This window comes from Monodelphis domestica, chromosome 1, assembly GCF_027887165.1.
Source record: "Monodelphis domestica isolate mMonDom1 chromosome 1, mMonDom1.pri, whole genome shotgun sequence".
NCBI classification, from domain to species: domain Eukaryota; kingdom Metazoa; phylum Chordata; class Mammalia; order Didelphimorphia; family Didelphidae; genus Monodelphis; species Monodelphis domestica.
In genome coordinates, this window is record NC_077227.1 from 31287232 (window position 1) to 31357089 (window position 69858).

The 69858-nt window shown below is 51.9% G+C and overlaps 1 protein-coding gene across 1 annotated transcript; it reads left to right on the forward strand.

Annotated features, from left to right (window-relative positions):
- The first annotated feature begins 908 nt into the window (after window positions 1–908).
- Window positions 909–58331, forward strand: TSPAN15 (tetraspanin 15). The gene is made up of 8 exons (XM_056796459.1): window positions 909–1137; window positions 41873–42058; window positions 42732–42806; window positions 48723–48818; window positions 49858–49974; window positions 55862–55909; window positions 57205–57321; window positions 57751–58331. Exons 1-8 carry the CDS (start codon window positions 937–939, stop codon window positions 57913–57915), a joined length of 1005 nt encoding a protein of 334 aa, XP_056652437.1. The 5' UTR covers window positions 909–936; the 3' UTR covers window positions 57916–58331.
- The last annotated feature ends 11527 nt before the right edge of the window (window positions 58332–69858 follow it).

Consider the following 69858-nt stretch of genomic DNA (forward strand, 5'->3'; position numbering starts at 1 on the left):
GATGCAGGGAATTATCTCCTTTCTAGGATTTCCTTCCTTCCTAAAATCAAATTCCTTTTAGGGGATCTTGTAATCTTATTTCCCTAGGCGCGGGAGCGTGAGGGCATGAGCACCTGAGGACCAGGGTTCAAGTTCAATCTCCTAGGTTTGTCAGCTTTGCAGCCTATAAAATGAGGGGGCTGGCCCAGCAACGCCGCCCTTTCCGGGGTCTCAGTTTCTTCCCATCTAGGGCTTCCAGTGTCTCCTTCCCAATCTCCTTCCCAGCTCTAGAAAGATGATCCCAAATCCTCCAAGTTCTCCGAGTTCCAGTCAGTTCAAAAAGTGCCGACCACGTGCGGGGCACTGGCCTAGGTGCTGGGCCAACAAAGAAAGGGAGCACGAAGTCCCTGCCTACACTTGCTCACGCTCTAAGGCAGGAAGAGACCCGCAGATACCACAAGGCAGGGATCGGTGGGAGCCGAGGGAGGCGCTTAGACTGAAGACGGTTGGGGGTCTCTGCTCAAGGCACACCAGCAAGTAGGGCTCTGGGACAAGCCTGCGCCGTCTGGGGCCCCGCCTCCCCACTCTTTGGTGGCTTGGAAGGGTGCAGGTTCCCCTCCCCAGCCTCCGTCCTGTGCGCGCTGTAGTGTCTGTCCTCCACAGTTGCAGAAAACACTCGTGGGGAGGTGGCCCTGTGGCGCCTTAAACTCGGGGATCGGCGCGAGCGTGGTCCTCCGGCAGGAGCTGAGGAACCCGCACTCACGCTTGCTTGCACGCATGCATTGAGCGCCTGCTGTGTGCCCTCTGAGCGCCCGGACCAGCCACCGCAACGGCTGCCCCAGGCGAGGCCCCGCCTGCGCCCAAACCCATTGGTGGTTCCCCGAGGGCTGGGAGCCGTGATTGGCGCGCGCCGCTGCCGGTCTGTGGAGGGGGCGGGGCAGGGTGGGCGGGCAGCAGATGCAGCCGCAGGTGGGGCCGGGCTGGGCCCGGCCCTACCCGGCGGTGAAGTCAGGGTCCAGCGAGGACGGTGGTGGCGGTGGCGGCGGCGGCAGCAGTAGCACGATGGTCCGCGGGGGCTCGGAGCAGGTGCGCTACTGCGAGCGCTTCTCGTACCTCTACCTCAAGTTTTCGCTCGTCGCTTATTCGTCGTTCTTCTGGGTGAGTGAGCACAGGACCATGACTCTGACCGGGACCCTGACGCTATTCCCCCCTCCCCCGGACTCTCCCCCCCACTTCCGGCTCTCTTCCCTCCCCCCCCCCCCCCCCAGACCCTTAGTCCGCCGAGCTCCCGGGGGTCGAGCGGCCCGATCTTTCATCTTCGCGCGGACTGTCTCTTGGCTGTAGGCAGCTCCCAGCCCCGCCCCCGGTCGGACCCCTCCCCTCTTGGGGGCGGGGGTTTCCCGGGAAGCGCTGGAGGGGCTAAGAGAAAAACGAGGCGGCTGTGGGGGAGCGTGAGAAAACGGACTCGGTCGGGGAGAGGCGAGGGCTGCTGGGGGCATCTTAGGGGGATGGGGAGATCCTGCTCCCCCCGACCCATAGCCGGGGGAGGGGCCTGAAGACCTCGGGAGGGCGGGAGAGTGAATGAATGAGACGGAGAGAGATAAAGATGTGCGGTGCTGAGGGGAAGGGGCCAAAGGGAGGGAGGGCTCCTGACCCATTTCTCCGAGAAGGCCCTCATCCCTTGGGAAACGAACTGGAAATTCCTCCCGAGCCTGGGTGCAGGGACCTGTGGGGAACGAGAATCGGGGACTGTCCGGTCTGGCTAGTCCGGAGCCGGGCTGCCTGCCCGGGGCTATTCCCCGGGGCCAGGACCCACCTCTTCTTCCTTCTTCCTTTGCCTTGAGTTTGGGTTTTCCCTCCAGTCGTGTGGATTCCAGCCCCCTCTGCCTTCCCCTCCGGCGCTGCTCCGGGCCCCAGTGTGGCCTCACACTTCCTAGCTGTGCGACCCTGGACCCGTCTCTGAAGCCTCCTAGCCCAGACCTTACGCTCTTGGGCCTTGGAACCCACACGCAGTATTGGTTCAAACACGGAAGGCCAGGGTTAAAAGACAACCAGTTCGGTGTGGGGCTGCGTTTGGAGTCGGGAACCCGGAGTCGCTTCCTGGGCTTGTCCTTCTCTTGTCTGGGCCTGCGGGTCTCAGTCCCCCGATCTGTAAAATGGAACGGTTGGACTGGGTGACCGGAAAGGTCCTTCCAGCCTGGGATCCCAGGACTAGAGACAACTGACTCGGGCCCTGCTGCGAAGCACCTGTGCCCTGGGTGTGTGCCGAGGCTTGTGGCTCCCCGAGAAGGTGCAGGCTTTGTTTTAGGAGCCAGGAATCGCCTCCGAAGCCTTGCCCCTTGGGGTGGGTCGGGGCAAACCACTTCTCAGAGGGTCCGTTTTCTTCCTCCCTGAGACAGAGCCCGTGTTTTCCACCTGGAGGGGCCAGGGGAGATGCTTGGGAACCCTGGCTGGGGACACTTAATGGGGAAAGACAAATAATGAGGGGGAAACTGACGGTGTGTTTATTAACTCCCCGGAAACTCTCCTTTTCCTACTGCTTGGATGGGGAACACTGGGTGGTGGGCGTGCCCTGGGGTTAAGTTCCGAAGCTCCTGGAGCTGAGGGATGCTCCGAGAAAGTCACCCGGTAGAGGCGGGGGCTGCCTGGGGGGTGGGGTGGGGGCTCTGAATTGGACCATTCCATTCGACCTGCATTTCGGGGGGAGGAGAGCTGGCCTAGGCCCGGCGGACCCCGCTTCTGGTCTTGCTTCAGGCCCACACCCTGCTGGGGAAATCAATCTCTGGGCAATTCTAAAGACTGTCATTTGGAAACAGGTGCGGATCTCCCTTGGAGAAAGGAAGTTTTTCTCTCCCGAACTTCCTTCTATGGCCACAAAAGGATGAATTCTGGGTTTTTTTTTTTTAATGCTTTTTGAAGAGGACTTGGGAAGAGGAAGACAAAAACTAACTTTCCTGGAGCTTTCACTTTGGAATGACCCGGGGCGAGTCATTTAACATTTCAGTTTTTCTAGCTGTAAAATGGGGATAATAGTAGGGAGTGGTTAAGAACTCAGTCACAGCTGAGTAAATACAAACTACAGAGAGTCACCCAGTCTTATCCAGAAGGAGAAAGAAGGGGAGGGAGATGTAGAAAGGCCCCAAGGGAGGCTGCACCTAAATTAAGCTTTAAAAGAAGCCAGGGTGGGGACTCTTGGGTGGCTCTGTAGGTTGGGAGCCAGGTCTAGAGACCAAAGGTCCTGGGTTCAAATGTGGCCTCAGACTCTTCCTAGCTGGGTGACCCTGGGAAAGTCATCTGCTTCCTTCAGGCTCTAAGAGGTGCTCTAAAAGCTGGCCCCTTGGGTCCCTTCTGTTTCCTCACCTGGAGTTATTAGCCCTGGAAGTTCTCCCAGCCCAGCTAACTATATCTACTCGGGGTAGGATGGCAACAGGGGCCCAATGAAATAGCCCTTTCATTCTCTCTCTTATCTTAGAGGTCAACCGGAGCCCCTGGAGATTTTGAATAGAGGAGTGGTTGAGTGGTTAGAGTTGTTCAGGAACATCCATGTGGCAGCAGCCCGAAGGGTGGCTTATGGAGGGGGGAAACTGGTTTCAGCCTCAAGTCTCTGCTCTGGAAAGCCCAGTGGCCGGTGACTCTACCCTGGGCACTTTGTGCCTCAAGGAAGTCTTCCACTATAAGAGAAGTCCCACAAGACTTCACCCAGTACACAATGGGCCGCCTAACCGGGGCTTGCTCCACCCAGGGCCACTCCTGTTTCTGTGTAACGACCTCTTTGCATTCATTAACTCCCTGAAAGTTTGTGAATAACAAAGAAAACTAAACCTATAAAATACAAATAGATATTACAGACCTCTGAGAGGATCATTTAGTTAGGTCTGGGAGGGTCCTCTGAAGGCCTGGAGTCCGCCCTCCTCCTCCCATTGTGCAGATGAGGATGCCAAGGACTGTAGGGGAGAAATGACCAGCTGAGCCAGTTCTGATTCTAGATGGAGCTCCCTTCTGCCCTGGGCTTCCCAGGCTCTTTTACACCTCGTAACCCCCAACGCTGAGGGAAGGGACTTCCAGCCCGAGTCCCCAGTTTGCAGAAGAGGACAATGTGCAGAAGGAAGTTTAATTCACTTGCCCAGGATCATGCAGCTGCTGTCAGGGATTGGATTCCAATCCAAGTCTCTTTCCCCGAGTTTCTCTCTCTGTCTCTGTCTCTCTTTCTCTCTGTCTGTCTGTCTCTCCCTTCCCCTCTCCCCCTCCCCCCCCCCATACCATACTCCTTGATAAATGAATCTTTTCATATTCTGTCTCATTTAGCAGGGAGCCTTTCCTAAGGGCTGGATTAGGTGTTTGGGTCCTGGGTTCCTGTCCCAGATACACCAGGAAGTGACTAGCCCTGTGGTCCTGTGCACATTGCATTGTACTTTGGGCCCCTGTTGCCATCCTACCCTGAGTAGATATAGTTAGCTGGGCTGGGAGAACTTCCAGGGCTAATAGCTGGACAGATGCTGAATTCTGCTGGCCTGGGGCAAGTGGGTTGGCATGGTTACGCCTCAGTGGGAAGAGGCCATGACTGAGTCTTAACCATGCCAACCCACTTGCCCCTGTTCGGGGGAGGGGATGCACCGCCTGTATCTTCTCAGCATCCTGGCTTGGACATTATCCTTTCCATCTGGCCTGCCATCGATTTCTGAGCATGCAACTCCAACAGGAAGGGACCAGAGCTCAGATTCTTCCTCTTTTCACTTATTTATTTATTTTTATTTTATTTTCCCAATTCCATGTAATAACTTTCAACATGTTTTTCAAAATTATAAGATCCAAAATGTCTCCCTGAACCCCCTCAGCTCTGGCTTATGCATGCGTTCTCAGGCAAAACTTACTCCATATTGGTCATTGTTTTAAGAGAATACTCCTGTAAAAACATGAGTAAATAGTGTGGAAAATCGCATGCTTTGATCTGCATTTGGACTAACAGTTCTTTCTCTGGAGCTGGAGAGCATTGTTTGGCCTAAGTAAGACCTTCAGAATTATCCTGGATCAGAATTATCCCTGAGAGCAGCTGACAGTCCCGTGATATTTCTGTAACTGTGTACAATGTTAATATTCTCCTGGTTCTGCTTATTTCTCTCTCCTTCAGTTCAGGTAGGTCTTAATAGCTTTTTCGGAAGTCATCCTCTTCGTGGTTTCTTACAGCGCCATAGTATTCCATCACTATCCCGCAACATAGTTTTTTCAGTCATTCCTCTCCATTTCCACTTCTTTGCCAGCACAAAAAGAGCTGCTGGAAATGTTTTTGTATAAGTTCTTTTCCCTTTTTAATGATCTCTTTGGGGTACAGATCAAAGGGTTTGCACAGTTTTATAGCCCTTTGGGCACAGTTCCAAATTGTCCTCCAGAATGGTTGGATCAGTTCACAATTCCACTAACTGCCTTAGTGCCACATCCTCCCCAGCATTTATCACTTTACTGCCATATTGGCCAGTCTGATGGGTGTGAGGTGGTGCCTCAGAGTTGTTTTAATTTGCATTTCTCTAATCCAGGGTGATTTGGAACATTTTTTCATGGGATCATCGATCTTCTCTACCTGAAGATTGTTTGTTCATATCCTTTGATCGTTTGTCAATTGTGGAATGGCTTGTATTCTTATAAATTTGATTTAGTTCTTTATAAATTTGAGAAATGAGATCTTTGTCAGAGAAATTTGCTGTGAAAATTTTTCCCAATTTGTTATTTCCCTTCTCATCTTGGTTACATTGGTTTTGTTTGTTCAAAAGCTTTTTAATTTAATATAATCAAAATTCTTCATTTTATATCTCATAATGTTCCCTATCTCTTGTTTGGTTATAAATTCTTCCCTTCTTTATATGTCTGAGTGGCTAATTTGCTAATTGGGTCACTTTTATGTCTAAATCATATACCCGTCTTGTCCTTCTCTTGGTATCTGGTGTGAGATATTGGTCTACGCCTAGTTTCTGCCATACTGTTTTCCTAACAGTTTTTGTCAGATAGTGAGTTCATATCCCCTCAGCAGGGATTTGGGGGTTTGTCAAACACTAGATTGGTATGGCCATTTATTTATTTTTAAACCCTTACCTTCTGTCTTAGAATTGTAAGACTTGGAATAATATTTCTACCTAGATATATATTTTATAAAGTTTATTGGAAAAGGTAGACAGTTATTCCTATAAGTAACCTGATCACGTGGTCCCTAGCCTGCATGTCTCTTCCTCCATCCCTCTCACTTGCCTGCTCTGTTCCTGACTTCTTCCTTCTTTGTTCTCTTCTCACAAGCCCAAAGCCTTTACCTACAGCATGTAGGTAGAGGGATGCAAACCTGGCACAACTGTGTTATTTCAGGAATGTTTGATGGACAGGTCAAGCTACTCAGGAGGGGGAGGGGAAGAATGGTAAGGGTTAGGCAATGGGGGTTAAGTGACTTGCCCAGGGTCACACAGCCAGGAAGTGTCTGAGGCCAGATTTGAGCCTAGGACTTCCCATCTCTGGGCCTGGCTCTCAACCCACTAAGCCACCCAGCTGCCCCCAGTAAGGTCATTTAGAACTGTATATTGTGTACCTAATCTATTCCATTGATCTACTATGTTATATCTTAGCCAGTACCAGGATGTTCTGATGTTCTTTGTAGTACAGTTTGAGATCTGGCACTGCTAGGCCACCTTCTTTCACATTTTTTCCCATTATTTTCCTTGATGCGCTTGATCTTTTGTCCTTCTAGATGAATTTTGTTATTTTTCTAGTTCTAGAAAATAATTTAAGGTAGTTGCATCGATATGGCACTGAATAAGTAAAGGAATTAAGGTAAAATTGTCATTTTTATTATATTAGCTCAGCTACCCATGAGCAATTGATAATTTTCTCATTGTTTAGGTCTGACTTTATTTGGGTGAAAAGGGTTTTGTAGCTGTGTCCATATAATTCCTTGGCAAATTTGTCTTGGCAGGCAGTTTCCCAGGTATTTCATGTTATCTAAAGGTATTTTAAGTGGACTTTATTTTTCTATCTCTTGCTACTGGATTTTGTTAGAAATATATAGAAAAGCTGATGATTTCTGTGGGTTTATTTTGTATCCTGCAACTTTGCTAAAGTTATTAATTATTTCTACTCGCTTTTCAGTTGATTCTCTAGGATTCTCTACATAAAACCATCATATTATCTGCAAATAGTGACAGATTGCTTCCTCTTGAAGCTTACTTCTTTTGAGCTCTTTTGGTCCCTCACTCCCCCACTCTGGTTCTGACTTTCACTGGCCTGTGTACTGAGTTTCAATGGCTCCCATTGCCTTTGAGATTTGAATTCTCAACTTTTTTGTGGGTCATGATATCCTTGGGCAGTAGGCTGAAGCCTCTATATATGGATCCTTTTTCAAAGTAATGTTTTTAAATATATAAAATAAAATATAGGGGCTTACAAAGGAAATCAATTACATTGAAATATACTTATCTATATATCTAACCAAATACATTTATAGATCTGTAATTCAGATCCCTTGCTCTTCTATGAATATAAACGTTTTTGTTTGTCATTGAATACCTTTACCAGTCTGGCTCCCCCTGGCTTTCTAGATCCATTTCACATTATTTCTCCCTCCTGCTTTCCCCACTCTCCATTCCAATGTCTCCTTCCCCATTCCCCCTCCCCCCCCAACTTTGTATGTATTTTGAGATCCCTTTACAAACCCTAATTAGCACTGTGACTTGGGGGCAAACATAAAGGGGTCATTTCCCCCTCCTCCTCCAAGCTCTTGGACTCCCTGGACTCTTTGGGTTCCTGGGTCCCAAGTAAAGAACCCTTCAGGCAAACATAGTTCCTGAAAAGTCAATCCTTCTGCCCCACCCAGTGCTTCTAATGGGCCAAGTTCAGTCTTGTCATTTACCGACATGGAACTGATTACTTGTGGATTTTCTTGTGGATTACTTGTCAGTTCCTTCCCGATTACTTGTCAGTTCCATTTTCTTAGGGCTTTGCTGGAGACTTCAGCCTTGTTTGCCTCTTTCCCCTTACTAATTTCATTCATTTGTTCAGTTGTTATTAAGCTGTGGGCCAGGTGATACTGATCTGTGAGAGAGAGCAGGCCTCTCAGGCCTCTCAGCGACAAGTATTAGTGCTTATTGACTTCCTTGCCTATTGTCTTTTAGGAAGGAATTCACATCACTGCCCCTGGGATGGCTCTCTGTTGTTGGTACTGCAAGGTTATAACACCCATTTTACAGAGGAGAAAATTAAGGCCCAGCCATGTGAAGATACTTCCCTAGTGCCATAGCTATAAGGCAACAGAGCCAGAGTTTGGCAGCCTGGGCTCCAGATTCTGGATCCACCAAGCTGCCTCTTAAGTCCATCTCATGTGAAGTTTCAGGGAGTCTGCTAGGGAAGAGGCTGCTATGACAGCCATAGAGCTGTCATCTGGTTTAGGGCAGTGAAGTGGTTTAGTGGAGGGAATCAGGAAAACCTGACCTCAAATACTTGCCAGTTGGGTGACTGGGCATGTCATTTAACCCTGTTTGCCTCAGTTTATTCATCTGTAAAATGTGCTGGAGAAGGAAATGACAAATAGCTTCAGCTCTAACAAGAAAACTCCAAATGGGGCACAAAAAGTTGGGCATGACTGAACAACAATGAGTCAAGGGATTCTTTTTTGGAAAGTCCTGGGTCTCTGGCAGTTTGGTGAAGCCACCCTGGGGAACTCTGCCCAGAATGTTTTTAAATGCATGAAATAAATTATACAATGTTACAAAAAAACCCCAATTATCTGAAAATACAGTTATCAAAATTAAAAACAAAGTTTAGGGATCTCAGGTTAAGAACTTCTTGACTTGGTTTTACTCCTTTTCCAGTTCCTCTTCCCCCTCATTTTACAGAGGAGGATACTGAGGTCTAGTGAGCTTTAGTGACTTTTCCAAGGTTATACAGCTTAGTTAAGGGGCAGAACTGGGATTCAAATCTAGGTCTTCTGACTCCAGATCAGACTTTTGGCATCACCACTTAGAATTCCATTAATTAGTACATGAAGTCTGCTCCTCCTCAGGTTGCTGAGTTTGAGTAGCACAGGGAGGCTGAAAGAGAGATTTATCAGGAACTTGTTTCCTAATTAGCCCTGCCAGGCCAGAAAGAATGGCAGGCTGGGCCCCAGGCATTGAAAACCATTCACAGTGAAACCTGGTTGTCATTTTTTCTGATGGGGGCAAAGGCCTGTTTGCTTTCAGAGGCCATTGGTGATAAACATTCCCTGCTCTATTGGTGGTTTCCTTCTGAGGGCATTAATCCATTTTATTTTATTTTATTGATTAATTTTTTTTAAACTTTTTTCTCCAATTACATGTAAAAACAATTTTAAAAATTTAACAAATTTTTTGAGTTCCAAATTTTCTTCTTCCCTCCCCTTTTCCCTGACTGAGAAGGTAAGCAATCTGAAATAGTTTGTTTTTTTTATTTTGGGGGGAGACAAACTGATTGGATAACAAAAGGAATAATCTCTATTATTGTTGTCATTTGGTTGTTTTTTAGTTGTATAGGACTCTTTGTGAAGACCTTATTTGGGGTTTCCTTGGCAGAGATGCTGTAGTGGTTTGCTGTTTCCTTCTCTAGCTCATTTGACAGAGGAGGAAATGGAGACAAACAGGATTAAATGACTTGCTCAGGGTAGTAAGCATTTGAGATCAGATTTAAACTCAGGTCTTCCTGATTTCAGTCCACTAGGCAACCCAGCTACCCAGTTAATTGATTTTTTTAAAGTATTTTTTCTACTGGAGAAGTTTTGAGGCAGTTCAAGGCTTGAAGGTGAAATTTGTACTCCAGAAAGTATGATTGACACGAGTGAAAACAGAACTTTTAGTTTCGCCTCTGTGGGTAGATTTCCATAGGGAGAGGGGCTTGAATGCTGATGTAGAAACTGATATCGTATGATCATAGCTTGAGAGGTGGAAGGGAACTCAGAGACCATCCCTTCATGTTACAGATGGAGAGACTCAGGTCCTGAGAGCTTAAGTGACTTTCCTAGGCAGTATCAGAGGAGGGATCCCAAATGTTGTCTGTCCTCTGTTCTCTTAGGATCTTGAATGGGGTAAGTCAGCCCAAGAGAGATGAGGGCTGATCTTGGGTCAGAGAGACCCTATCCCAGATCTCAGACACGTCCTGGTTTTGTTTCCCTGGGGAAGTCATTTACTGTCTGCATGTCCAGTAAACTCAGCCTGTAAATTATCTTGAGATGAATTGCCAGTCCACTATGATGGAGTGTGAATGGCTTTCTTTCCTGGGAGATGTGTACAACTGGTCTTTGGTCGTTAGAGCCCACATTTACAAGGCATTTCCAGGTTCACAAAGAACTTTCTTAGATGAGAAGTAGCATCAGTGTTATTAGACCTCAGAATTACAAATGGCAGCTCAAAAACAGTGGGTGCTAATGTGATGAAAGGGGTTTCCTCAGCCAAAATTTCCTCCAGTGAAATCAGGACATTGTTTAAACAAATTAGAGGCAAGAGGTTGGAACTTTGGGAGAGGAAGTAATAACTCTCACTTCTGTAGCACGTGGAGGGTTTATACAAAGCATTTTGCTCTCAAAAGTGTCTGTGGGGTGACTTTAAGTGTCTTTGAACCCATTTTGCAGTGGAAGAAAATGAGGTGGCCAAAGCCAAGTCCTCAAGAGTGCATCTAAGACTTGTTAGAGGAGAGACGGGAATCTAGGGATTTTCTTTCCTCATCCCGTGCATTTTCTGCTGTGGAATAAGGAAATATCATACTGTGGCATTGGGAGTCACAGGACTTGGGTTCAGATCCCAGCACTGCCATCCTACTTCTGTAACCCCTGGCAGTCCCTTTATCTCCCAGTCTCAAGTTCTGTAAAATGAAGAGTTTGATCTCTGGATCATAAGAAACCTGAGTTCAGATGTTGGACACTAACCATGTGGTTGTGGGCAACCCACAACCTCTCTGAGTCTCAGTTTTGTTTTCTGTGAAATGGGAATAATGCCTTTCCTATCGACTCAAGAGGTATGGACTGTAGATACGGAGTGGGTCCCAGAATCAGGAAAATCTGGCTTCAGATCTTCCTTCTGACGGACATGCTAGCTGGGTACCTAGAGCAAAGGTTCACTTTCTGGGCCCCAGGCCTTCTCTAAGAATGTGAGGTGCAGAAGTGGTTCCTCCCAGGGAACTTGCTCTTCAAAATGGAATCACAGATCAAGGCTGTTTTGAGGTTCAAACAAGATAATGCTCATGAGTGTTGTGCTGTCCTGAAAAGGGTTAACATGACTACAGAGCATATTCATTAAGAAAAAGTCTTACTGTATTTTTATGTTGATATATCATGCTTTGTCATTCAGTTGTTTCAGTCCTGTCTGACTCTTCATTTGGGGTTTTCTGGGTAAAGATCCTGGAGTGGTTTGCCATTTCTTTCTCTAGCTCATTTTACAGATGAGGAAACTGAGGTAAGCAGGGTTAAGCAACTTGCCCAGGATCACATAGATAGTAAGTGTTCGAGGCTGAATTTGAACACAGGTCCTTCTGACTCCAGGCCCAGCTCTTTATCTATTGTGGCATCTAGCTGCCCCCCCCCCCCATCTTTTTTTTCTTTAAACTACTGGGAGTGCCAGAGAGGGGTCAGGGAAGAGGTTCTGAATTTGAACTGGTATTTGGCCCCTGTACCTTGAAGAACTGGGAGAATTCTGACAAGTGGAGAGGTAGAGAGCTTGGAGTCAAGACTATCAGAGCTCACATCTTATCTCATCTGGGCCCTGGATTATGAAAGCCCAACCCATCAATTCCTGTATAATAGAGAGAATCACTTGTTTGTAATCTGGGTCGAGATTCTATCCAATCTGTTGCTTTTTACATTTTGTTTGGCCTTAGGAATCCCAAAGAATGTCTTCCTTTAAACAGAGTTTGGCTAATAAATGAAGGGGACCAGAGTTCTTTTCCTGGGTGTGTGAGCCCCAAGACTGGGCATGGGGAAAGGTTCAGAGTTTGATGGACCACCTCCTAATTAGCTATTTACCAATCAGAGATGTCTTGGGATATTCAAGGAAGGAGCTGAATAATGAACTCCCCAAAGTCTATATAGGGACCTGAGCCAGGTCCATTGGTGTCTTTGGTCTCCAAGAGGGCCATTGATCTGCCACTTTATTGGTTATGTTGCTGGCCTAATCAATAAACTGAGATTCTTAACCAAAAACCAGTCTCGAGATAATTTTCATCATAAGAAGACTCATTATCTGTATGATACCTTGCCCCAGTCCCTTAACTTTTCTCTTCTTCAGTTTATTTATCTGTAAATGAAGGAGTTATTCTGGCTGGCCTCTAAGTGCCTAACCAGTTCTAAATCAATGATCCTTGGGTTATGGCTGGGAAAGAGCAGCTTATGAGGGGCAGCTGGGTAGCTCAATGGACAGAGAGCTAGGCCTGGAGATGGGAGGTCTTGGATTCAAAGCTGACCTCAGATACTTCCTAGCTGTGTGACCCTGGACAAGTCACTTAACTCTTATTTCCCTAGTCCTTGCCACTCTTCTGCATTGGAACTAATAATCATAAGACAGAAGGTAAGGGTTTTTAAAAAAAAAAGCATGTGTGGGTGACCAACAATTCAGCAACCGTGGTGTTGGGCCCTGGGGATACAGAGATAGGGAGAATTTCCTCCTAGTGAAGAGAAACTTGTTTAAAAAAAAAAACTGCTGTGAGAGGGAGTAGAATTAATGTAGATTGGGGCCGTAGGACGGAGAACTTAGAACATCAGAATTATGAAGGACCTTAAAGCATAGAATGTAGAATGTCCGATGGAAAGGGACTTAGGACAGAGAACATCAGAGCTGGGAAGGACCTCAGAACCCAGAACCCAGATGTCAGAGGGAAAGGGTTGTAGGACAGAGAACTTAGACCATCAGAGCTATGAAGGACCTCAGAACCCAGAACCCAGAATGTCAGAGCTGGAGGGACCTTAGAACATAGAGAAAGATGTTATTCAGAGAAATTGGAAGAGAGTTCATTGTCCCTGGAGCAGGAGGAAGGAGAGGTGAGCTCTCTGGAGGAAGTGTTCACTGCGTTGGTCCTTGAAGACTTCAGGAAATTTAGGGGTACTGATAACCATTCTGGAAAGCAATTTGGAGCCATGCCTAAAGGGCCACAAACCTGTGCGTGCCCTTTGACACAGGATTACCACTCGGTGTGTATTCCAAAGAGATCAAAGAGGGAAAAAGGATCTATTTGTGCAAAAATATTTATAGCAGCAGTCCCAAATTTTTGTGGTGGCAAAGGCTTGGAAACTGAGGGGTGCCCATCAACTGGGGATTGGCTGAACAAGTTGTAGTGTATGCTTGTAAGAAAATATTTTTGTGCCATAAGAAATGACAAATAAAATGATCAAAAAAACCTAGGAGAGACTTCTATGAAGGGACACCCAGTGAAGGGAGCAGAAGCAGGAGAAGCATCAGCAGTGACGTAGGATGCTCCGCTGTGAAGGACTTTGTAAGCGCTGTGTGTCTTCTTTCACAACGGGATGAACATGAAGTCTGTTTTGTAGGGTACCACATGTGCAGCCCACATCATGTTACCTGCCATCTTGGAGAGAGGAGAAGAGTGGGAGAGCACATGGATTGCAGAATGTTGGACAAGGATTATTAAAAATTGTAACCTGGGGGAAACAAGTAGAGATGGGGTTGTCGTGGACGAGAGGACGGGCCAGTTAGGGTACGATGGATGCCCTGGGTGTGAGTAGGCCGGAGGTTTGAGGGGACTGCTAGCTCAGTGGGAGTCCTCATCATGGCATGGAGCCAGGGACACTTGGGTGCTCTTAGTGGACACCGAGAGAAGCCTGGCCTGGGCTGGAGGCCCCACAGAACACAAGACTGGAGCTAGAAGGGCCCCGAAGGCCGTCTAGTCTAGTCCCCTCGCTCTCTAGACAAGGAGACTGAGTGTGTAGGGACTTAGCAGCGGCGGAGCCCGGGAACTAGAGTTGAGGGGCCAGCCTCGTGCACCCCACCATCGGTCTTTCTCCTACACTTATAGAGCTGTTCGAGTTGGGCAGAAAAGTCTCGGAGATCATCTGCCCAACGCCTTCGTTCTGCTGGTTGGGAGTTTCAGAGACTTTCCCAAGAGTCAAGACCGGGACTGGTCCTTCCACTCCAGGTCCAGCTTCCTTTCCAGGGTCTGACGGAGACCGGCTCGGCCACAGAGGTGACTCTAGGCTGTTGGGGAGCCTCGAAAGGCCTCCCCTCTCCCCACCCAGGCGAAGTTCAGTGAACAGATTTCTGTTCTTTGCATTTAAAGGGCCACACATTTTGGAGCAGCCGAGAACGGGAAGCAGAGCTGATGCTGTAAAGATTAAAATGTCGTTTCTCTGCTAGAAATATTATATCTTTATGAGGTTTATTAAAGATTAAGAAATAAAGAAAATACAAAATAAGAAAGCACGTGCAACCCACATTTTGTCCGCTAGGCAGAGAGCCACGAGAGAGAGAGCCTGAAGTAGGCGGAGTTAGTCCAAATAATAATTTGTTCTCAGCCCAGGTGGGGATTCAGGTGAGGTTACAAAGCATTCTGGGAAGTGGCCCAGGACTTCTGGGGATTGAAGTCCGGGGCTCAGATCGCCATTTTTACAATGCCCACCTGTTGGGGAATGGCTAAACCGATGGTGGGACAGAAACGCGATGGAGTCGTTTGGGCCACAAGAAATGCCGAGTAGAAAGACTTAAAAGCCTGGGAAGTCCTTAATGAACCGATGTGGAATGAGGTAGGCGGAATCGAGGGATGGCCACACCCCGGGGTCCATGGGAAGAACGGTGAAAAGAAGGGAATGTCCAACGCGGGGCGGAATCGAGGGATGGCCTCACCCCGGTGTCCATGGGAAGAATGGTGAAAAGAAGGGAATGTCCAACGCGCCGGCTGACGGCCGCTCGGCCCATGAGGAGCACGTGTGAAGCACCTGCTGTGTGCCAAGCACACTCTGGGGATACCCGGAAGGTCGGAGACTCCGCCCGCCCTCCAGGAGTGCCCCTCTCTTGGAGAGAAATATCCGCGTGTGTCCAAGATCCACTTCGACGAGATGGAGATTGTCTGAGAGAGAAGGGTGGGAACCGAAGAACGAGAATTAGGGGGGGCGCTAGGTAGTGCGGTGGTCAGAGGGCCAGTCCTGGATTTGGGAGGTCCGTGACCCTGGGCAGGGCCCGCCTCAGGCTGCTTCATCACCCCTCCCTGCTCTTCTGTCTTAGAATTAATGTCAAGACACAAGGTAAGGGCTTAAAAAAAGAAGGACTAGTTTAGGTCCCAGGGAGCCTTGGGGGGATTCCTCTCCCTCGTAGGGAAGGACGAGGCAGCGTGGGGGCTGGGGGGCTCCAGGGAGCCGAATTTGCTGTAAAGGGACTGATGGACTGGGTGTGCTTGTGGAGGAGAGTAGGCATTTCGAGACGCTCCCCCCTTTTGCAGGGGGTCCACTGATGGGGCAGACCCTAAATGGATTAGACCCCAAGGCAAAGAGACCCGCAGAAGGGAGCCCTTGGATGGGCTGAGATCTCCTTAGTGGAGGTGTTTTGGTGCCTCTCCCCAGGCGTGGGTGGAGCCCTGGGAACCCGATAAGGAGTGATCCAGAGGCCTTTGTGCCAGCCTGTTCCAAAACCAGGTGAAAAGTTTCTCTGGGGCTCGGCGGAAGGCCTGGTCCTCTGCAGCCTCCGGGAAGGGCACAAGATCCACCAGCCAATAACCACCAGCTAATTAGCTGGAGTGAATAAACTGCGATTACGTGTCCTAGCCAGCCTTGGTCCCAAGTGCCTTAAAAGTCAAGAAAGTGCCCTGGCAAGAAAATCCAGGCGGCCTTTCCGTAGAGGCAGGCAGAGAGGCTACCGAGGAGGGGCGTGACATCAAGAGACTTGGGGGAGAGGACTTGAGTTCGAGTTCACCCTCCGACATGATTCTCTGTGACTCGCCTTGGGTACATCCTTCATCTGTCTCCGTGCCTTTCTAATGAGTTTTGATGTGCTGTCATTCTGTTGCGTCGGACTCTTCTTGGCCCGGGTACTGGAGGGCTTGTCATCGTTTTCTCCAGCTCATTTTACAGATGAGGAAACAGAGGCAAACAGGGTGAAAGGTCACGTCGCTCGGGATGATTCCTGAGGCAGGGAGGGGTTTGACAGGAGTTGGGAGAGTGGGTGACCGAGTCTTTGGAAGTGTGAAACCCCTGGAAAGAATGGAAAGGAGGACTTCCTCAGAGATAAGCCTTTGGGACCGGAGAGGCTGGGGATTTCAAGCCACATCTTTTCTTCCACTTTTGTTAAAAAAAAAGAAGGTTTTTAAGGTCTTTTGTGTTGACTTCATATCCACTGGGTGACTTCCATCCCCACCCTCCACTTCCCCAGGACAAGCCTAATCTCTCTTCCAGCGGACATCCTCTCACCTGCCCCCTTGGGGCTTCCCCAGATGAAGGGTCCCCAGTTCCTTCCCCTGGTCCTCTCCTAGGCTGCCTCCAGGAGCTTTGCCTGAAGAAGCCAGACCAGGTGACCCTGGATAAGTCCCTGCATAGAGGTCTTCTCCCTTGTAAGGAAGTCCCAGAGGGAGGGAGCCTCCACTTGCAGCCAGGCTGGGGTGGAGACCTGGGTGTACCCGGAAGGACTCCTGGAGGCTCAGAGCTGCTAATCTCTGGCAGGAGTCACCCAGCCAGTTTGTTCCCAGGCGGCTTGGGAAACCCTGGTACCCTTGGGATGACCACCAACAGAGGCCTGCTCTCAGTCATTCACCCTCAGGGAGCCTCCGCCTCCGCCTCTGGAGGGAAATGGCCAACCACTGAGAAGACCCCGAATGCGGCCGTGAAGGACAGGGCGGGAGCGGAACGACTGACCCCCCTTCGGTAGCAGCTGTGATGTGCGTCACTTCCGGAGACGCTGTGAACACGCGCTGCCTCTCCTGGCCGCCAGCATGGGATCCGCGCAGGAGGCTTGGAGCCAGAACAGCGCGCTGGGCAGGCCTTTGGGCTCCTGGGAGCCCAGGGCACGGCTCTGCCCGCAGCGGCCAGCCTTCTCTCCTCTGGCCGTAGTTCACTTCACTAAGCGAGGCCGGGATTAGTGGAACCACATCTGTTTATGAGCCTGCTGATTAACACCCGGGAGCCAGCGGCCAGGGCAGCCTTCTAGGTCCCCTGCGGGGAGAGGAGAGAAGGCGGAGTGAGCGCCGGCAAAGCTCATGAAGGCTGTCTTGTGGCCTGGAGGACCGGGGCGGACCGACCGGGGCAGACCGACCAGGGCGGACCGACCGGGGCAGACCGACCGGGGCAGACCGACCGGGGCAGACCGACCGGGGCAGACCGACCGGGGCAGACCGACCGGGGCAGACCGACCGGGGCAGACCGACCGGGGCAGACCGACCGGGGCAGACCGACCGGGGCAGACCGACCGGGGCAGACCGACCGGGGCAGACCGACCGGGGCAGACCGACCGGGGCAGACTGACCGGGGCAGACCGACCGGGGCAGACTGACCGGGGCAGACTGACCGGGGCAGACCGACCGGGGCAGACCGACCGGGGCAGACCGACCGGGGCAGACTGACCAGGGCAGAGGGCAGACCGACCGGGGCAGACCGACCGGGGCGGACCGACCGGGGCAGACCGACCAGGGCGGACCGACCAGGGCAGACCGACCGGGGCAGACTGACCGGGGCAGACCGACCAGGGCAGACCGACCGGGGCAGACTGACCGGGGCAGACTGACCAGGGCAGAGGGCAGACCGACCGGGGCAGACCGACCAGGGCAGACCGACCGGGGCAGACTGACCGGGGCAGACTGACCAGGGCAGAGGGCAGACCGACCGGGGCAGACCGACCGGGGCAGACCGACCAGGGCAGACCGACCAGGGCAGACCGACCGGGGCAGACTGACCAGGGCAGAGGGCAGACCGACCGGGGCAGACCGACCGGGGCGGACCGACCGGGGCAGACCGACCAGGGCGGACCGACCGGGGCGGACCGACCAGGGCGGACCGACCAGGGCGGACCGACCAGGGCAGACCGACCAGGGCGGCCCAGTCTTACGCGCGTCCTGGGGCGACGGGCCTTATCCTTCACCCACCTGGTGTGTCCGCCCGGGAGGGCCGTCCCTGCTTCCGCTGACCCTGAGGCGGCCCTTCCTTAAGCCTGCTTCCTCTAAGGAGAGTGCACTGCAGGGAGCGCCACCTCTGCCAGGGGACCCGGCTTTGCCCCCTTTCGCCCCCCTCTGGTGAGGGCGCTGGCAGAGCTCTCTCCTGGGGCCCGTCCAGCCTGGAACTCCACTCAAACACCTCCCAGACCATGAAGGCCCGGATGACGGCCAGCTCTCCGGAGGGCGTGTGGCTCCTGCCCAGAGATCCGAGGATCCAGGAAAGAAAAGGCGAACGGAAAAGTGCTTTCTGTGTCCGAGGAGCTGCAGGAGGAACGGAGGCTCGGAAGGGGTTTGATCCAAGGTGAGCCCCGTCTTCATGAACCCCACAGGGAGGGGCTAACGCAGACACGATGGCTGTGAAGCTCTCAGGGTCTCGCGTGTCACAGGAGAGGTGGGGACCGAGTTCTCCAAGAACATGACTTGGGGTCCTCGGTGTAGAGCTGGGAGAGACCTGAAAGGGCATTTTATAGAGGAAGGAACTGATGGCCAGAGAGGAGGAGGAGGAGAGGGCACCAGGGAGGGCTTCCTGGAAGAAGGAGCCCCTGCATCTCTGGCAGTTTCCTCTTACCCCAGCATCAAACACAGACTCCTCCATTTCCCTTTTAAGACGCTTCGCCCCAGGCCCTTCCTCGACCTTATGCTCCCCCACGTACTCTGTGATCCAGTGAGGCCAGCCTCTCCCCGCTCTTGGACGTGGTTCTGGGCCTCCCTCCACCGGGCTGGCGTTTTCCCTGGGCTCTCCCTGAGGCCTGGAAGCGCTCTTCCTCTCCTGCCCTTCTCGAGTCCCACTGTCGGCCTCTCTCCTCCACTGACTGCCCAGAGCTGGATGTCTGCCCCTCTGGAGCGTGAGCTCCTGTGTTCTCTGCCCTCCGGGGACCCAGGCCTGGCGGCTAGGGGGTGCTTATTAGCGCATCTGTTTTGATGGACTGTGTCTCACTGGTAGAAATACAGGAGAGTTAGCCGGGCTCGGGTCTGGCCTCAACTCCCTCTCCTGAAGCTTGGGGCAGGCTCACAAACTCTCCCGGCCTCAGTTTTTCCCTCTGTGAAGTGGGGAGGGAGCGGCCTGGCTGGCTCTGAAGCTGCCGTGTTGGGAGCGCCTTTCGGATGTGGGCAAAGGGCTTCTTCAGGGCATAGAGATGGGGCGAGATCAGGTCAGAAGAAGTCTGGTTTGGCAGGAATGTCGAGTGGGGGCAGAACAGTCAGTCATCGGAGAGAAGGCTGGAGCTCGCCTTGGCACGCTGTCTTCTTGTCGAGTCCGTCTTTCAGTCGTGTCTGGCTCTTCGGGATCCCACTGGGGGTTTTGGCAAGGAGGGAGCCCTTGGCCACTTCTTTCTCCAGCTCATTTTATAGATGAGGACACTGAAGCCGGCGGGGGAGGGACTAGTCCAGGGTCACCCAGCTCGTGTCTGAAGTCAAGTGTGCGCTGGAGAAGCCTGGCGCTCTAGCTGCCATCCGGCTGCCCCCAACTTGGCACACGGGGAGCACCTGGCGAAGGCTTGAGTAAATGAATGGCAGGGTGAGTGGGAGAGCTAGCCCACAGCCCGAAAGCTCCCGTGCCCAGACACCTGCTCCTCGGATTTCAGAACCGAATCTGCCCCTGGCACCTCCCTCCTGGCCCAGGCAGGGCCTGGGCTGTGCCCCCCAGTCAGCGGTTGTATGTGGGGGCTGTCCATGGTTCAGGGTCTGCCCTCTGAAAAGGGGCGAGAGAAGGGGCTAAGACGGCCATCGTGGCTGGCTTCGAGGAGGAGGAGGACGTCTCCATCACGGGGTGGCTCCGGCCTCCTGCAGTGAGCCCGGGACGCCCAGAGGGGTCGGGAGCCCTGAGCTCCAGGGATGCCTCCCTGAGTCAAGCCTGAGGCCTCCTGGAAACTGCTCAGCTTTCTTTGTCCTCTAGGAGGGGTGAACCGTCCGGTGCCGCCGGCCTTGGCGTCACGGGACTCCGGCGGTCTAACCCTGCCTCCTCGGAGCCCTTCTGCACCCCAGTTCCCTCCAGCAGGCGGAGATGCGATTGCGGTAGCCACAGGGCAAGGTTGCCTTGTTGGCCTCTCGGCGTAGGCGCCAGCGTGGACGCCAGCCCCCTTCCCTCCTGCCCAGGAGGTGTTGCTGCCCCGGGGGAGGGACCCTGAGGGGCCCTGGCTGGCAGCCTTGCTCCCCAGCCCCGCCTGTGCAGCAATATCTTCTATCTCCCCCCTCTTTGAAGGCAGGGACTGCCTCGCCTGCTTATCTTTGGCTTTTCTGTCTTCCATTGAGTATGGGAGCCAAAGGAGCACCTCACCCCACCCTGTAACCCCTGGGCAGCCCTCTAACATGGCCACATTCTGAGCTGGGGCGATCCGCCTCGGGGAAGGCATTTCTGCATCCTGGAGTGCTCCACAGCCCTGAAAACACGGGGTGAGCCCGTGCCTCCTTCTCTTCTCACAGATCTCGGCGGGAGAACAATGACTCGGCGAGCCTGGTGCTCTCTGGGGCTGGATTGGACACGTTGTTCTGAGGGCCCTCCGTCCGTCTCCCCCCCCCCCCCAGTCTGTGCCCCTCCTGGGGGACGGTAACCAGGAGCACAGCCCCCATCCCCAGCTGGGGAGGACTGAGAAGGCCTCCATGACTCCGCTCTTTCCCTTATTTCTTTGCCCAAGGGGGAGCTGCTTTTCAGCAGAGTGAAAATCACCAATGCCATGTGGTCAGTGAAGCCTGCGGCTGCCCCGTCGGATGGAATCGGCCCCTTCTCGTCCTCTCTTCCCTCTTTCACCCCCTGATTCAGGCTGGGGTCAGGGGAGAATCCCGGCACCGGTCTCCTCCTTGGCCTCCTTGGCCTCCCCATTCATCTCCACCGCAGCTGATTTCTGGGAGCCCCTTTCCTCCTCCCCGCCTCTGCCATTTCTAGCCCATCAGGAGTTATGTGCTGGGGAGGGAGGGATTTCCCCAGAGATCAGTCGGGCCTGGGGAGCGTTTTCTCCCTGGTCTTATGGGCTGCAAGGCACCAGGGAGGGGCAGTGATCCCTGCCTCACCCTTAGCACCCGAGGCCTGGTCTGGCTCAGCCTGTTCTCGGGCCCAGACCTCCAGAGACCACTCCAGCCCCGATCCCTTCTGTGAGGCCATGGGCAAGCCAGCTGGCCTGTGCCTCTGTTTCCATCTCTAAGGGGGTTGGCAGCATGGATATGTCAGAGCCGGGGAAGGAGATGCCTTCGAGATCATTTAGTCCCAGCCCCTTATTTTACAGGGGAGGAAACTGAGGCCCGGGGACAGGCACAAGGAAGCGCCCCTTTCCTGCCAGCCCCGGTGAGTGGCCTTCTCTCACAAACCCCACAGCTGTGAGACAGCCCCTTGCGAAGGCCCGGATCGAGCCGAACCCGTCCTCAGGCCGGTAGGACGTCAATGTTGTGACCGAGAGCTTTTTCCAACGAGGGATCAGGCCGCCAGGATGACGCAGCTGCCGAGTGTCTGCGGCCAATTTGGAGCTGGGGGGACGCGCCTGCCTGTTTTGTAGTTGTGTCCTGCGTGGCTACGGCCTCCCTCTGGTGCCACAACTCGGGAGGAGGAGCAGAACTTGGCTGTCGCGCTGCGCAGCCCAGTGCGTCCTCCTCCATTCTAGCAGGTGCCTCTGGATTCTGACGAACGATAGGGTGGGCCCTGGCCCAGGGAACCCCGACAAGCGCCTTCTGGGCGCCTGGCATGGCTCCAGTCCCCCCTTTGAGGGGATACAGGAAGACAGGCACAGCCATTTCCAGGGCTTTGCGAGAGCAGACCACGAGCCGGGGCTGGCAGGAAAGACCTCCGCTGGGCTGTTGTTGCTCCCCCGAGAGCTGGACGAGGTGCCAAGGGAGTGGGGAGGATGGAACGGCTGGAATGAGGAGGGGGAGGGGGAGCCATGCGGAGGCGCGCTGGGAAGGGCTTTAAATGCCAACAGAGGAGTTTCTGTTGGGTTGCAGAGGCGACTGGGAGCTCCAGGAGCTTGTACTGTAGGGGAATGACAGGATTCCCTTTCTCTTTAGCTGTGGCAGCTCTGTGGGCAGTGGGCCAGATGAAGGAGAGGCTAGTTGGGACACTGAGACAATAGTCCAAGGAAGAGAGCGTGTGGGTGAGGGTTACTTTGGGTGGACAGAAGGGCATGAACGGACAGGACTCGGGAACTGACGGGATACGTGGGATGAAGGAGTGGGAGCGGATGAGGATAACTCTGAGCTTTCAAATGTGGATGACTGGAAAGATGGTGATCTTTCCTGGACCGAAATGGGAAAATTTAGGGGGAGAGTAGGACAGCTTGGAGGGAAGAAAATGAACATGTTGGGTTTGAGGTGCTTATGGGAGGCCAGGCAGAGACTTCTAATGGGCAGCTGGAGAGGAGGGGATTGGAACTCAGGAGAAAGATGGGGGCTGCTCCATAGAAGTGATCATTGAACCCACAGGAGGGATGGCATCACCCAGAAAGAGTGTGTAGAGAAGGGGCCCAGGGCAGAGCTCGGGGGCACACCCATGCCTCTGGGTAGAATGTGGATGAGCCCACAAAGGACCCAGAGGAGTAGCTAGACCGGAGAGAGAATCAATCCAGAATCCCACCAGAGCAAGTGGAAGACCAGCCACATTCCTGCCCAGGTTCCCCTCCCCAGGCCTGCTCTTAGGGTCCTAGATTAGAGATGAATCCCCCTGAGGTACATCTTTGACTTGTTAAGGTCACCACCCAGTGGCAAAGCCTGCTTGCAAACCCAAGCCCTCTGGGGGGACATTCAGTGCCCTGCCCCATGCTGCTCTTCTGCCCTTTAGGCTGGGTTCTGCTCTCTGAACGAAGCTCCCTGAAAAGGGCTGACTCACATCACAGATGCTTAATGAATGACTGGAATTTGAATTGAAATTGTTGATGTGGTTCTGACTGGGGCCCTCTAGTCTGGGCTCTTCTCTCAGGGCTTGGGCTCGCTCAGCGATACTTACCTTTTTGGGTGCCACGGACCCCTCTAGCAGACTGGTGAAGCCTGTGGACCTCTCAGAATAATAAAAAAAGCCAAACAACCTTTGCCTTCAGTCTTAGAATCTATACTGAGTATCAATTCTAAGGCAAAAGAGTAGTAAGAATTAGGCAATTGAAGTTAAGTGACCTGTCCAGGGTCACATAGCTAGGAAGTATCTTGAGACCAGATTGGAACCCAGGACTTTCCATCTTCAGGCCTGGCTTACTATCTACTGAACCACCTTGATACTCCTCCTCAGAATAATGTTGCTGCCTACATTCATCATGAAAGGAAGGTCTAAAGTTGGTGAAAATAAAAATATTTTTTTCCCCATCAGATTTCACTGTCCCCCTAAAATCTATTCACGCATCCCAGGTTAAGAACTCTGGGTATAGGAGTTTTAAGAGCTTTAAACATGGCATAAACTATACCATGGCATGTGCTATAAACTATATCTCTAAGACAGAAGAATAGTTTGCTTTGCCTGTGTATTTTTTAAAAATTGGATTTTATTTGATTTTGAGTTCTGAATTCTTACCCTCCCCCCACCTTTTGAGAAGGCAAGAAAAACAAAATTCATTACAAATCTGTGTAGTCATATAAAACAAATTCCTGAATTAGCCAGGTTCAGAAAAGAAGAAAAAGAAAGCAAATAGCTTAAGTCCACCCGAGTCCTTCAGTTCTTTGTTTGGAAGTGGTGTTTTCTCTTGTGCCTCTGGAATTGTGGTTGGTCAGTGTGTTGATCAGAGGCCTTAAGTTTTTCAGATTTGCTTATTTTTATAATATTGCTATGACTATGTGAAGGGTCCTCCTGGTTCTTCTCACTTGGCATCAGTTTATACAAGGCTCTCTACATTTTTCTGCAACCATCCCCTTCATTGTTTCTTGTAGCACATTTAGCATTTTATCACATTCATAAACCTTAACTTGTTCAGCCATTCTTCAGGTGATGGGCATGTTGTCACTTTCCAATTCTTTGATCCCACAAATAGAGTATAAATATTTTTGTACATATAGATCTTTTTTTCTTCTTTCCTTGGTCTTTTTGGGGTACAGACCGACTCATCAGCATCATTGGGTCAAAGGGGATACACAGTTTCAGAGTTCTTTGAGGCATAGTTCCAAATGGCATTCCAGAATGGTTGGACTAGTTTACAACTCCATCAATAGTGCATTAGTATAGCTTTTTCCCCAAATACCCTGCAACATTTGTCATTTTCCTTTTTTGCTATCTTAACCAGTCTTCTGGTTTTGAGGTGGTAAACCTCAGTGTTGTTTAAATGTGCATGTCTCAAATTACTAATGATTGAGAGCTTTTTAAAAATGTAGCTATCAGGTGGGGGGGGGGGAGGAAAAGAAAATGATTTTTGTTTCCAATGAATAATGTTTGGAAATGACCAAATAAAATAATGTTTAAAAAAAAAAGGGTCTGGTTTTCAAAAAATGTTAAGAATTCTTGCCTTATTAGAATGAATGAATACATACATGAGTAAATAAAATAATGAATGAATAACATAACAAAAAAATGTAAATATTGATAACTTTGACTTCTTCCTCTGAAAACTGCCTATTCATATCCTTTGACCATTTATCAACTTAGAGTTCTTATTCTTATGAAATTGATGTAGTTATATATATATATATATATATATATATATATATATATATAAATATATCTTAGAAGTAAAATCTTTATCAGAGAAACTTGCTATAAAGATTTTTTCCTGGTTTCCTGATTGATTTTCTCCTAACTTTAGCTGCATTGGTTTTGTTTGTGCAAAAACTTTTTAAATTTTATGTAATCAAATCTATTCATTTTTCCTCTCTGGGCCTCTCTGCTTCTTTTTGGGTCATAAATTCTTCCCTTATCCAGAGAAGATATGACAAGTAATTCCTTCTATGTTCCACTGATTTACTTATGATGTCACTCTTTATGGTCTAAATCATGTATCCATTTTGAGCTTTATGGTGTGATATGTTGGTCTATGCCTAGTTTCTGCTGTAAGGGCCAGAATGTAAGGGGTTGGACTAGATTATTTAAGAATAAGGTTGCCAGGAATTTAATCAATTCCAAAATTATTTTTGTGTAACAATTTATTTATAAAATACAGAAAGTGAAAGAAAATCAGAGCAAAGATAGTGTAAGATATCTAACCTAGACACTAAGTATTTTGCTCTGACCCCTGACTCAATCCAGGCAGGACTAATTAGTCCTTAGCCGGAGGGGCCTCAGCCTTGAGCTGAGGACCTGGGGATACAGGGAGCCTCTCTCAAGAGGGTAGGCCTCTCTTGAGGCTAGTCCCCTCAGAAAATCCAGGAAAGGGGCTAGCCTTTTTCAATCATCTCGTGTGGTAGTTCTAAGGAAAATAGGAGCAGTGCAAGGTCCTCAGTCAGAGCTCCTCCAAGGTTAAGTTGAAGGCAAAAGACAGGAAGAACTTCACAGGAAGTTCTTGGCATTTTTAAAGATCATTCCTTTTCATCACTTCCTATGACTTCCTGTCGGGAGCCATCAAAGACAATGCTGTTTGGCACAGTCCACGTGGAAACCAGGGACTGCAAAGCAGCCCCCAGGAAGGATAGAAACACCCACTGAAACCCCCCTAAGAAACTTTCATTATTAAATCCCCTTATTTATTGGAATTGCTATGATGATTATTCTTACTTAGTCCCAGGAAAAATAGATGAGAGCAACATGCTTGCAGGGTTAATAAAGATGTCCCACTCTGTCCCCCCAGGATGTTACCAGGAGATCCCACTTACAAAATTAAACCTAAGGATTCTTATATACCCACTTAGATAGGACCCTCTTTTCTAGGCATAAAAACTTCTGGCAATTCTGTGCTCTGAATTCCCCAACCTATATCTGGGTCATGTTGATTCTACCCACTGATCCTGCCCTTAGAAACAGTGTTTCATTGACTATCTCCCTAGGCTTCCTGTCTGTTAGAGTTTATGGAAACATGTATGGTGAGAGTGAAACTGTGTGCCAAGTAGATGTGTGATCATGAGGGTGTAAAATAAAGCCAGGCCTCAGCCATAGTGGAGCAGTTTATCCTGTGAAACTTGTGTTGTGGATTGAATGCGAAGCTGTGTCCTATCCATCATTTCGCCCACACTGTCCCACCTCCAAGACCCCATCCCCTGTGGGAGGCTGGCCCACCCCACAGCAACTTCCTTCCATTTTATGTGTACCAATTACAGCTAAAGTTTTGCTTAGGACTGCCTAGGGGGCAGTCAGTCGATTCTGATTGGTCACCTACTATTGCACACATGGGTCACAGACCTCCCCTACTCAAGTGTAAGTAGGTTGTATAGCTTCTGGTGATTAAATCTAAAAATGGGCAGGGGAGAGTTAATCCCATCTTCACACTGCCAGGCTTCTTTCTAAATTTCTGAACAGTTTTTCTCAGATATTGAATCTTGCCCCAGTATCTGAGATCTTTGGGCTTATCAAACAATAGACTACTGTGCTCGTTTGCCCATTTTGAATATTGTATATTTAATCTGTCCCGTTGATCCATCACTCCCATTTCTTATTCAGTACCAAATCATTTTGATGATCACAAATTTGTATTCTAGTTTGAGATCTGGTACTGCAAGGGCCTTTTCCTTTCCATTCCCCCCACACCTATTTCCTTGATTTGCTATATCTCCAGATGGAGTTTAAATTATTTTCTTAGCTCTTTATTTTCTTACCAAATAAATAAATTCCTTTAGGCACAACTCTCATTTTTATTATATTGACTCAGCCATGAATAATGAATTGTTCTCTAATTATTTAGATGTGCATTTATTTATCTATTTATTAAAGGCAATTAGGTTTAAGTGATTTGCCCAGAGTCACATAGCTAAGAACCCAGGACCTTCCATTTCCATGTTTGACTTTCTCTCCACTGAGCCACCAGCTGCCTCTGATCTGCCTTTATTTAGATGGAGTGTTTTAGAATCATTTTCATGTGTGCATTTTGGCAGGTAAACTCAAGTATTGCTTATACTGTCTGTAATTATTTTAAATGTAATTCTTCTTTTTGTCTCTTCCTGCTGGTTTTTATTGGCAATTTGCAAAAATGCTGATGACTAGTTTGGGCTAATTTTGTCATCTTGTCACTTTACTGAAGTTCTTAATTGTTTTACCGACTGATTTTCCCAGAATGCTTTCTCTTTACTGGGAGATTCATCTTGGGAAGGGGGAAGACTTTATGTTAGGGAATCACTGAGTCAGAAGTTGGTTTTTGTCCTAGCACTGGGGTTCTGTCTCTAGCAGTGGGTACAAGGGAAACAAAGATTTAGTCCTTGCTTTCCACTTGCTTACAGGTTGCTGGTTTTTTTTAAACCTTATTGTCTGCCTTAGAATTGATCCTACGCATATGTTCTTGTAAAGGCTAGGCAATTGGGGTCAAGTGACTTGCTCAGGATTACATAGCTAGGAAGTGTCTAAGGCCAGATTTGAACCCAGGTCCTCCCAACTCCAGGCTTGGTACTCCATCTACTGAGCCACCTGGCTGCCCCCTTGTTTAAGATTTCACAAAGGAGACAGGGAACATGGGCTCCCTTCCTTTCTACCTTTTCACTTGGAGTTCTTTGACTGGCTCTTAGGGGTTGCAGGTGTGGGCCCCATTTCATTTCGTGCATAGCATTTTACTTGAGATGTCTAGCCTGGAGAAGGAGAGACTCAGGGGGGATCGTTGTCATTTTCTTCACATTTTTGAAAAGTGTCCCCTGGAAAGTTTAAATTTGTTGTGTTTGACCCCAGGAGCTATGTGGGAGAGTGACGGGCAATAAAAAGGGGAAGGGATGAGCCAGGCCAGCCTTTTGGTTTTACAAATGAGGAAATTGAGGTCCAGGAAGATAAAGAGACTTGCTCAAGGTCACCAGGCAGTAATTGTCAGGTGGAATTTGAACTCTGGCTCCAAACCTATTTTCTGTACCAGTGGAATGAGCCTCCTTGCGGGACACCATGGGTTCTCCCTTACTGGAGTCTCAGGCAGAGGCTGGACTGGGCGATCACTTGTTGGCTATGCGGCAATGAGGATTTTTTCCCCAAATACGGGATAAACTAGGTGGCCCTCGAGGCTCTTCCACCTGTGAGACAGTCAAATGTGGGATGATGCCCGAACGCAGACATGGGCTTCTCGCTCACCTCGCTCCCTGCCGGAGCTGCAGACCAGGCCTCCTGGACAGCCTCGCGAAGGAGGGATTCTGGTCCTTGGAAGTCTTCGAGGAGAGGCTGGGAGCCCCTTTGCTGCGGTGGTGCAGAGTGGAATCTTGCTTGGGGTCCAATGTCCATCTCGATTTAAGGCAAACAACATGTATTAAGTGCCTGCTATGGGCCAAGCACCGGGCTGGGCATTGGCAGTGAAAGGACAGATGAAGAACGGTTCCTGCCTCAAGGACAGTCTCACAGGAGTGGGGTCACTAGTGTTTCCGGGAACTCTTTTGTCTTTGACGCTGGCCTTTCCTTATTGGGTTGGGGCAGCTCAGGCTAGAAGCCACACCACATGCCGTCATCCCCTGGCCAGGGAATGACTCACTTTTGTTTTGGCTTCTTCCCTGGTTTTTAATGTATTTGCTCCCCACTTCCTGACCAGTGATCTCCCTGGCCTGGCCCCCCTCCAACTCATCCAGCGCTCTTCCCCTCCTCTCATCGCGCTAAATCAGAAAAGAATCCACCCTTGGAGGCGCCCACCTCCTCTCTGCTAGGAATTTCCTTTGGACGTTGGCTTCGACTGTCCTCAGCCTCACGTGGCATTTCACTCAGCGTGGGGTCGAGGCTCCTCCCCCTGCCCGCAAGCTGGTGGCCACCCCTCCATGCTGCCTGTCCCAGGTGTCCTTTCTGCAGCCACAGAGGAAGGGTCCGGGCCACCACGCCCAGGGAAGAGAGAGCGCAGCGCCGTGGCTGCCCTCCCTCCGCCTGGGCCTTCCTGGTTGGTCTGGCCCAGCCGGGATGCTGCTCCAGGCCATCGAGGCTTTTGGTTCCTCTGAAGTGAAGTGGGAAGAGAGCTTGAAAATGCCCGTCTTGACTGGAAAGCAGAACGTGCCCGTGTTTTCCTGCCTCTGACAGTGTCCAAGCAGCATCTTTGCCCTAGATTTGAGCCCAGGCCCAAAGGCTGTGCTGTACCTCCATTGGGAGCTGGATCAGGCAGATCTTTACTGAGGACTCTGAGGCAACTCAGAAGAGGAGAGAGCATTTTGTGAGCAAAATCATGGGAAGTGTAGATCTGGATCTGGTACGGTTCATAGAGGTCATTCTGCCCAGCCCTTTCATTTTACAGACGTGGAAACTGAGGCCCAGGGAGAAGTGGCTTGTCCTGGGTCACATAGGCAGTAAGCGAAGGAGCTAGGATCTGAATCCAAGCCCTCATTCTGCGGGCGGGTTGTATGGGGTGTCCGTTGCCATCGTCTGCCAGCTGAGGGTTTGAGCCAATGGCTCTCCTAAGGATGGTTGCCAAGGCATCTCTGCCCACAAGTCTGCCACCAGGACAGTCAGAATCCAGGGCTGGAGGGACCTTTGAAATCTTCCACAATGCACGCTTCTTAGGACAAGGCTTGCTTTTGATTTCGTCTCTGCCTCCCCATCTGGTGCCTAGCACAGGCCTTGGCATACAGCAAGCGCGTAATAAATGCTTCTTCTTGGAGTAGATACAACAGTAAGCTGATCACTGGCTCTTCTAATCATCAAACAAAAAATTTTAAAGATCCTTTGAATCCTAATTTATCCTTCCTCCTCTTCCTTTCTGGGAGACATCGCTTGGTTTTTTAATTAATTTATTTATTTTTACCAATGGCATGTTTTAACAAATTTCCACTCAGATTTTCCTCAGTTATATGATTGAACTTATCTCCCTCTCTCCCTCCCTCCCTTCTTCCTCCCAGTGCAGGCAAGTGATTCAGTCTGGGTTATCCATGAATTATCAGGCAAAACACATTTCCACATTATTCATTTTTATAAGTGAATAATCTTGTAAAACCAAAACCCCAAAACATAAATCCAAAATATGCTTAAGTGAAAAATCCTCTGCTTTCATCTGCATTCTGACTCCAGTGGTTCTTCCTTGGGGGTGGAGAGCATTCTTTGTCTGAAGTGCCTCGGAATGGAGACGTTCCATGTAAAAGACAAAAGGAAACAGCTCAGCAAACTCATTAGGATATGGGAAAAGCCTGACATTTTATGTGGTGTTGCCCCTAGTCCTCCTCTCTGAAAGAGGGCCAGAGGAGGCCTTCCCCTCTTCTTTTCAGCCAAGAGTCCGTGGCATTATTATTATATAAGTATTACTATTCCATGATTTATTATTTTTATTTTTTTTTGAACCCCCACTTTCTGTCTTAGAAGTGATATAAATATTGGTTCCAAAGCAGAAGAGCGGTAAGGGCGAGGCGATGGGGACGAAGTGACTTGCCCAGGGTCACACAGTTAGGAAGTCTAAGGCTAGATTTAGATCCAGAATCTCCCATCTCCAAGCCTGGCTTCACTGAGCCACCTCGCTGCCCCGGTAATTAGCTTTAGTTAGCAGATTTTTCACTGACCTTGCTGTAGTTGCCTATGTTCTTGTTCGGTCAGTGTTGCTTACTTTGGTCTGAATTGGCTCATAGAAGTCTTCTTGGGCTTCTCACTATTCATCAGTACTTGGTATTGTACCTGGCACCCAGCAAGCGCTTAAAGGTGTTGATTGAATGACTTTAGCACTATAATATTCCGTTACATTCACCCACACCATTTCTGAGTGTTGTGGTCTCCACAAAGCGCTATTTTCCATTTGAATCCTTTTAGAACACAAGTGAAAAGGGGGAGAAGAGCCCTGGACTGCGGTCTGGGTTTGATTTCCAGCCCGCCCTTCCCCAGGAGCTTGGCCTTGGGCCAGTCACCCCATTTCCCACATCTGATCCTCCTTAGATCTCAGAGTTGGGAGATCATGTGGCGGCTCTCCCAGCCAGTAAGCCTCTACCTTATCCCTCTGGGGAAGGGCTGCCTCCTGCCTCTGCCGGGAAACTGGAGGGTCGGGAGGGCAACACCGAGAGAGCTCTGGCGTTCTGGGGCCAGGCTCCACTCTGAGACACAAGCCTCCATCCTCAGACTGATGAAAAAAAAGAGAAAGTGTTACTGGAGTGTGTGTGTGTGTGTGTGTGTGTGTCTGTGTCTGTGTCTATGTGTGTGTGTCTGTGTGTGTGTCTCTGTGTGTGTGTCTGTGTGTGTGTGTGTTTGTGTCTGTGTGTGTCTGTGTCTGTGTGTCTGTGTGTATGTGGGTCTCTGTGTGGGTCTGTGTGGGTCTCTGTGTGTCTATGTGTGTGTGTCTGTGTGTGTCTCTGTGTCTGTGTGTGTGTCTCTATGTCTGTGTGTGTCTATGTGTGTGTGTGTCTGTGTGTGTGTCTGTGTCTATGTGTGTGTCTCTGTTTCTGTGTGTGTGTGTCTGTGTGTGTGTCTGTGTGTGTGTGTTTGTGTCTGTGTGTGTCTGTGTGTCTGTGTGTGTGTCTGTGTGTGTCTGTGTGTGTGTCTGTGTGTGTCTCTGTGTCTATGTGTGTGTGTCTGTGTGTGTGTCTCTGTGTGTCTGTGTGTGTGTCTCTGTGTGTGTCTGTGTCTGTGTGGGTCTCTGTGTGTCTGTGTGTGTGTCTGTGTATGTCTGTGTGGGTCTCTGTGTGTCTGTGTCTATGTGTGTGTGTCTGTGTGTGTCTCTGTGTCTCTCTGTGTGTCTCTGTGTCTGTGTGTGTGTCTCTATGTCTGTGTGTGTCTATGTGTGTGTGTGTGTGTCTGTGTCTGTGTATCTCTGTGTCTGTGTGTGTGTCTGTGTGTGTGTGTCTATGTGTGTGTGTCTGTGTGTGTGTGCTGTGTGTGTGTGTGTCTGTGTATCTCTGTGTCTGTGTGTGTGTCTGTGTGTGTGTGTGTGTCTGTGTCTATGTGTGTGTGTGTGTGTCTATGTGTGTGTGTCTGTGTGTCTCTGTGTCTATGTGTGTGTCTCTGTGTCTGTGTGTGTGTCTCTGTCTGTGTGTGTCTATGTGTGTGTGTGTCTGTGTGTGTCTGTGTATCTCTGTGTCTGTGTGTGTGTCTGTGTGTGTCTGTGTGTGTGTGTGTGTGTGTGTGTGTGCAGCTGCTCCCACCTCTTGATTTCAGCCCCAGCCCAGTGGACGAAGTCACAGAGGGCAGCTGCGTCCCAGAGGCGAGGTGCCCGCAAAGGGCAAGGATGAGCCCCTCTGGGGCTGAGGGGCCGCCTGTGCCTGCCACTGGGCTCTGCTGCTGGGTTCCACAAGCCTTTAGGAAGTGTAGGAAGTGGGGACGCAGACAAAGGGGGAAGCAGCCCGCACGCTCCGTTCTCCTGGGCAAGGGCGAAGGCCGTGTGGGCTGACGGGGGGAGCCGAGGAGGACGAGCCCAGCCTCGGGGTGCAGAGGGAGTACCCAGAAGGTTCCTCCAAGGCGGGCTGCTGTCCTCATCCAGACTGACCGGACCCGGCGCAGAATTGAGATCAGCTCCCCTTCCATTGCACTACACTTCTTTCTTGTCCGGGGAAAGACCCCCCGGAGCCCTCCTCCCCCAGCCCAGCTCCCCCGGCTGCCCAGCAGCATCACTCAGGCCTCTTTTTGGGCGGGAATCTGTCCGGTCCTTGCCCTGCCCTCTGGACTCCTTGTGATGGTAAGCAGGAGAGGAACATACCAGGATGTCGTCCCCCTGACCCTTCCTTGGAATCCTCTCCTGCCATCTTGCTTTCCTCGTGGCTGCTTCCCCGGGATTCCTTCCAAAGCCTGTGGCTCCCAGGAAGATGCAGTGTGACAGCCAGCGACTCCCCCGAGAACCAGCCTCTCCCCAGAAATCGCTCCCGGAATGTGGTCAAAGGGCTTGGGCCATCGTGCGCTGCAGGAGTCTAGGAAGGGCTGTTCCTGCCCCTCTTCCCACCCCCTCCCTGGATCCTTCCTCTGGCTTTAGCTAGTGTTGTCGTGCGTACAATCCCAGAGTCAGGAGGACCCGAGTTCCAATCCTGCTGCGGACCCTCAATTTCCTTATCTATAAAATGGTCGTAAGAAACTCCTCCCTCACAGGGTTGTTGTGAGGCCCAAATGGAGCCACGCGTGCAAAGCCCTTGGTGAGCCTCGGTGCAGAGCTTTCATTCTGAGGGTGCTTTTGGCACTGGCCTCCCCGTGATCCTGTTGGGGCTCTTTTGCCCAGTCTGGATCAGTCTCCAGGGAGGGTTCACCCAGAAGGATTAGGAGAGAGGAATCTCCACTGACCACCCAGGCGTCATTTCAGGGTGACAGGTGGAGCCGGGGAGAGGAAGGGTCACATAGGTATGAAGTGGGACAGGCAGGATTCAAACCCAAGTCTTTGGGCTTCAGATTCCCCCAGGCTTCCCCCATCAATTCAGCCACCACATGTAATACAAGAGACTTAATGTTGCAGTCTCCAGTGTGCCAGGTAGTGTGCCAGGCACCGGGAAAGAGATACAAAGAGAGACAGTCCCCGTCCTCAGCTTATATTTTAGGGGGGGAATATGTGCCCAGAGAAGTAGATCCAGAAGGACTGCGCAGCAGAGTTGGCGTTGGGGAGGTTCACAAATCAAGGGTTGGGACGGGCTTCGGGGAGGAAGCTTTGAAGGGAGCAGAGAGGGAGGGGATGCCAGCCATGGCCATAGAAGGCTGACTTCCAGGCTCTTGTGCCGGGGACAGAATAGTGCATTAGGCTTGGGCCAGAGCGGCTGGTGGGGGCTTTCAGAATGCCAAACAGAAGAGCCCGCAGATGTCCTGGGGCACCGCTGAGCCGTGCTTATCCTGAGTCTCCCTGGCTTTCGGTGGGATCTCGCTTTGCTGAGGATGGTTCAGTCCTTCAGGGCGGCTCGTCGTACAGCACACACTGCTCTGCTTCGGCCCTTTCCCTTTGCACCAGCTCACAGAAGTCCTTCAGGTTCTTTTGAAGTCATCCTGTTTGTCCTTTCTCCTGGAGCGATAGTATTGTGAGCACCACAGAGCACAGCTTACACCCATCTTCTCAAATGCATAAGATAAAGTATGTAGAATTACAAAGGACGTCAATTAAATGTATATAGTTATAGGAATACTTTTAGATCATTTTGTAGATCTCAGGTTAGGAATCCCCTGCCCAATTGTGGAAAACGTATGTGGAAATTTGTTATTAAAATAAAATAAAGATAAAAACATTAAAAAAAAATCTCCTGACTAGGGGGCAGCTAAGAGGTTCCATGGGCAGAGAGCCAGGCCTGGAGATGGGAAATCCTGGGTTCAGATTTGGCCTCTGATACTTCCTAGCTGTGTGACCTTGGGCACACCCTTCTGCCTCAGTTTCCTCATCTAAAAAATGGAGATGGTCCTACCAGGGCTATTTCTGGTGTGAAATACAACCTTGACAGAGTCGTATTTGTCCCCAGCCTGACACCGTTGTACAAAACCAAAAGAAACCAACACCAATAACGGCAATAATTGAGTATAACCCATCAGAACAGCAGCTGGCATTTGTTAGATGTTATGGTCGGCAAAGTGCTTCACCTCAATTCTCTCGCGTGTATGAGGACCAAAAGAGAGAGCGTGTGCGCGGCTGATGTCACCACCATCTCCATCTGCAGAGCCTGAATCTGGTGCCGGAGGTCCGTCCTCCGGGGTCTCTGGTCAAACGGAAAGGCATGCCGAGGCGGCGAGTTGACCGAGGAAAGCACAGGGAGCGCGGCATGCTGGGCATTTCCCAAGGGCAGTCCTGTTTCTTTCAGCATTCTTTTTCAGGGGGGCCACATCCAGCTCTTCCCCCTGCCGGGCCCTCCCAGCCACGGAGAAGGGACGCTATGGGATGCTCTGCACGGGAGGTCACAGGAAACTTATTTCCATACTAGCTCTGCTACAGGAAAAAGGCCCGAATACACAGAAAGTAAGGGGAAGTCCGCTTCAGCGGACCATCAGCCTCCATCCGTTCTCTTTCAGGAGGTGGAGGCGGGGAGATTCTCTTCCTCGAGGCATTTTAACCTGGTTCTCACTGCCTGGCAGGGTCCTGATCCCTCATCTAGGCCAAACCCCGCTTTTTGTAGATAAAGAAACTGAGGCCCGGGACCAAATGGCTTGTCCAGGATTACACAGCTAGTAAGTGGCAGAGGTGGGATTTGAATCCAGATCCCCCCCCACACACACACGTTTTACACTCAATGCTTCCTCCATCATCTGCTCTGCGGCAGGGGGTCCTGGCCAAGTATCAGGACTTGTATATTGACTGAATGAATGATTTTTTAAAAATACAGCCTTAGTGCCAGAGATAAGCAGACATGAAATGGTCCCTGCCCTCCCGGGACTTAGGAGAGAGCACCGACAGGAGGGGGCTGCGGTGGAGAAGACGCGTACCCTTAGACACGTACTAGTAGTGTGACCTTGGGCAAGTCACCTAACCTGTTTGCCTCAGTTTCCCCAGCTGTAAAATAGGGATCATAGTGGTTGTGAGGATCAAATGAGAGGATATTTAAAGCGCCTAGCACAGCATCTGGAAAGTAGTAGACACTATAAATGGTAGCTCTTATTAATGTTGTTATTATTTCAGCTGCACAATCCCATTGGAGATGTTTGTTGAAATACATAGAATTCCGGGAGCTGATCCCCAGAGAATCAATCCCTTCTGTGAAAGCTGGAGAGGCTCCTTGGAGGCTGCCCCGAAGGAATGGGCTCTTCCAGAGCAGAGGGGGCCTGGCCAGGGGAGCCTGTCATGTGCCCGAATGCCGGAATGGGTCCTGGAAACCCTGAGGCGGCCTTCTCGAGGCGAGGCAGCTGTCCTGGGCACAGCCCTTGGCTGAACCCGTCCCAGATCTGGCCCTGGACGGTCTGAGGCTACAGAGCACTCCAGGACCGAGAGCTGGCCAGGCCCAAAGAGGACTCGGCCCGGCTCCCCCGAAAGACCACATTTGTTTTTTCTAGGGTGCTTTCAGCGGCCGTCATCCATAATACCTACGACGTCATCGTAAAAGCACTAAGAGCAGCAGCGGCAGCGAGCCTGGCTCTCCCCCTCCCGGGCGGCCAAGCACGTGCCCATATTCTCTCATTGGATCCTGTCCACAATCTGGGAAGTAGGTGCTGTTAGCATCCCCATCTTACAGATGAGGAAACTGAGGCAAATAGCCGTGGACAGGCTTTCCCAGAGACCCACCGGGGGCAGGTGTCTGAGGCAGCACTCTACCTCGCATCTCCCTGAATCTGAGTACCCCCCAGCAACGACAATATTACACGGTACAGCTGAGAAGACAGAGACTCAGGTTAAGAAATAAGATAACGTGGGTGTGCACAGTTAAAACCCTTACTCTTTGCCTTAGAATCAAAACTAAGTATTCGTTCCAGGGCAGAAGAGAGGGAGGGACCAGGCAATAGGGGTTAAGTGACTTGCCCAGGGTCACACAGCCAAGAAGTGTCTGAGGCCACATTGGAACCCAGGACCTCCCGTCTCTTGGCTTGGCTCTCCCTCCACGGTCATTTATTGAGCACCTGCTATGTTTTGATTCAAGAATGAAGCCACCCTTGCCCTCCAGGAAGATTGTCTTCTAAGGAGGAGGGGCAATAAGAGCCTCGGTAAACATGCACAGAATAAATATTCAACGTTTCAGGTTCAAATCCAGGACTCACCTGACTCCCCAACCCAGCACCCCAGCCCAGGCTGCCTCTCTGTTTTAATCCGATACCCCCACCTTCCCCAGCCTCTATCTTGAATACTCTTTTCTGATTGAGGAAACGGAGGCAAAAGGCCTTTTCTCCAAAGTGATTCCTAGACAAGGGTCTATGGACTTGGTTTTTTACATTATATTTTCAGGGGGCAGCTGGGTGGCTCCGTAGATGGAGAGTCAGACCCAGAGAAGGGAGGTCCTGGGTTCAAATCTGGCCTCAGACACTTCCCAGCTGTGTGACCCTGGGCAAGTCACTAAACCCCCATGGCCTAGCCCTGACTGCTCTTCTGCCTTAGAACCAATACCCAGTACTGACTCTAAGACGGAAGGGAAGGGTCTAAATTAAAAAAAAGATTTAAACCCCTATATTTTCAATAACTGCTCTGCACTCGAACTGGTTTCCTTTGTCATCCTCTGTATGTATTGGCTGCCTTTAAGAAGGTGATTCTGAGGAGAGTCCGTCGGTTTCACCAGATGGCCCAAAGGGACCGAAGCGCCCCCTCAAAGTAAAAATGGTACCTGAAGAAGCAGGAGGAGGTAGCATTGTGAGCGCGGGGCTGGCCAGCTTTCTAACAGGGAAGGGAAGCTGGTTTCTACCCATTTTGGCCCTGCCCCCCCCCCCCCCACTCCCGTATTATCGTGCGTGCCATCACCGCTGAAAAATGACTTGTTTGTTTCCTGCTCTGGATGATGGAGCCTATAATTAGCTGAGAGCGACCAGGGAGGAATGTTATCCTCGGCGCTGGCAGACATGGCCGAGGCCGGAGAGAAACATGAAACTGTGTTGACAAAGGCATAAACAGAGGGAGAGTGCTTCATCTTGTGTGCGGGCAAGGCGCAGAAAGGCCTTTAGGGGTGCCCGGGCCCCCCTTGCCGCCTCGGAACTCCCCCCTGGCCGCCAGGATGCCATGGCTGCTGGCTCCAGTTCTGGCAGGCTGCTCAGCCTCTCCTGACCTTCTCCCTGCCTCCCCTGGGAGGTCTGCAGCCCACAAACATGCCCTCCGATAGCCGGGAAGGACTCTTTACCCCGAGCTGAGTCACTCTCGTTTGTTTGGTGGAGTCACGCGGAAAGTACATTGTGTTTGGGCGATGCCAGTGCCTGGCTCCCGAGGGTGCTGGGAGGCAGAAGGGCCGGCTCCTCTTGGGCCAGCTGTGTGTCTGTCCCAAGGCCAGGCTCTGCGGGGCCTCTCTGGGCCTCCTTGTGCAGGAAGAGAGCGGGGCAGCTCTTCTGTCCTGCTCTAGATTTTCCCCAACTTCCGAAGGAGTCTTGTCGTTTCATGTATTCCATATCAATCCGTCCGTCCGTGCAGCCCTCTGCCGCCTCCCTCCCTCCTTCTCTCTGCCTGGCTTTCCTTCTTCCTTGTTTCCTTGCTGTTTTTCTCTCTGTCTGTCCGTCCCTCCATCTCTCTGCCTGGCTTTCCTTCTTCCTTGCTGTTTTTTTCTCTCCGTCCATCCATCCGTCCATCTGTCCGTCTCTCTGCCTGGCTTTCCTTCTTCCTTGTTTCCTTGCTGTTTTTCTCTCCGTCCGTCTGTCCCTCCCTTCGTCTCTCTGCCTGGCTTTCCTTCTTCCTTGTTTCCTTGCTGTTTTTCTCTCCGTCCGTCTGTCCGTCCCTCCATCTCTCTGCCTGGCTTTCCTTCTTCCTTGCTGTTTTTTTCTCTCCGTCCGTCCATCCGTCCGTCTGTCCGTCTGTCTGCCTGGCTTTCCTTCTTCCTTGTTTCCTTGCTGTTTTTCTCTCCGTCCGTCTGTCCGTCCCTCCATCTCTCTGCCTGGCTTTCCTTCTTCCTTGCTGTTTTTTTCTCTCCGTCCGTCCATCCGTCCGTCTGTCCGTCTGTCTGCCTGGCTTTCCTTCTTCCTTGTTTCCTTGCTGTTTTTCTCTCCGTCCATCTGTCCGTCCCTCCATCTCTCTGCCTGGCTTTCCTTCTTCCTTGTTTCCTTGCTGTTTTTCTCTCCGTCCCTCCCTTCATCTCTCTGCCTGGCTTTCCTTCTTCCTTGTTTCCTTGCTGTTTTTCTCTCCGTCCGTCCGTCCGTCCGTCCCTCCATTAGGTCACCTCTATCTCCTCGCTATCATCCGGCAGCTTTCTGTCTGGCCCAGTTTCTCTGCCGTCCCTCCCTCCGAGCTAGCCGTCGGTGTGTCTGTTCCTCAGTCTGGCTAACATACAGTCACCTCTGCCTCCGGCCGTCCCCCTCAGGCAGACACAATTCTGCCTCAACGTTCCTCTCGTCTGGGCTTTCCCATCTTTGGTGAGACCATTTTCTCCTCTTCCTTTTCCTTCCGGTTGAGGAATGCCGGGTGAAACCCGCCATCACGCTGGAGAAGGCCAGGGTCGGTCCTCTCGTGGGGGAGGCATTAGAAGGGCAGGCCGTGGTGTGACGGACCGGAGTCGGGAGGATACTAGAGATGCTACCTCAGGCTCCTCCTTTTGCAAAAGAGCCCGCTGGGAGTTGTGCAGTCCAAGGAGGCAAGGAATGCAAAGCTGCAGATATTCCTTCCCTCCTTCTGGAAGGTCCCCAGGAAGTTTTTTGGCTTTCACCATCTTTTGACAAACTTTTTACTGACTTTAATTTTATTTATTATTATTTTTAAACCCTCACCTTCTGTCCTAGAATCAATACTGTGTATTGGCTCCAAGGCAGAAGAGTGGTCAGGGCCTGGAAATGGGGGTCAAGTGACTTGCCCAGGGTCACACAGCTGGGAAGTGTCTGAGGCCAGCTTGGAACCCAGGACCTCCTGTCTCTAGGTCTGGCTCTCCATCTACTGAGCCACCCAGCCGTCCCCCTTACTTAAACTTTAAAAAAGAAAACGTTCTATTGATGATATTAGAAGATAAAATGTGTTCTCATGGAGCCCTATACTGTGTTTTATGCATTTTGACTTTCTAACCCTTCTCTGTGTCCTGCAAACTCCCCATTGTTGGGACCCTCCTCAGAGATCATGCCCAGTGCCTTTGTTTACAGATGAGAACACTGAAGTTTCGAATTAAGGGCCAGGACCAGGGCCAGAACCCGGGAGTCTTCCTTGAGTCTAGTGTTCTTGCCGTTGGCCCAAAAGAAGGGGGGGCGGGGATCGGGGATGTTTGGGGGGTTTGGAGGACTTTTTGGTGCCCTCCCCCCCCTCAACAACTGTTCCTGGATTTTTTTTTGCTTTTCTGCATTTTCATATTTTAAAATGAAGTTTTATTTATTTAAAATAAACCGAGTATTTTCTAAGCCAGCCCAATTCAGTTAAAGGAAGCACAGAGGTGAGGTGGCCTTGAGGCAGGAGGAGGGAGATTCCCTTCTTGCCTTGGCCTTCTGCTGGCCATGCTATAGTTCCATCCTGGAACCCCATTTTATTTGAACCCCCTTCTGTGATTGGTTCCAGGGCAGTGGGAGTGAAGCATCTGAGGCCAGACTGGAACCCAGAACCTGCTGTGCCCCGCCAGGCTCTCCATCCACTGCCTACAAAGTGGGAATTTCTTGTATTTTGTTTTCCCAGAAAAGCCAAGCCAGAAGCCTTGGGGGGGGGGGGGGGGGGCGGCGGCGATCCCCACAGGCCGCAGGGGCTGGGCTGCCCAGCTGGAATCTTGGGTCATTTGAGGGGAGGGGGAGCAGGCAGGGGCTCGCCTTCCGGTCTGGGTGACCCTGGACCAGTCACTGCCCAGCCCCCACCCCTCCTCTGCCTTAAGGCCAGTGCCCAGGGTAGATTCTGAGGCGGAAGTGAAGGGAGCCTTTCCTGACCGGATCCTGGATCCTCCTTCCCACAACCCTCAGGGTTTCCTGTGTGTCACGTGCTTCCTCACTGCCTCCCCGTCCTGCTCCCAGGGTGAAATGACTTGTCTAGCTTCCACCGCTGGGAAGACTTTGAGGCCCGATTTGAACCCTGGTCCATGCAATTTTGTGGCTTCTCGAGGGTGGTGACTGTTGCCTTTTAGACCAGTTCGCAGGGGGCCGGGCCTCATTGATTGCCCCTCCCACTCCCTCCGGAAGGTTCTGGCCAGTTTCCGCTGCCAGATGCGTACCCAGCATGTGACCTTGGGCCAGTCTCTTCACCCTGTTGGCCTCGGTTTCCCCATCTGTCAAATGAGCCGGAGAAGGAAATGGTGAACCTCTCTGGTATCTGCCAAGAAAGCCCTGACAGGGATCCGTAGTCTGACCCAGAAGCCCCGCGGGCAGGCCTGACAAACTGCCCTTTGCCTGTCGGTCTGTAAAATGGGGGTAAGGGCGCCGCCACCCCCCTCCCCCCAGGCTGTGGCGAGGATCCCTGCGCATTGCCGGCCCGGAGGGCGCCTTAGCCAGTCCTGTGCCTCCCGTCCCTGCTCAGGGTTCCCGGCAGAGACGCCAGGAGCGCTTTGCCCCATCCTTCTCCAGCCCGTTTCACAAATGAGGACACCGAGGCCAGCAGGGAGAGGCAGCTTGGCCAGGGTCACACAGCGAGCTGTCTGAGGTAGCCCTTGAACCCCCGGCTCTATCCCGCGTGCCGCCGGCGCCCATGGAAGTGTGGATCCTTATAATGCTCATCCTCCATGAGGCGGGGAGATCCCGGCCTCTGGGGCCTGGAGGTGTCCCTGAGACCACCGACCACCACCCCATTCCAGGGCTTCTCCCCACCTCACCCTGGCTCCAGCGCTGCCCCTACCTGGGGGACCTGCAGGGCGGGGCTGGGCGGCGCTCTGGGGGTGGAGCTTCCCTGGGGGCGGGGCTTCCTGAGGCTTTTAGTGGCCCAGTAAAAGCTGCCTCCAGGGCTCTGGGGGTCTGTGAGAGTCTTAGTTCTGGCCTCCAGGCTGGCTTCTCCCAGCGGCTCTCTGGATTCCGAGCTGGAAGGGGCCTCGGACGCCCTGGAGGCCACCCCCTCATTTTACAGATGAGGAAACTGAGACCAGGAGGGGGAGGGGCTTTGCCGGGTGAACTAGGTCGCTAGTGGGATGGGAGGTAGGATGCGATCTCGGGTCTTCCTGAGTCCTCTGCATGACCTCACCGCCTCCCCCAGGGTGCCTGGATGTCCGCATGTTCCGGACTGTCTCCTGCTGCTGGTTCTGGCCCAGTTCGGGGAGTCTCCCTCTGGCTGGTTCTGATCCAGTCTCCTGCAGTGAGCCCCTCCCCCCCACGTGGTCTGGGTTCCCCTGCCTCGGTGAGAGGCGTCTTGTGGGCAGAGAGCCGGCAGGAGCCCTCAGCAGGGCGCTCCCCCCTCCTGTGTGCGTGGAGGGAGAGTGAGCCGGCTTTGCCTTCTCTTCTCTCCCCCAGCTGGTCGGGGCTCTGATCCTGGCGGTGGGGATCTACGCCGAGGTGGAGCGGCAGAAGTACAAGACCCTGGAGAGCGCCTTCCTGGCCCCAGCCATCATCCTCATCCTCCTCGGGGTCATCATGTTCGTGGTCTCCTTCGTGGGGGTCCTGGCGTCCCTCCGGGACAACCTGTGTCTCCTCCAAGCGGTGAGCAGGCCAGTGACTGGGCCCAGCCCCGCAAGGCCAGCCTCAGACCCTCTGCCGGGCCCTTGGCCCTGTGGGCCTCAGTTTCCTCATCTGTGAAAGGGGAAGGAAAGGGCTGGGAAGGGCAGGACACAACGGAGCAGCCAGCCGAACAGAGAGAGATCAAGAGAGTGGATGGGGGGCCTCCTGTGGAATGTGGGAATTTGGGGAGTCCAGGAAAAAGCCCGAAGTCTGCTGAGGGGGGAGGAACCCCCAGAGCCCTCCATTACAATGGGGGTGGCTGGGAGGTCCCTGTCTGGTCCAGGTGGCCCTTATGGTCTCCATTTTACAGATGAGGAAAAGGAAGTCCAGTGTCTGTGGCTCCTGACCCCGTCCTGCTGCCCAGCGGCCCCACACAAAGCCACGGCCCTGTCCTAGATTTGACATCCTTGGAGCATCCTAGCCCAGGTGTCCGGAGGCCTCGGGGCCGCTGTCCATCTCTAGGGGCAGTACGGCTCCATCCCATCGTCCTCCTCAAGCACGCACCAGGCACTGCGCTGCCATTGCCCCCATCATCCAGGAGGGAAAACTGAGGGAGGGGAGGGGAGGGCAGTGCCAGGGTACTCCCTGCCTCGGTGATCCCCGATGCAGAATGGGGTGGCCCCGCCTCTCTGAGTGGCTGTTCATTCTCCCACAGTTCATGTACATCCTGGGGATCTGCCTCATCATCGAGCTCATCGGGGGCGTTGTGGCCCTGACCTTCAGGAATCAGGTGAGCTGGGGGTGGGGGAGCCCGTCCCTGCCATGCCCCTGCCCCTGGGAATGCCCACGCTAATGGAAACTGCAAGCAAGTCCACTCAGTGCTTCAGCCCTCAGTGTCCGCATCTTTGAAATGGGTCAGTCATCACAGGAGACCCCTTCATGCCTCAGTGTGCCCCAGCCGGACATTCTGGGCTCAGGGATGTCACACAAACAAGGCTATTCCCCTCAGACTTCATTTGGGCTCTGGGGCCCTTGGAGGACAGAGAACTGAGAGTGGGGTTGGAGGCCTTGAACCCGTGCCCTCAGCCCCTGGTGGTGTGACCCAGGGCCTTTACCGGCCTCTGTGGCTCCCTTTGCGCCACAGGCCCATCTCGAGGGGGATTGAGTGGGGGTGATAGGTCCATTACATAGCCAAGGAAACAGAGGCTCCGAGAATCTCCCCCCAATTTGTACCCATGACTGGAAAGATCTGAGGCTTCCCACACACGGCCTCTGCCAGCGCCAGACACAGAGTCACTGTGTACAATGGGAAGTCCAGAGAAGTGAAGACTTTTCCCCAGAGCACAGCCTCAGTTTCATCCTCTGTACAATGGGGAGATTGGACTTCCAGCTTTGTACAAGTTCTGATAGGATTTTGATTCTGGGGTGGGAAGGGGTCTTCCCAGCCATTTAATCCAAACTTCCCATTTTACAGATGAGGAAATTCAGGGAGGTAACTTCAAGCTTCGCAAAGGGTCCCCTGATGCCAAGAGGTGGGATTCGAACCCAGGCCATTTCTCACCAGGCTCAGGACTATTACCCTGTACTTTGCTGCCTCATAGAGTCAGACATCCCCTGAGTAGAATGGAAGCCCTTTGAGGGTGTAGATGATGATGATTTTTTCCTCTGTATCCTTAGTGCCTCACCCAGTCCTGGACTCATTGTAGGCATCTACTAAATGTTGAACTGAACTGGAATTTGAGTGGCCTCATTAGATGGAAGACAGATTGAAATCTTAAAACAATACCTCGGGACTAATGATGCCTTCCCCATAAGGAGCATTTTCCCATCCCTGCCCCTTTAGAACCTTATACCAGCCCTGTAGGATAAATGGAGCCGCGGTCTTGAACCCATTTTATAGATGAGGAAACTGAGGCACAGAGAAGGTCAAATATCACTGACAAAGTCAGGTCTAGAGACCCAAGTCTGGTGACTCTCACTCAAGTACTCTTCACAGGACGCTGCTTCTTAGATGAAATGAGAACAAGAAGCTTTACTGAGGTCAGAGGGGATCGAAGAGGAGGAGAGGCTGGATGGTGGGACTTTATTCCCAGGGGAGTTGACCAAAGGGAACTCAGGTCATGTCCAGATGTGGGGCTGCCCCTAGGATCCTGCATTTCCCATAACTCCCCTGAGCTGTGGGAGTGGAAATGACTCCTTTCTTCTTCCCCCTTCTCGTATAAACCAAGACCATTGAGAGTGCTGTGGGGGGATGGAGAGGGCAGCTTCGATGTCTAGCAGGAACTCCTAGAGTTTAGATGTAGCCATGGGAATCCTGGGCTTCAGAGCTGGAGGAAGCCTGAGAGAACACCTACCCACTTTAGTTGACATGGAGAGAAATTGAATCACAGGGAAGACTTTTCTCAAATTGAATGTGCTTTTAAGCGGCAGTGCTAGGATTTAGATTTTGCTCTGCTCCAATACAATGCCATTTCCATTGTATTCCTCTGGGGTCCTTCCTCTCTTTGCTCCAGATGCTAGCACACCTGGGGCCAAGATCTCTGTAAATAGAAGTTGGAGTTGTGGTCTCTGCCCTCAGCTCCTCAGAATATTTCCTTCCTGCCTTTGTTTTACCCAGAGGGTGAGACAACTTGTTTTCTCCCGACTTCCTCCAGGCTAACTGGTGTCTCCATCTAGTTAAGGAGAGCACTTAGGCTTCTGTCAGAATTTCTGGCCACCATTCACAGTCCCAATCTTCTCTTAGTCCTTGTTATCCAAAGGGAATGCCTAACTGCTTTTAATAAGTTCAGATTTCTAGAGTCAATGAAGGAACTGAATGACACGCTGAAAAGAACTCTGCCCATGTAACTACCCCAGCTGAATTAAACTGTGTCTCAGTTTCCTCATTTGTAAATTGAGGGTGCCAGACGAGAAGATCCCTTCTAGCTCCAGTTCTGTGTTCCTCTGAACCAGTGGATATGAGTTAGACATCGCTGGGCCAATGTCAGTGAAGTCTGAAAGATTGTGGAGAATGAGAGGGAAACTGCAGGATTGGAGAAAGGAAAATATCCTGATTTAAAAGGGAAGACAATGATATATGACTGGGATTCTTGGTGAGGTTTTAGAGCAGACTTTTGGAGGGATGGTTAGTGACCATGTTGAGGGAAGCAGTGATCACTAGGAGCCAGTGCAGTTCCATCAGGAACAGGCCACGCCACACTAACCTCATTTTCCTCCTCGGACAGGGTTACTCCATGTTAGCCCAGAGGAATGCTGGAGACTTGGGCTGTCTCCCTTGTAGCAAAATTCCTGATGTTCTTGTGGATAATGTAGATAGCTTTGAGCATCTGCTGTGTCTATGGGCTTTTCAGAGAGCTCTGTTTGCTTTATTCCCTCATCTGTGGTAGGAATGTTGGCCCCCTGAGAGCAGAGAGTGTCCTGGTTTCCACTGGCCCAGTTCCTGGTTCCAGTAGGTGCTTAGTAAGTGCTTGTAGACTGCTGGGTTGTGGATCCTCCCCAACAAATCATCATATGTTTATTTCATTTATGGGGCTATAAATGTAAGCCTTGGTGGCAAAACTGTTTTTAGTTTTGTCTCTGTATCCCCATCATGTAGCAGCCTGCTTGGTACATGGTAGGCACTTAATAAATGCTATAAAAAATCTTATTTTTTAATTTAAAAAATCCTGGGTGCAGCTGGGTAACTCAGTGGATTGAGAATCAGACAGACCTAGAGATGGGAGATTCTAGGTTCATATCTGACCTCAGACACTTCCCAGCTGTGTGACCCTGGGCAAGTCATTTAACCCCCATTGCCTAAAAAGAAAAAAAAAATCCTTATCTTTTGTCTTAGAATCAGTACTAAGTATGCAGATTTGAGCCTTCAGGTCTGGCTTTCAATCCACCAAGCCACCTTAGCTGCCCTCATGAGCAGTAGTTCTTGTGAAAAAGAGCCAGAGGTTTTAATGGATGTCAGGATGAACACAAATGCCCAGTCCAACATGGCGCCTGGAGAAGCAGACAGGACCTTGGTCTGCATGGAGAGGCCACTGCCCTGCTGCCCGCCTCACTGGGTGTAGCATGCTGGCCGTGGCCTCTTCAGGCCTGGGCACAAAAAAAGACATTGTAAATCTGGAGTCACATCTGGAAGAAAGCCACCATGTCATATGGGAACTGGAGATGCTTAGCCTGGAAAAGAGAAGACTCCAGGCACCTGCCGACCAGCTTCACTCATTGTTGGGAGCATCCTCTGGAAGTCAGATGAGATTTGTTCTGCAGGATCCCAAAGTGGGGCCGATTTAGGCTTGGTATAAGAAGAAGAGAACACCCCCCCCCCCCCAGTGGGATGGACCACTGGAGGAGGCAGCAGGATCCCCGCCAAGCTTGGAGATTTTCAGCCATTGGTAAAAGGAGTTTTTGAGTCCAAGCTGGATGTGGATGTCGCTGAATATTTTGTGACTTCCTGTCTTTGAACTTCACTTTCCCTATTTGCAAATTAGGCCCCGCCTCCCCCAAAGGGAAATTGTGAGGAAGACATTTTAAAATTCATTTTTCTACCAAGCCAGGGACTGTCTTGTTTAAACTGTGTATCTACTCCAGTGCCAGGGGTGGTGCGGAACAGGCCACGGGTTCCTGGTGAATATGAATCGGATCACTGAATCAATCCAACAATCTAGATGTTGAGCCGGAAGAGACCTCAGAGACAGTTCCATTTTATATTGAGGAAATCGAGACCCAGAGGTTAGGGGCCTTGCCCAGGGTCGCACAACCAAGACGGCTCGGAAGCTGCATTTGAACTCGGGTCTTCCTGGAGAACTTGGTGCTCTGCCTGGATGAAGGGAAGAGACCTCGGAGAGCTCCTCGTTTTGCAGATAAGGACGGGGAGGCCTGGAGAGATGAAGGGACTTGCCTGAGCAGTTTCCAGCCTGGCTCCCCACGGCCGGCTGGCCCTGAGCTCCAGGCCTTTTTCTGTCCCCTAAAAGGGAGCAGCTCCATCTGCCCTTCAAGGCATCCTCCTTCCTTTGAACCTTGTGCCGCGGCCCTCTGCCAAAGGGCAGGTTCTCTTCCTTGGTGGGAGGCTGGGGGTCTTTCTGGGCTGGGAGCCGCCATCTTGTCCCTGGGTGGCCGCCCTCCCGCTTCGCTTCCTCCAGAGGCTGCCATGGGGGTCGGGGCTGAGGGCCGCAGCTTCCCAGGCTTCAGGCCTCCCCGCCTGCCCCTGAAGGGTCTTGCCCATTCTGTGGAAAGAGGCAGCTTCCAAGCCCAGCTCAGGCCCTTTTCTGCTCTGCCCCGTCCTGAGGGCTGCTCCGGCCGAGGCGCGTTCCAGGCCGGGAGCTCTCGAGTCTACGGCCTGTCCGGCCTGGCTCTGGGCTCTCCTCTCTCTCCTTCTGGGGTCGGGCCGGCCAGCTTTGCTCCTGTCCCCCCGCCCGGCCCCCCGCTCTTGGGAAGGAGCCTGGCCGGAGCGGCTGCCCAGCCTTCAGGGTCTGCGGAGTGGGGGGCTCCGAGGCAGAGAGGGGGAGTGTCTCCCTTGTGTCCAGCCTGCCCTGTCGTGCCCGCCTTGCCCCGGGCAGGACCCGCTTCAGGAAGCCGACGGCGAGTGGCGTTTCCTGGAGAAGCAGAAACCCCACGACGCCCCCCCCCCCCCCATAGCTCTGGGGCAGTCAGCAGGATGAGGAGACGCTCCCCGATGGAGCCCCCGGGTTCTGCGTGCCCTACGTGTAACACCATTCAAGGCCCTGGAGGTGAACAGAAAGCGAGCCGGACCTGGCCCGGGTCCCGGCTCCTTGGGGGGGCCTCACGCAGTGGAGCGACTCGCACGACGTCACGGAGGAAAGAAACGTCCGCGGTGGGGTGTGAACCTGTCCTGCGGCCGCGCCGGGCCGTCATTCTCCTTGGGGTCACCCGAGCTCGTGCAGATGGTTCCGAGGGAAGACGAGGCCTCCCACCCCCACCGCCAGGAGGGGCCTTCGAGCTTGTGTCGTCCGAGGCTGTCTGGGCAGAGGAGGCTCCAGAGGGGGCGACTCCCTGCTGCCCTCGGGGTGCCGGGACAGGGGCCTCCCGGCGCGGAAACGCTCTGCCCACCTGCCGCCGTCTCAGAGCCAGGACCCTCTGGCCTCGCTCAGGGGACTTCGGTCGTTGTGCATGAAAGTGCAGAGTGCAGAGGAGACCGATTATAGTGACGGACCGTGGTCAGGGGAGAGAGCCAGGCGCCCTGGGGTCAAGGCGTCGCCTCGCCCTAACTGTTCTGCCCCGAATGCATCCTGGAAGGGGGGGTTCAAGAAAAAGCAGGGGAGTCACCAGCTCGAGTGCCGTGTGGGTGGCCTTTGTGAAGTGCCTGCTCTGGGCCAGGCTCTCTCCTTAAAGACTCCCGGCAGACGAGCCCGCGGCCCCCGGCCGGCCTTCCCCCTCTGTCTGGCGCCTCCTCGTGGGTGCGAGCGAGCCCCTTGCGGTGGCTCTGCTGGGCGGCCTCAGAGCGCCCATCGTGCCGGGGCGGGCGGGACTGCGCGCTGCTTCCTGGGGGACATCAGGGACCTCGAGGCAGCGAGTGGCCCTGGCCGAGTCCCTGCCCGGCTTCTGGAGACTCCAAGCCGCCTCCCCCTCCCGAGCCTCTTTAGTCCCCTGTAAAATGGGGATCCGAATGAAGAACCACCATCCGAGGGCTTTGGGGGGAGGTGGGGAGCAGAGCGGGGGCGGAGCGGGGCTGACCCTGGCCCTTGTCCTGCTGGAACAGACCATCAAGTTCCTGAACGACAACATCCGCAGAGGGATCGAGAACTACTACGACGACCTGGACTTCAAGAACATCATGGACTTTGTCCAGGAGCAGGTGAGCCGGGCCTCCCCGTCTGGGCCTCCTCCCCTCGCACGTCCTCCCCACCCCTGTCCCTCCCGTGTCCCTCCCGTGTCCTCTACCCCATGTCCCTCCTGTGTCCTCCCTCCCGTGTCCCTCCCGTGTCCTCCCTCCCGTGTCCCTCCTGTGTCCTCCCTCCCGTGTCCTCTACCCCATGTCCCTCCTGTGTCCTCCCTCCCGTGTCCCTCCCGTGTCCTCTACCCCGTGTCCCTCCCGTGTCCTCCCTCCCATGTCCCTCCTGTGTCCTCCCTCCCGTGTCCCTCCCGTGTCCTCCCTCCCGTGTCCCTCCTGTGTCCTCCCTCCTGTGTCCTCCCTCCCGTGTCCCTCCCGTGTCCTCCCTCCCGTGTCCCTCCTGTGTCCTCCCTCCTGTGTCCTCTACCCCGTGTCCCTCCTGTGTCCCTCCCGTGTCCTCTACCCCGTGTCCCTCCTGTGTCCTCCCTCCTGTGTCCTCTACCCCGTGTCCCTCCCGTGTCCTCCCTCCCATGTCCCTCCCGTGTCCCTCCCGTGTCCTCTACCCCGTGTCCCTCCTGTGTCCTCCCTCCTGTGTCCTCTACCCCGTGTCCCTCCCGTGTCCTCCCTCCCATGTCCCTCCCATGTCCCTCCCGTGTCCTCCCTCCCATGTCCCTCCCATGTCCCCCCTGTGTCTTCCACCCCATGTCCCTCCCATGTCCTCCCTCCCATGTCCCCCCTGTGTCTTCCACCCCGTGTCCCTCCCATGTCCCTCCAGTGTCCCCCCTGTGTCCCTCCTGTGTCCTCTCCTGTGTCCTCCACCCCATGTCCCTCCCGTGTACCTCTGGTGTCCCTCCTGTGTCCCTCCCGTGTCCCTCCCATGTGGCTTCCAAGGCAGAAGAGCGGTCAGGGCTGGACCGTGGTGTCACCCAGGGAGGACGTGTCTGAGGCTGGATTGGAACCCAGGACCTCCCACCTCTGGGCTGCCCCTCGGGTGGAGCGGGCTCCCTGGGCGGGGGCTCCCCGCATCTCACGCCTCCCCGACTCCCCGCCTTCTTTCTTCCAGTTTAAGTGCTGCGGCGGTGAAGACTACACCGACTGGGCCCAGAACCAGTACCACAACTGCAGCGCGCCCGGGCCCCTGGCCTGCGGGGTCCCCTACAGCTGCTGCGTCCGGAACAAGGTAGGGTCGGGGCCGCGGCTCGGCGCACGCTGCTGTTTGTCGGTGCCATTTGGATGGGTTTGGAGGGAGGGAAGAAAGCAGATGTGCCCAGTGGCTCTAGGACGGGCCTGGCGCGGGGCCGTCTTTGGTCCAGGCTCTCGTTCCCCTCGTGCCAATGGCCACGCCCGAGGCAGGACTCTAACCCGGGGCTTCCGCCCTCTCTCGGCTCAGGTTCTCGCTTCCAGCCTCGGACAGGCTACCGGCGGACATCCAGCCGCCAAGAATCCTGTGTGGAAGCCAAGGCCGGGAGGGCGACACTCGAGACGAGCCGCCTTCCCGGCTCCGGCTCCTGCTCGCCGCCAGGCTTTGGCCCACACCGATGGGGCATAAAGAAAGGCGGGCCGCCCCCTGGGCCGCCGAGCGGGTACCGATCACCTGCCTGCGTGGCCACGGCAGGCTCCCCGGCGCGCCCAGGAAGGCCCAGGCTCTCCGGAAGGGTCCCTGCTGTGTGGACGCCCCCGAGCTAACCTCCAGAGGTTTGGAGCCGCAGGAGGCGTGCTGCGTCGGCCGCTCCTGTGCAAGAAATCCCAGCATTCCCAGGCAGACGGCGAGCTCTGCGGGGGGGCCGGCAGGGGGCCAGCGTCCCGCCCATCCAGAGCCCAAACGACTATGGAGGATCCTCCCCGATGTTAAAATCAGGCTGGGAAGACGACGAGGAAGTGTCGCGTCACGGACAATCCTAGTAAATTCATGTTAGATCAGCGCCATTAATCATCAGAGGACACTCGGGAGACAGGACACGACTCGGCTGGCCGCGTGGTTTGGGTCAGAACAGGGTCGTGGCTCTGAGCTTTTACTGGGCGTGGGCACTCGGAAAGTTAGCGCAAGCACACGCTTTGTCGGTCAGTCAGTGAGCGCGTATCAAGTGCCTCCACGCGCCAGGCACTGGGCGCCGAATGAAAACGACACGCGCTTCGGCAGCACAGATCTGATCGTGCAGCCACTCGTGTCAGGGCGGCGTCTCCACTGCCAAGATCTTGGGTGGGAGTGAGTCTGAGCAGGCCTTGGTGAAAGGCAGGGAATGATTCGCACTCAGGTCCAGAGGGGGTGGCCCAATTCCCTGGGCCTCCCCCTTCAATACCAGCCTCGGGGGCAAGAGAGGCGATCCCGAACGTGCCCTGGCCGAGAGGTCTAGCCTGTCCTCGTCTTCCCCTCCCCCTCCCTCGACGCCCAGCGCCGCTTCCAGAAGTCACCACCACAACCGAGAGGGAACGTCCCGTTCGTCGGGGATCGGGGAGCCCCTGCCGGCTTCGGGGGACGAGAGCCCTTCTGTGCGCTCCTGAGAGCCGGCCCGGCATCAGCAGACGCCCGTCACCGCGACGGAGAGCATCTCCAGCGGCAGGGCGCGAACTCGGAGCCCGCCTCTCGGGGCACCTTCCCCTTCGGGCGCGATGACGCCTCCCCTGGCCAGCAGCGAATGAGGCCCCTCTTGGCTGGGGCGCGCGAGACTGCCGAGCTTGGAGGACCTTCCTGGAAGGTTGCGTTCTGGCTTCTGGCCGGTCCCTGTCATTGAAAAGGGAAGCCAGAAGATCTCCCGAGAAGGTCCACAGGAGCCACGGGGCCAGACGGAGCGGAAGGAGCCCAAGGGAGGAGGGGGCGTCCGCTCTCCGGCTCTCTCTGGAAGGGGTGGAGGGCCTTGTTCATCCTGGGCCTGGAAGAGTGAGGTAAAGGACTCGGGGAAGAAAGGCAGGCGGAGGTTCAAGAGAAGGCCGTGGCACGAATACCAGCCTTGGGCTCCGAAGCTCCGGGTTCGAGTCCTGGCTCCTGGGCAAGTCACTCGAGCCTCAGTGGGGCTGACCGGGGCAGTGCGTGAGCTGCTTCTGCATTTTCCCATTAGGGGTCCAGGGACTTGTCCGGAGCTTCTTTGTTTTTAGAAATCCTGGCCCTGGGTCTTACAATTGAAACTAAGTATTGGTTCCAAGGCAGACGAGGGCTAAGGGCTGGGCGGTCGGGGTTAGGAGACTTGCCCAGGGTCACGCTGCTGGGAAATAGGTGAACTTACTTTAAAATAGTATTTTGAGAGCATAAATTCACGGTGGGTTCCCTTCGCCATCCTTTTTTCCATCTGAAAACATGATTCCTTTGCCAGACATTGCTAGAGGGGTCCAACCCCGTGCGCCTCCCCCCCCCCCCCCATGAGTGCGTGCCTTAGGGGAAGGCGGGAGTAAAGCAGGGGCCCAGCCCAGTGGAGCGCCTCCTGCGCACGAGGCTGCCCCTCGGGTCCCAGGTCCGCGCCTCATGTTGGGAGGGGAGGGATCTGGGCTCGGAGGAAGGGTCCCAGGTAAGTGAGCAGGAATCTGTTCGTTGCAGAAGTCGCCGCTTCTCCAGGGGCTTAGGGGAGAGATCCCCGAGCTTGGGGTCGGAATTCGGCCTCTGTTCCCACTGCCTGGGTGGCCTTGACCCATTCGCTTCCTCCCCCGGAGCCTCTTCGGGCGCTTGACCCTTTAATGCTGGCCCCGGAGATCCGCGGCCCTTGGGGCCACGGGGTTCTTGCAGCAGATGCGGCTGTGCCCGCCGTGCCGGCCCTCCCTCCGCTGACCCAGCCCGTCGTGCCGTTCTTGCTGGACAGACAGGACGAGGGCCGGCTAGAAGGAGCGGCCTGTGGACAACAGGAGCAGAGCCTGCCTCAGACCCGAGTTCACTGGGTGACTCTGGGCCTCCGTTACCCGCTCTGTGAAACGTCCCTTCCGGCTCTCCATCAGAGATCCTGTGGCTGCTTCGTCTGTGTTAGGAACATTCCCACACTCCGTGAGGCCGAGGGAACAGGACAAAGCAGGCCCCGCTTGTGGGAGCAGAGAGCGCCACGGCCTCTGGGCACCCAGATCTTTCCTGCCTGCGCCCCTGGCCGGCGAGGCCAGGAGAGAGCCGGAGCCAGAGAGGCTTGTCCACAAACAAAGGACGAAGAGGGCCTTTTCTCACTTCATCCTGATTTTGGAGCCAGGATTGGGGCTGATGAGACGCAGGGGCATTGTGGGAAATCTACCAGGCGCCTTCGTTTCCCTCGAGGTCTCGCGGACAGTTTTATCCCCAATTAAAGGCCCCCAGAATGCTGTGGTTTTCAATGATGTCGTTTTCTTACAATTTTCTGGCTTCTCCGTCCATCAACTCTGCCTTTATAATGTGAGAGCCGACCTGGAGCAGCCTCTCTTCCCCTCCAGACGCCTTCTTTCTAGTCTGGGGTAGATGGAGAAGCCACGTAGGCGCGTTGGTTATAGTAGTGTTGAAAAGAAGGATAAACAAGCTCTGAGCGAGAAGACCCAAAGGTGTGAGGGGAACGCAGGGACTCCGGGACAGCTTTTGGGTCCAGTTGTTTGTCTGTTCTGAATAGGCAACGGCACCAGATAACCCAGGGGCACTGAATCACAGCTATTCTTTTTATCACATTTCCAGGGGAAAATAATGAGAGAGGAGAGAGAGGGTGGGGGAGAGACAGAGAGAGGGAGAAAAAGAGAGAGAGGGAGAGAAAGAGAGAGAGGGGGAGAGACAGAGAGAGAGAGAGAGAGAGAGAGAGAGAGAGAGAGAGAGAGACAGAGAGAGAGAGAGAGAGAGAGGGGAGAGAGAGAGAGAGAGAGAGAGAGAGACAGAGAGAGAGAGAGAGAGAGACAGAGAGAGAGAGAGACAGAGAGAGATGGAGAGAGAGAGGGAGGAGGAGAGAGAGGAAGGGAGAGAGAGAGACAGAAAGAGAAAGAGAGGGAGAGAGACAGAGTGAGAGAGAGACAGAGGGGGGAGAGAGAGAGAGACTGAGAGAGAGAGAGAGGAAGGGAGAGAGACAGAAAGAGAGAGAGGGAGATAAAGACAGACAGAGACAGAGAGAAAGAAAAAGGAGGGGGAGGGAAAAGAGATGGAGAGGTGGAGGTGGGGGGAGAGGGGGAGTGAGACAGAGATGGATAGAGGGAGAAGGAGGAGAGAAAGAGGAAGGGAGAAAGAGAGAGGAAGGGAGAGAGACAGAGAGAGAGAGATGGAGAGAGAGACAGAGAGAGAGATGGAGAGAGAGACAGAGGGGAGAGAGAGGGAAGGAGAGAGAGAGGGAGAATGAGGAGAGAGAGAGGAAGGGAGAGAGAGAGGAAGGGAGAAAGAGAGAGGAAGGGAGAGAGAGAGAGGAAGGGAGAGAGAGAGAGAGAGAGAGAGATGGAGAGAGAGACAGAGAGAGAGATGGAGAGAGAGAGACAGAGGGGAGAGAGAGGGAAGGAGAGAGAGAGGGAGAATGAGGAGAGAGAGGAAGGGAGAGAGAGAGAGAGGAAGGGAGAGAGACAGAAAGAGAGAGACAGAGAAAGAGAGAGATGGAGAGAGAGACAGAAAGAGAGGGAGATAAAGACAGACAGAGAGACAGACAGAGAGAAAGAAAAAGGAGGGGGAGGGAAAAGAGATGGAGAGGTGGAGGTGGGGGGAGAGGGGGAGTGAGACAGAGATGGATAGAGGGAGAAGGAGGAGAGAAAGAGGAAGGGAGAAAGAGAGAGGAAGGGAGAGAGACAGAGAGAGAGAGATGGAGAGAGAGACAGAGAGAGAGATGGAGAGAGAGACAGAGGGGAGAGAGAGGGAAGGAGAGAGAGAGGGAGAATGAGGAGAGAGAGAGGAAGGGAGAGAGAGAGGAAGGGAGAGAGAGAGAGGAAGGGAGAAAGAGAGAGGAAGGGAGAGAGAGAGAGGAAGGGAGAGAGACAGAGAGAGAGAGAGATGGAGAGAGAGACAGAGAGAGAGATGGAGAGAGAGAGACAGAGGGGAGAGAGAGGGAAGGAGAGAGAGAGGGAGAATAAGGAGAGAGAGGAAGGGAGAGAGAGAGAGAGGAAGGGAGAGAGACAGAAAGAGAGAGACAGAGAAAGAGAGAGATGGAGAGAGAGACAGAAAGAGAGGGAGATAAAGACAGACAGAGAGACAGAGAGAAAGAAAAAGGAGGGGGAGGGAAAAGAGATGGAGAGGTGGAGGTGGGGGGAGAGGGGGAGAGAGAGAGATGGATAGAGGGAGAAGGAGGGGAGAGAGAGGAAGGGAGAAAGAGAGAGGAAGGGAGAGAGACAGAGAGAGAGATGGAGAGAGAGAGACAGAGGGGAGAGAGAGGGAAGGAGAGAGAGGGAGAATGAGGAGAGAGAGAGGAAGGGAGAGAGACAGAAAGAGAGAGACAGAGAAAGAGAGAGATGGAGAGAGAGACAGAAAGAGAGAGAGGGAGATAAGACAGACAGAGAGACAGACAGAGAGAAAGAAAAAGGTGGGGGAGGGAAAAGAGATGGAGAGGTGGAGGTGGGGGGAGAGGGGGAGAGAGAGAGATGGATAGAGGGAGAAGGAGGAGAGAGAGAGGAAGGGAGAGAGACAGAGACAGAGAGAGAGAGGGAGAGAGAGACGGAGACAGAAAGAAAAAGGAAGGGGAGGGAAAAGAGAGATGGAGAGGTGGAGGTGGGGGTAGAGGGTGAGAGAGAGAGAGAGAATGAGAGAGAGAAAGAGAGCAGCTTAGCCTCTTAGCTTCCCCATTAGACTGGGCTTCTCAGGGAGTAGAGACTGTCTGCTTAGCATAATGACTGGCACATAGTAGGCACTTTATAAATGGGTGTTGACTGCCCAACTGACAGACTGTGAACCCTGTGAAGAACGCAGGCTCCTGGGTCAATCTAGATTTCTTCTTAAAACCCAGCCACAAAGACTGCTGCAGGGGGTTTAACCCTTTGTGTCCTGGACGCCTTTAGCAGTCTGCTGTCTCTGGACCCCTTCTCACAATCATGTTTTTAAGTGGATAAAAATAGGGTTCCCAGGGAAAGTAATTATATTGAAATACAAAAAGGCTGCAGAGCTCAGGCTAGCAGCCTCTGTCCTGAGGGAGGCTCTGGACAACCGCCTTGTTGGCGCGACTCTTTTTCTGTTTCAGACTGACGTCATCAACACCATGTGCGGCTACAAAACCATCGACCAGGAGGTGAGCGAGCCCTTTGGAATGGGAGCCCGGGCTTCCTCCCCATCCCCCCCCCCGCTCCCGGTGCCCATAGGAGCATCCCCAGCCACGGGGGTGACCCGAGCCTGGGCCCCCTCAGGCTCCTCGAGGCAGGAGAGCTGGGCTTCGGGGCCAGCCCGATGCTCCTCCAGGGTGAGGGTTTTCCCTGCATTTTACGGATAAGGAAACTGGTTCAGAGAGGGCCGATGCCTGCCTCAAAGGCGCCCAGCCCGCACTCCCACTGAAGCATCTGTCTGAAAGAGTCAGAAATGGAAGGAGGGAGAGAGAGAAGGGAGGGAGGGAGAAGGCGGGCAGACGTTCCCAGCCTCCCTGGGGTCTGGGGAGAATCACGGGGCTCGGCCCATATCGTAGGTGTCGTGACGTGATGTCCCGGGGCCTGGTCACGGGAGCCCAGAACGGTCCTGGCCGGCGGCCCTCCCAGCCTGTGAGGCTTGCTGAGAGCTTTCCAACAGCCTCACAGGGAGGCCGCATCGCTGTTCCCATTTTACAGATGGAGACATTAGACCTGAGGGATGTTTAAGTGGCTGGTGCAGGGTCAGGTCTGCCCGACTCCTAGCTCACTGTGCTTCCTGGAAAGTGAACTAGGAAGGCCCTAGAATCTGGGGTGTCAGAGCTGGGGGGGCCCTAGAATCTGGGGTGTCAGAGCTGGGGACCCTAGAATCTGGGGTGTCAGAGCTGGGGGCCCTAGAATCTGGGGTGTCAGAGCTGGGGGCCCTAGAATCTGGGGTGTCAGAGCTGGGGGCCCTAGAATCTGGGGTGTCAGAGCTGGGGGCCCTAGAATCTTGGATGTCAGAGCTGGGGGCCCTAGAATCTGGGATGTCAGAGCTGGGGGCCCTAGAATCTGGGATGTCAGAGCTGGGGGCCCTAGAATCTGGGGTGTTAGAGCTGGGGGCCCTAGAATCTGGGGTGTCAGAGCTGGGGGCCCTAGAATCTGGGATGTCAGAGCTGGGGGCCCTAGAATCTGGGGTGTTAGAGCTGGGGGCCCTAGAATCTGGGGTGTCAGAGCTGGGGGCCCTAGAATCTGGGATGTCAGAGCTGGGGGCCCTAGAATCTGGGGTGTCAGAGCTGGGGGCCCTAGAATCTGGGGTGTCACAGCTGGGGGGCCCCTTGTCTCTCCTAGCACGGAGTCAGAGGGAGCCAGGGTTGGGGGGGGCTAAGGTGGACAGCCTGGACTCTGGCTTCGTCGGGCCAGTGGCGGCCTTGTCTGGGCTCAGCAGAGCGGTGCCAGGTGCCAGGCCGGTGTCTGTGTCTCTCGGCAGCGCCTGAGCATCCTGGACGTCATCTACATCCGCGGCTGCACCAGCGCCGTGATCATCTGGTTCATGGACCACTACACCATCATGGCCGGCGTCCTGCTGGGCATCCTGCTGCCCCAGGTGAGTCGGGAGCCCTCCCTCTCATCCTCCATTTTCTCACCTATGAAATGGGGGCAGAAGGAAGTGCTGCTCTGCTCCTGCCCCAGTGACGGGGATCTCACTACCTGCGCAGACCGACCCCTCCTCAAAGTCACCCAGAGCCCAGCCCTAGGGTTGGTCAGGGGTGGGATTTGCACCCAGATCTTCTGCACCCCCCTCCCCCCCAGCTCTCATGAATACAACGGATTGCTGGTAAGAACAGCCATTGTTTACGTGGTGTACCAAGATGGGCCGAGCTCTTTCCTCGGGTTTCATGTGTGCCCTCGAGCTGAAAGGGCTCTCCTGGGGTCGTGCAGTAGATAAGTGTCAGGAGGTTAGATTTGAACCCAGAGCCTGGACTGCAAAGCGCCGGGGGCAGGGATGACCTCCCCCTCCCTCTTTCTGTTCCAGTTCCTGGGGGTGCTGCTCACTCTGCTCTACATCACCAGAGTGGAAGACATCATCACCGAGCACTCGGCCACCGACGGCCTCCTCGGGGGGGAGAAGAAGGACTTTGACATGTCGGGGGGCGGCTGCTGCATGTGTTACCCCTGGGAGCAGCCTCCGGACCTGTGACGCCCCGGCTGCCCCGGCCCTCGGCGGCTGCTTCCGGCTCCCTCGGGCCCTGCCAGGGCGGAGGCGTCCCGGCCCGGCCTGGCCTCCCCGGCCTGCGGGGCTCCGGCCGTCACCCCAGCATCCACCCGAGCGCCGGCCAGCCGTGAATGAAGCCTCTTTCTTTGTCCGGCCTGAGGGGCGGCGTGGGGGGCGCCCGCTTGGCTCGGCCCTGCTCGGGCAGCTTTGGGGGAAATTCTGCCTATTTTTGTACCGATCGGCCCGTGTGCCCGCCCGCCCTGCCCGGAGTCCTGCTCCGGCCGTTTGTGCCACGACCCCGCGCAGTGCCTTGAGCCCGTGCCAGGGCCGAGCTCTGGTGACTCCTTTTTTATGTGATTTTGTATCTTGTTTTATACACAATAACAGACCTCTTGAATGACTCTGGCTCGCCCTTCTGTCCTCCTTTGCTTCTCTCCTTTCTCTCAGCCCTTTGGGGGGGCCCCCAGAGACCTCTGAGCCTGGGGGGCCAGCCAGGAAGGCCTGGGCCCAGTGACCAGGGGACCAGCCCGAAAGGCCTGGGCCCAGTGACTGGGGAAGGCCTGGGGAAGGCCTGGGGCCCAGTGACCAGGGAAGGCCTGGGGCCCAGTGACCTGGGAAGGCCTGGGGCCCAGTGACTGGAGGGCCAGCCTGAAAGGCCTGGGGCCCAGTGATGGGATGGCCTGGGGCCCAGTGACCTGAGGGCAGAAGGCAGGGCCGGCCCCCTGGTGTCCCCCTTGGAGGCAAGGCCACTGAAGGGCTTGCGGGGATTCCTGAAGGCCACTCACTGACTTAGAAAACTGCGCCTGCTTATAGATTTCTTTTTTAATTATTTTGGTAAATTGTATTTTTTTAAAACTTTTCTTCTGTCTTGGTATCAGCTCTTAGGTCAGAAGGGCTGGGGGGGGGGGGTGAAGTGACTTGGCCAGGGTCACACCGCGAGGAAGTGTCCGAGGCCAGGGTGAAGCCAGGCTCTGTTTACTGCCCGCCTCCGTCCCCCAGCTGCATGAAAACCCTTTTTCTCATCTTGACCATCTGACTCGATGCACAGGCACGCGGGTCCCAGAAGAGCGCCAGCCCGAGGCCAGGGTCGCCCTGTAAGATGCGCCACTTCAGGTCTGTGCTCTGACCAAGCAGCCCCACGTGACGAAGCTTTTCTGCCCGCTCAGAAGTCCCAGCAGCAGGAAGGAGAGTGCGAGAGGCGACCCCGATGATGGCCTGCCCGGTGGGCGCGGGATGGGGTGCTGGGATCGTTTTTAGGGTAACAGATTGCAGTTACACAGAACCCAGCACCCCCGTCTCCACCCTCGGAGCCCCCTCGCTGTGTGCCCCTAGTCGCAGTCCGGCGCGGTCGGCCGGCGCTCGGGAGGGCTGGGGGCCCGCTGTCCGGCCGCTGGCTCTTGGGCCGCGAGGGGGTCCGGTGCCGAGGCTTCTCCAGGAAGAACGAGCCCTGTGAGAGCCTGGGGGAGCTCTGGGTGGCCCTCTCTGGGGCTCAGGGTCAGAGAGAAGGCAGGGGGGCAGCAGGCCCGGGGGGCACTTTTTCCCGTTGTAAACCTCAAAATTCCTTAGACTTATAAATGTTGGAAATTTCACCATTGGGAGATTCATACTTGGAAAATTTCTTACTGATAGTCTATTGGAATGGGAACCCCATTGGCATGGGAGGTTCCTTCTCTTCCCTTCTTCAGATTACTTTAGGACAGAAACCTTTTGCTGAACAATGGAAAGGACTTTGACCTATGCTTAAGCATAGAACAGGAATTTCTTTGAGTCTTGATTGATTTTAGAATTGATACAATGGAGATACTTGGAATCAATCTCCACCCTACTCAGTCCTAACAGGATTGAGTAAGGGCTGCAGCCTAGATCAAAATTTAATTATTCCAATCTCTACCCTACTCAAGTTAACAGGATTTAGAAAGGGCTGTAGCAAAGGAGTAAAGATTTAATCATTTGAAAATATGACCTTCAACAGACATGTGCAAAGCCAGAGACCTCTGGGCGGTCCTGGGTTAAGCTAGAGCCTCCATTGGCACAGGGAAATTGATGGACAGTGATTGGTAGATGTGAGAACTGAGGGGAGGGAACTTGGATGGTTTCCTTAAAGATAGGGGGTCTGAAGACTCCAGGGAGGTTGAGAGTTGGTCGGTGTGGCTTGTGTGGGCTCTGAGAAGGCTTGCTCTGAAGGAAGCTGAAGGTGGGGGCCCCTGAGACTGTTTCTCCATTTTGGTCATGTGAGTGATAGGGACTGATCTCTTTTCTTTGCCCCAGCTATCTAAAGGCTTGGGCCTTTTGGCCCAGCCTAAACAGAAGGGGTATTTAAGCCCTATTCCCTTCTCTCCCCTTCCTCTCTCTCTCTCTATCTCTAATTCCTTTCTTGCTCCTATTGTAATTAAACTCCAAAAAAGGCTGACGGCTGACTTGAGTTTTTCATTTAGGAATTACATAGCTGAATTCCTTGGCGACCTTAAATTAATATATATCAGTCTTTTTAAGTTGATTCCCTTGTAACACCGTTGAAGGGGTGCTCGAGCTAAGCCAGATGTCGGTGCTACAGGGATGAACGAGCCCCCTGGGAGGGGTCAAGTGCTGGAATGAGTGTTGGGGCCAGGATTCGAACCCGGATCTTTCCTGATTTCAAGCCCGGGGCCTCTCCGCTGGGTCATGGCTGTGTGAAAGAGCCGCGCTGAGCAGGACATGATTTCTCAGGACTGGGGCGGGCTCAGACTCTAACCTGGTCTCCAGCATACACGAAGAACAACCGGGGATCCGCCAGCCCCCTCTCTGGGGTCAGGCGTCAGAGGGTCTGGCCGTGGATGGGGGAAAAAATGGCCTCTATTGGAGTGGGACCGATTTCCCCATGATCCTTTGTGTTTTGTACGTTTAAAACCATCTTTCCAAGAGGGGGTCCCTGGGCTTGCCGAGGAGCTCTCCGGCTGCTGTGATGGACTTTCCTCACCTTGTTCCTCCCTGTCCCGTCCCTCTTCCTATTGTGTGGAGGCCAAGCGCCAGGGTCTTGGGAGACAACAGGGTGCAGCAGTCCCTGCCCTCGGGGATTGGCATGCCCCTGGGGGGCCTGGGACGCCGTCCCGCTCCTCTTCCTCTTCTCATGGGTTGTCAGGCTTCTTCCCTCCCCCTTGCAGTGATCTCTCCTCCCTCTCTTCTCTGCTGCCAAATCTTGTCTCCTAGCAAGAGGGAGACCCAGGAAGAGGATCCTCCCAAGAGATGGGAGAGCCCAGAGACCCTCCTGAGAGATGGGGAGCCCAGGGACCCTATCTGAGAGATGGGGAGCCCAGGGACCCTATCTGAGAGATGGGGGAGCCCACGGACCCTCCTGAGAGATGGGGGAGCCCAGAGACCCTCCCCGAGAGATGGGGAGCCCAGGGATCCTACCTAAGAGACGGGGGAGTCCAGGGACCCTATCTGAGAGATGGGGAGCCCAGGGACCCTATCTGAGAGATGGGGGAGCCCACGGACCCTCCTGAGAGATGGGGGAGCCCAGAGACCCTCCCCGAGAGATGGGGAGCCCAGAGACCCTACCTGAGAGATGGGGGAGCCCAGGGACTTTCCTGATAGGACAGAGGGAGATCTGAAAGGAAAGTAGGGGAAGGAAACTAGGGGAGGATTGGTGCCATCCATCTAGGGGAATCTTGTTTCCAAGGAGATAAACTCCAGGCAGGGCCCTGGAAGACCTAAAAAGCTGGGTGTAAGACCCCAGACTCATTTGTGTTTGTGGCAAGCCCTCTGTTTCCTTCAGCTGGGAAAAATGGCCCCATTTGTGAGAGAAAGGGAAGGGGAGAGCTTTACATATCTAATCTTTACAGTTTGCATAGTTAACACATTACATGTTTACTATCCTGTTGCAGTCATCAGCTCATGTTAAGTGAGGGTTATGAGGCACTCTTTGGGGCAGTGGTCAGAGCACCCGGACTGGGGTCAGGAAGACTCATCTTCCCCAGTTCTTAGCGGTGTGACCCTGGGCGTTTCACCCTGTTGCCCTCAGTTTTCTCCTCTGCAAAATGGGCTGGACAAGGAAATGGCAAACCACTCAGTCTCTGCCAAGAAAATCCCAAATGGGGCCATGACCGAAACAACTGAACAGCAACAGTCTAAGGGCGATACAGGGTGTCCACCCTCAGCTTGGGAACCCTGTAAATGACCACTCAGGCTCGGAGTTCTGCCTCGTCCGCTCTGAGGACTTGACTTCGGGCAAACAGCTGAGTTCAATGGCAATCCTGAACCCTCCGTGAGGAATGCCAGTTAAGTGCTGGTTCTAGCACTGGGGCACAGGAGTCCCCTTCCCCTCCCAGCCTCTTTGCGGTCGACCCAAAGTCCAGGCTACTGGAAGCATTTGGAGCAAATTGTAGGACAGGGGCCGTGGCTAGGCAGCTGCCAAGAAGGGAAGTTTCCTCCCAAGTTCCGGGTCCTCGAGGGTGCGGGCCCCCCGGCAGCATCCGGCTGCCGGCCATAGATCCCCTCGAATTCCTCGATGGGTTTATACAGGACCCAAAAGTCGCCCCAGATTTTCGTCTGCCGTCACTTCATTTCATCCAGTGGCTCTGAAAGACTTTCCACTTTTAGTCTCAGAAAGCCTGATTGAAAGGACCCGGACAGGCTTTGCCAAGGGAAGTTCTCAAGGCTGAATCGCGCTGGGTCACTTGGACTCCACGAGCATCGCTGAACTCCAGGAGAATCCTTGGGGGGTTCCTGTAGGCACAAATGTGCCCGTTTTACAGGTGAGGAAACGGGCAGGGAGAGGGGAAGTGATTTTCCCAAAAGCAACAGGAAAATCATTCAAGGCATCAGTCAGAGGTTTGCAAAGCACTAAGGGGTGTGAAAAGGTCCCCAAGCTCTTTATAAAGCTCCATTCCAGAGAGATTTTGCCACCCCCTTAGGCGTGCACACATGCAATGTGTGTCGACTGTTCAGTCATTTCAGTTTTGTCCAACTCTTTAAGATCCCATTTAGGGTTTTGTTTTTTTTTTGCAAAGAGACTGGATTGGTTTGCCATTTCCTTCTCCAGCTCATTTTACAGATGAGGAAACTGAGGCAAAAGGGGTGAAGTGACTTGCCCAAGGTCACACTGCTAGTAAGTACCTGAGGCTATATAGCCAGATACTAGAGTAGTTGGCCAATTCCTTCTCCCACTCATTTTACAGATGAGGAAACTGAGGAAAACAGGGTGAAGTGACTTGCCCAGGGCTACATAGCCAGATACTGGAGTGTTTTGCCATTTCCTTCTCCAGTTCATTTTATAGATGAGGAAACTGAGGCAACAGGGATAAGTGACTTGCTCAGAGCCACACAGTTATTGAGTGGCTGAGATCAGATTTGAACTCGGGGAGATGAGTTTTCCTGGCTCCAGACCCAGCACTCTATCGACTGCATTATTCAGCTGTTCTATACATATTATGCGTACACACACACACACACACACACACACACACACACACACACACACACACACACCTTGTTTTGCTACACTTTGGTTCGTTGACATAGATTAGTTTCTCCTGGAAACTAAAAATCTTGGAGAGTTGCCTAGGACAATGGGAGGTTGTGACTCTCTCAGGGTCACACAGCTAGATGTATCAGAGGCAGGATCTGAATCCAAGACTTCTGACTCTGAGATTGGTTCTCTTTTTCCATACTACTACTCATATATAAGTATATGCCAATCAAAAAGCATTCAGGTGCTTCCAATGTAGTACAAAATACATATTTACACAGAGAGACATTTCTGCTCCACATTAAAGAAAGAAATTGTAAGCAGATTTATTTTTATTTAATAATATTTTATCCCCCCCTTACATGTAATAACAATTCTTAACATTTAAAAAAATTTCGAGTACTAAATTCACTCACTTCATTCCTCCTTTTGCTGGGCCAGTAAGTAATCTGATAAAAGATTTTACATGTGTGATCACTGAAAACGTCTTTCTATATTAATCCTTTTGTGGGAAAAAAAACAAAGAAAGTGATATATATTATGCTTTGCTCTGGATTCAGACTCCATCAGTTCTTTCTCTTGAGGCAGATGGCAGTTTTGACATGAGTCCTTTGGATTTCTCTTGGATCATTGTATTGCTGAGAATAGTTATTTATTGTTTATCATACAATAATTGCTATTACTGTGTACAGTATTTTCCTGAGTCGGCTTACTTCACTCTGCAATAGTTCCTGTGAGTCTCGGTTACTCTGAAATCCTCCTCTTTATTTCTTTTTTCTTTTAAAAAGTTTATTAAAAAGAAAACAAAACAAAACTCTTATTTTCTGTCTTAGAATTGATACTAAGTATTAATTCCAAGGCAAAAAACGGGGGTACAGGCTAGACAATGGTGGTTGAGTGACTTGCCCAGGGTCACACAGCTAAGAAGTACCTTGAGACCAGATTTGAACCATCTCCAGACCTGACTCTATCCATTGACACACCTAGCTGCCCCCTGCTTTCCATTTCTTATAGCATAATACTATTCTATCACACTCATATATCAAAAATGTAGTCATTCCTCAGTTGATGGGTATCCCCTCATTTTCCAATTCTTTTCCACCACAGAAAGAACTGTTATAAATATTTTTGTACATATAAGTTCTTTTCCTTTTGGTTTTTATCTCTTTATCAATACAGACCTAGTAATAGTATTGCTGGGCCAAAGGGTTATGTATAGTTTTATCTCTTTGGGGGCATAATTCATGACAACTCACAACAGTGTCTCCATTTTTCTATATCCCTTACAATTGTTATTCTAGCTGATCTGATAGGTAGAGGGTGGCCTCAAAGTCATTTTAATGAGTATTTCTCTAATAGTGATTTAGAACATTTTTTCACATGATTATAGATACCTTTAATTACTTTAGAACTGTCTGTTCTTGTATTCTTATACATGTCTCATTTCTCTATGTATTTGAGAAATGATACTTTTCTTAGAGAGACTTGTAATTTTTTCCTCATCATTATGGTTGTGTATTTCCTTCCATCCAATTTTCTCCTGTTTATCCTACTCTCACTCCTTACCTCCTGCTCTTTCTCAAAAGGGTTTTGCCTCTGATCACTGCCTCCCAATTTCACTTCTACCAGTCCTTCCCCTCCTACTTTTTTGTAGGATAGGATAGATTTCTACTCAATTGAGTATCTATATTCTCTCTAAGCCAATTCTGATGAGAATAATGTTTAAGGGCTCCTTTCCCCACTTTCTCCATCTTCCCTTCCATAATAAAAACTCTTTCATGTCTCTTATGTGAGATAATTTACCCCATTTTACCTCTCCTCCTAAAGCATTCCTTTTTCTCACTCCTTAATTTTATTTGTTTTTAGATATTTCATCATATTCAACTCATATCCTTGCCCTCTGACTATGTATATTCCTTCTAACTGCCCTAATAATAAAGCTCTTAGATGTTACAAGTACCACCTTCTTATCTAGGGAGACAAACCTATTGAATCTCTTATGATTTCTCTTTCCTACTTACCTTTTTATGCTTCTCTTGGATCTTATATTTGAGAATCAAAATTTCTATTTGGCTAAGGTCTTTTAATTGGGAATGCTTGAAAGTCTTATGTTTCACTGAGTGCCCATTTTCCCCCTTAATGGATTATACTAATTTTTACTGGGTGATTCCTAGCTATAGTCCTAGCTCCTTTGCCCTCCAGAAAAATATAATCTAGGTTCTCTTACCCTTTATTGTAGAAGCTGATAAGTCTTGACTGTGGTTCCATGATATATGAATTGTTTATTTTTGGTAGTTTGTAATATTTTCTCCTTGACCTGGGAGTTCTAAAATTTGGTAAGGATGCTCCTGGGAGTTTGCATTTTGGAATCTCTGGAGCTGATCAATGGAATCTTTCAATTTCTAATTTGCCCTCTGGTTCTAGAATATCAAGGCAGTTTTCCTTGATAATTTCTTGAAAGATGATGTCTAGGCTCATTTTTTGATCACGGTTTTCAGGTACCTGGATCGATTTTCCAGGTCAATTGTTTTTCCAATGAGATATTTCACATTTTTTTCTTTTTCTTCTTTACTTTTATTGTTTTTTAATGTTTCACAGAGTAGCTTCCATTTGCCCAATCCTAATTTTTAAGAAATTATATCGTTTAGTGAGATTTTGTGCCTCCTTTTCCATCTGGCCAATTCTACTTTTCTAGAAGTTCTTTTTCTCAGTGAATTTTTGTATATCTTTTCCCATGTGGCCAATTCTACCTTTAAGAAATTTTTATCTTCAATGAGTTTTTTTATATCTGATTTCATTTGGCCAATTCTGCTTTTTATGAAGTATTTCTCTTTAGCAGATTTTTGTGCCTCTTTTACCAATTGGCCCATTTTGTTTTTAAAGGTATTACATTGTTAAGTGTTTTTTGGGTCTCCTTTACTAAGCTGTTAACTCTTTTTTCATGATTTTCCTCTATCACTCTGATTTCTTTTTTCAATTTTTCTTCTATCTCTCATATTTGATTTTTAAACTCTTTTTTGAGCTTCTCCAGTAATTGTATATATGTGTGTGTGTGTGTGTGTTTGTGTATGTATATACATACAGTTGGATGCAGCAGTATTGACCCTATTGTCTTCTTCTGAATTTGTGTTTTTTTCTTCCTTATCACCAAATATACTTGTCACCAAAATAACTTTCTATGTTGAGTTTCTTTTTTTTTTTTGTTTTGGTCATTTGCTCATTTTTCAGTCTTTCTCTTTTTTATCTTTTATCTTTTTGTCTTTTAAATTTAAAAAGAAACTGTTGTAGGAGATCTCCATACTTGTGAAGAGAATACTATCTTAAGCTTCAAGTTCTTTGCTCAGCTGCCTTCAGAACTAGTTCTGGGATCTACAAGTTTTCAGTTCTTCCAAGGTCGTATGATATAAGGAGAGATGTTTTTAATCCTTTCCCAGCTTGTGCTCTGGTCTGTGAGCCATCACGAGGACTCTTTTCCACCCTGGAATTGTGACCAAGGTCCCCTGCTCCCCTGGTGTCTCAAGCATTGGTGTATGCCAATATTTCTCTTCACCGTAGATTTTCAACTTGTTTTTTTTTTTTAATTTTATAGTATTTTATTTGATCATTTCCATGCATTATTCATTAAAGACAAAGATCATTTCCTTTCCCTCCCCCCACCCCCCTGTAGCCGACGCGTGATTCCACTGGGTATCACGTGTGTTCTTGATTCGAACCCATTGCCATGTTGTTAATATTTGCATTAGAGTGTTCGTTTAGAGTCTCTCCTCTTTCGTGTCCCCTCATCCGCTGTAGTCAGGCAGTTGCTTTTCCTCGGTGTTCAACTTGGTTTTGAATGTGGACAAGACAACAGAATCCTTCACCCAGAACTAGTAAAGGGACCCCTGTAATCTCCTTCTGATCAGCTGTTTGACTCCCTTCTGGCTGAGAGCTTCAGAAGCTTTTGCAGCTGATTCAGCTACCCCAAGGCTTGTGCTGGTTTGAAGAGGTGGGACTGCTCCATGTTTCACTTCCACTAGGGTTTGACAGACCTGCCTGCTGACCTTCTAAGTTGTTTTGGCCTGACAAATTGCTTCAACCTACCCTTTTGTGGGTTCTTCTCCTCCAGAATTCATTTTTGAGATGTTATAGCAAAGTCATTGATAGAGATCTGATGGGTCCGTGTACCTTCTCCTTTGTCTTGGTTCCAAACCCCCAAATGTGGGATGGAGGTCAAAGGATGAGTCCCCCATCTCTGGAAGTCTAGCCTGGAGGCTCAATGATGATTTTTGTTGGGAATTCCTGTGTTGGGAGGATTTCCTGCTCAGATATGGATGGATTGCATTAGAATTCCTTTACAGCCTTAGAGCATTAAATATATATATAAGCTATTATTGTTAGTTATTATTATTAATATTATAGACCCCTCTACTTCTGATTACCTTTTAAAAGAATATTCATAGAGCAAGATAACTTATGCTATATTTCCCTCTGGTGGAAGATATTGGTATTGTGAACTTCTCATCCTCAGTCCAGCTCTTCTTTTTTATTGCTGTTAGATTTAATTGTGGTTGGACCTTGAATATTTATATAGGTGGTCGCCAATTTCCAAATCCCAAAATGAATTACTAAAATAAATGGAATTTATGGTAATTTATTTACAATAGAGGGAAAATGTTAAGAAATGAGAAAAGGAGAGAGAGGGGGGGGACAGAGAAAGGGAGGGAAAGAGAGACAGACAGACAGAGAGAGAGGACAGAAAGGGAGGGAGGGGGAGAGGGAGAGAGGGAGAGAAAGAGAGAGGACAGAGAAAGGGAGGGAAAGAGAGAGGACAGGGAAAGAGAGACAGACAGACAGACAGACAGAGAGAGGGTGAGAGACAGAGAGAGAGGACAGAGAAAGGGAGGGAAAGAGAGAGAGGGAGAGAAAGAGAGAGGGGACAGAGAAAGGGAGGGAAAGAGAGAGAGAGAGAGAGGACAGAGAAAGGGAGGGACAGAGAGAGAGAGAGAGAGAGAGAGAGAGAGAGAGAGAGAGAGAGAGAGAGAGAGAGAGAGAGAGAGAGAGAGAGGACGGACTCTGGCTTCCACTGATACTAGTTAGAATTTCTAAGCCCCAGCTAGAGGAAGAGAATCTCAATATGATGGGCCTTTTCTGGAGGCTTCACACCTCCATCTAAAAGGAAAAGCAGATTTCCTTGATCTCCTTGAGTCGAATATAATCTTCTGGTCTCTGGTCCTCTTTTTAAAGATCTTTTTCTCTTGTGTCACCTCCCTTAAATTTCACATCTACCATTCACAGAAGACACTTTTTTTCCAGGACTGCCCACTCTTTAGTTCACACCTTCTTTGGCCGAATTATACCTTTTTGGGTTACTTAACACCTTTTTTGGTTAGTTCACCTTTTATAGTTACTTAACACCTTTTTTGTAGTTAAAATGGGTAGGTCTACTTAAATACTGAGTTATCACCTTTTGGGGATTAAAATCTAAAAATGGATTGTGGATTACAATTCAATCTTCTCAATAAAGGAAGAGCTAAGTACCTTCATTGTTACAATCAGGGGAGAGCTAAATCCAATCTTCACATTGCCCAGCAAATAGGACAGCCTCCAGGGAGCACAAAGGCCAGAGAACCTGATCCATTCAGTCCATCCACAGGATATTAATAAACAGCCCAGCTCTGAACTAGATCCATAGTGGGGATAAAGAAACACAGACTCACCTGCCAGTGATCACAGGTGATCACCCAGGTCTTTTTAGGCTTAATAACTTAGTTGATGACCCAGCTTGATAAAGAGTCTTTGCTTTTGAAAGCTGTAGTCCAACACTGTGTGCAAGAGAAGTTTGAAGCAAGTAAGGAAAACCCAAGAAAGGACCCTGTTCACTAGGACAATATTAGCCCCGAAATTAGAGCTGGAACTTAGGGAGTAGAGGAGTTGTAGGGGTCTTGCAACTAGAATGTCAGAACTGGGAGAATTCTTAGATCTTTGGATGTCAGAGCTGAGAGGCACCTTGAAATATATCAAGTATTACTGCTAGAAAGAGATTTAGGACATGAGCTGGAAGACTTGAAAACAGAATATCTTTGGTGAGCCCAGAGGGGACTCTTTGGGGCAGAAGTCACACAAGATCTCACAGGGCATAGGGTCTGATAGGAACTGTATCATCCAATCCGGTGATGACATTTTTTAGGTTTCCAGAAACAAAAAGAAGTATTTGTGGTTTGAGAAATTGGCTTCCTAAAACTTGTCATATGAAAGAGAGTCTAGATCCAGAAAGTGGGGATAAATTAGATTCTGAGCCCTTTAGATTTTGAGCAAGCCTGCCACCTTAAAGGTAAGCCAAAGGCATAATTTCCCTGATTTCTCCTACCTTCCCTCCCTCCCTCCTCCCAGAGTAGGGCAGGGGGCAAGTTCCCTTGTTGCCTCCCCCACAAAAAGCATATTACTTTTATAGGCCATTCAGTTCTATTCCTTGTAAATGTGATGGAATGCTACTGTGCTGTAGG

Excerpts from the sequence above, each read along its gene's own strand:
- TSPAN15 (XM_056796459.1), top strand. The coding sequence starts at position 937 with ATGCAGCCGCAGGTGGGGCCGGGCTGGGCCCGGCCCTACCCGGCGGTG. Across the intron at positions 42,059-42,731 it reads ACCTGTGTCTCCTCCAAGCG|TTCATGTACATCCTGGGGAT; the intron begins GTGAGCAGGCCA and ends ATTCTCCCACAG. Across the intron at positions 48,819-49,857 it reads TGGACTTTGTCCAGGAGCAG|TTTAAGTGCTGCGGCGGTGA; the intron begins GTGAGCCGGGCC and ends TCTTTCTTCCAG.